This window comes from Physella acuta, unplaced genomic scaffold (genome assembly GCF_028476545.2).
Source record: "Physella acuta isolate Inbredline_101_S28 unplaced genomic scaffold, ASM2847654v3 ptg001490l, whole genome shotgun sequence".
Classification (NCBI taxonomy): Eukaryota; Metazoa; Mollusca; class Gastropoda; family Physidae; genus Physella; species Physella acuta.
Genome location: NW_026733005.1, coordinates 32,606 through 104,694, shown reverse-complemented (window position 1 = coordinate 104,694; position 72,089 = coordinate 32,606). Strand labels below are relative to the sequence as shown.

General features: G+C 38.1%; 2 protein-coding genes across 2 annotated transcripts; one reads left to right on the top strand and one right to left on the bottom strand.

Annotated features, from left to right (window-relative positions):
• Positions 1–13,583: 13,583 nt before the first annotated feature.
• LOC131928360 (nuclear cap-binding protein subunit 3) lies at positions 13,584–23,460 on the top strand. The gene is made up of 12 exons (XM_059284368.1): positions 13,584–13,875; positions 15,247–15,306; positions 15,664–15,764; positions 16,061–16,218; positions 16,314–16,403; positions 16,930–17,708; positions 18,053–18,233; positions 19,204–19,275; positions 19,465–19,492; positions 19,796–20,061; positions 21,921–22,062; positions 22,429–23,460. The coding sequence occupies exons 1-12, from the start codon at positions 13,606–13,608 to the stop codon at positions 22,814–22,816; spliced, it is 2,535 nt and encodes an 844-aa protein (XP_059140351.1). The 5' UTR covers positions 13,584–13,605; the 3' UTR covers positions 22,817–23,460.
• A 607-nt stretch (positions 23,461–24,067) lies between these two features.
• LOC131928359 (balbiani ring protein 3) lies at positions 24,068–67,109 on the bottom strand. Its single transcript, XM_059284367.1, has 30 exons — positions 67,057–67,109; positions 64,619–65,073; positions 49,678–49,875; positions 48,133–48,286; positions 47,476–47,604; positions 46,964–47,081; positions 46,069–46,213; positions 45,328–45,360; positions 45,040–45,215; positions 43,982–44,173; positions 43,114–43,294; positions 42,638–42,706; positions 42,047–42,240; positions 41,856–41,931; positions 41,036–41,125; positions 40,803–40,904; positions 35,231–40,669; positions 33,147–33,212; positions 31,481–31,582; positions 30,922–31,032; positions 29,901–30,044; positions 29,033–29,269; positions 28,462–28,674; positions 27,995–28,141; positions 27,224–27,330; positions 26,323–26,514; positions 25,825–25,890; positions 25,395–25,509; positions 25,106–25,185; positions 24,068–24,847 (listed from the first exon to the last, which is right to left on the bottom strand). The coding sequence occupies exons 3-30, from the start codon at positions 49,859–49,861 to the stop codon at positions 24,809–24,811; spliced, it is 8,901 nt and encodes a 2,966-aa protein (XP_059140350.1). The 5' UTR covers positions 49,862–49,875; positions 64,619–65,073; positions 67,057–67,109; the 3' UTR covers positions 24,068–24,808.
• Between the last annotated feature and the right edge of the window lie 4,980 nt (positions 67,110–72,089).

Sequence of the window (72,089 nt, the reverse complement as noted above, 5' to 3'; positions counted from 1 at the left end):
GGCCTCACTGTTCGAGGTTTCCAACACACGAGCCCTGTGGTATTGTCAGCTCCAACAAAGGGCGATCACTCCAAGCTAAACAACAAAGAACGGTAATCACAAGGACAAGCGATTGCGTTACAACACGTCATCTTTGTTTATTATTCAAGGCTTTTCCAATATGAAAGGCCAAAATCTATCAATAGAATACGGTGATAAAATAATTAAAGCGTAAAATAACTTTAAAATGCTTTAACTCATACTCGTTTTAGTTTTCTTCCGCGTAAAAGCAATATCGCTTTAAAACCTTAATAAAACCAATTTTTAAAATGTTAATATATAGTACTACATTTTAAAGCAACGGTACGACGATGACTGTAAGGGGATTTAACCCGAAATGGCAAAAAAAAAACAAAATTTTATTACTCAACACTCAACACTGCTATTGCACATGTGAGATGTAATGCCAGAAAGTCCAAATGTTAAAAAAAAATTAACAATAAGAATTAAGAAAATAATCAATTAAAAAATAAATAATACCAGAAGATTACTACCTTTGCAAAGTCTTGTCGAAATACTATTTTATATTCCGATGATAATGCATTACCAAATTGAATAAAGGCAATAATAATCATACGATTGATAAATGTACTACGAATACATCCCTATATTCCTTATATAAACCCAGACAATAACACGCATTCTTAGAGGCGTAGCGACGGCGGGGGGGGGGGGGGGGGGGTACATGTGTCCCCGGGCGCCGATCCCAGGGGCGCCAAAATGGGTTGGAAAAAAATTAAAAGCTCATTTTAGCCGCAGTTTTGAATTATAAATATTTAAAAATATATGGGGGGGGGGCGCCAAATTGAAAGTTTGTCCCCGGGCGCCGGGAGGGGTCGCTTCGCCTCTGCGCATGCTCATCTCTTACAACTAACCCACCCCATAGCAAATGGTGATGGAAGGCTTTTGCCTCCCTGGCAGCACCCCCCCCCCCCCCAGTTAAAACACTCAACCAATAGGACACTCACCACTGCCACAGTGGCGTAGCCAGGAATTGGTAATGGGAGGGGCTCAAAATGCTTTCCATATGCTTGTGTGTGTTGTGTGCTGGAATGACAGGTAGCCTCCCTTTGGTGTATAGTTGTATCCCTTGGTTGAGTGTGTTTACATGGAGCGAGAGGTGTTCACGTGAGGTGTGTCAGGTGACGGGTGTCAGAGCGTGTGCCAGTGTGTGAATCAGTTAGTTGTAGTGTGGCTGTGGACGTGGAACATGGAACGTGGTGTTGAGTATTGTATTTATGTTGTAGACCCCTTTTGATTCTTTTATTATTTAAGTACTGTATATATTATTAAATATCTTATTATTATTGTTATTATAGAGCGTTAGTGTTATTGTTGTATACGTCGTATTTGTCTGTTATTTATATACCCCTAGATTCTAGAACCCAAAATTTGGGGGCTCGTCCGTTTAGCATGGCTACTACCAGGAGTGCCAGAAGACAGCTAATAAGTGACTTGAAGGAGGAGGGAAAGCTAATCGGGCTGACCGATGACAGTTTGGCGGAGTGGGTAAAGGAAGAGTTGAGGAGGGTGGAAGATGCGAAGGTCGAGGTTGTAGCAAAGGTATGTAACCCTGTACCCCGCTTGAGGGATGTGGCGGCGATGACGGTGGACGAAGACCTGGGTGCGTATGTGAGGCATTTTGAGAGTCAGGCAAAGAGACAAGGCATTGACCCCAAGGACTGGTCGCTCCTTCTGACGGACAAGATGAGTGGACAACTGAAGACTTTCCTCGTTGAGACGGGACTGAACCTGCATCATGACTTCGAGTCAGTAAAGGTAAAGTTATTCACGCACGTAGGTTTCAACGAGGAAAAGTATAGGGTCAGATTCCACCAGCTAGTACCAACACACGACGACATGAGAAGCTTCGCAGTCAACACAGAAGCCGCTTTGAGAGCGTGGGTCCGGCAGTCGGGAATAAAGGAAACGTTTGAGGACTTGGTGAACCTCCTGATAGTTGATCGGATAAAATCGGTGGTCACATGTGATCTGTTGGAGAGGCTGAATGGTGCTGCCAAGGTAAGTGTGGAAGATAATCTTAAAGTTATTGACAACTATATGAGCACGCAAAACGCTAGAGTGACGAGGCCAGTAAACCAAACCCCTCCGTACGTCGCTGCTAGTTCGACAGCAGAGAGGATACCCTGGCAAAACACGACACCGCGATCTCCAGGACACCACACTTGCCCTGGTGTACAGCCTATGCATGGTGTTAGGAAGGTCAGCCGGAGCAGTAAATGTTTCACATGTGGACGTTATGGACACTATGCCAGGGATTGTCATAGCAATAGTAATAGCGGCTTTACTTGGAGAAATAGGTCAGAGAAAAGAGCTGTCGTGGAGTATGGAAACAACAAAAGACCTTATCGGTGCTACAAGTGCAATGAACAAGGTCATATTGCCAAAGAGTGCAGTATGGATATAGATACAGGCGCCTGTTATAGCTGTAGAAAGCCAGGCCACATACAACGAAACTGTCCCAACGGGACCAGTAGAGCGTGCAGCTGGCGTACTGAAAATGTACATCGACGGTCAGATGATCTCAAGTGTTATTGCTGCGGTGGTGTTGGTCACATATCACGGGTGTGTCCCACAGCTCAGCGTGATATGTTAGGAAATTTTTCCCTGCTTAAAGACTCTCATATGAGAGTGAGGTAAAGCACGAAATTTGGAGGCGTATCCTTACAAAGGTAGTGTCCTTGGTAAGTTTTTTGTTAAGATAATTTATTCAATCAATGTAAATTTTTCTTTTTTTTTTTTTTTTTTTTACAGAAGCTGTGTATGATGATTACGGGCTGGAGATGATTGATGTAGTTAAAACGGCTATCGAGAAGGGAACTCAGTTTGATCGCCTTTAAGGAAAGATGACCATCTATGGCGACGTACGCATCTACCGATGGGCCCTTGCACTACATGAATTAGCCTGTACTGTGAAACATATCAAGGGAACTGAGAACTTTGTAGCAATCTATCAAGAGTGTTTTACGCAAACTAGTGTATATGATATTGAGAAATTTATTATTGTTGGAGATAGTATGATTATGTTAAGGAATTTACTATTGGGGCATTATAATATGATTATATTGAGAAATGTTTGAGAAAGGTATTACTGATGCAGTATAGAATGATTATGCTGATTAATTTTTTTTATTGTGGCTTCTCACATGTATCATTATAGGTTGAGATAGTCAGACCACGAGCTTGGTGCCCGGCCGGAGAAAAACCATAGTCCACTCTCAGGACCGAATTGTTCAAGCTGGATGCGAGCCACAATCTGGACCAAACTGTCCAGGCTGGATACACGCCACAATCTGGATCAAACTGTCCAGGCTGGATACACGCCACACGGTCTAAGCGAGGCGTCCTAAGGACTAAAGAATAAGTAGTCGAGCTCGGGCACCAACAGTGGCTAATGGAACAAGAGATGTTTGATCTCTGTAAGGAAAAGAGATCTGAAGGTGGAGGGGAGGGATGTTACGTCCCTTACATGTCCCCTGCTTGTGTGTGTGTGTGTTGTGTGCTGGAATGACAGGTAGCCTCCCTTTGGTGTATAGTTGTATCCCTTGGTTGAGTGTGTTTACATGGAGCGAGAGGTGTTCACGTGAGGTGTGTCAGGTGACGGGTGTCAGAGCGTGTGCCAGTGTGTGAATCAGTTAGTTGTAGTGTGGCTGTGGACGTGGAACATGGAACGTGGTGTTGAGTATTGTATTTATGTTGTAGACCCCTTTTGATTCTTTTATTATTTAAGTACTGTATATATTATTAAATATCTTATTATTATTGTTATTATAGAGCGTTAGTGTTATTGTTGTATACGTCGTATTTGTCTGTTATTTATATACCCCTAGATTCTAGAACCCAACAATATATATATATATATATATATATATATATATATATATATATATATATATATATATATATATATATATATATATATATATATATATATTGTTGGGTTCTAGAATCTAGGGGTATATAAATAACAGACAAATACGACGTATACAACAATAACACTAACGCTCTATAATAACAATAATAATAAGATATTTAATAATATATACAGTATATATATATATATATATATATATATATATATATATATATATATATATATATATATATATATATATATATATACATATACATATATATAGTATAAAGGCAATATTTATAGGGGTGGGGGGGGGGTCCATGGGAGGGGCTATAACCCCCCTAACCCCTCCTTGCCTACGCCACTGGCCCCCGACCGGTCCGCAGCGACCTCCTCCCCCCCTCCCTCCCACTCTCTCAGTCACTTATTTTAATTTAATCCCTTATAATAGTTGCCCTTTTGATTTGTGTACATACCAAAATTAGTTTCAACGTGTATTTTTCATGATGTATGTTTTCATTACCTTATCACTTGTATGTATATGACAGTATATGTTGATACTGTAAATTCCTTGAAATTTTATACCAACGAGCGCATTCACACACATTTTGTTGTAATTCGTTTTTATAGAAAATAAAAGCTTTAATACATTAAATTTTAAAATTTTAAAATTGTGATTATTTAAAAACAAAAAAAGTCATTCTAGGTCTGGTCCCCCACACATCAAAACTAAGTCAAACAGAGAAAATGACAAAACCACCCTGAAACAACTCAGTTTGGCAGGATTTTGATTTTTTACATTCCTCTTCAGAAATCCTCCACAGACAGTGTGTTAGATTCACGCCTACCCACCCATACCCCCATACTCAACAACCACACCAACTTTAGAAATTGTTAAGACACAAATCACTGAACCAGAACCCTCACATACTCCCAGTGGCGTAGCGAGGTCGGGTGTCACCCGGTGCGGCACTTAATGGTGTCACCCCCCCCCCCCCCCGAGGCGTAGCGACCCTTCCCGGGGACAAACTTTCCTTTCAAAATTTCGATTTGCACCCCCCCCCCCTTCGAACTTTCGATTTGCACCCCCCCCTCAAGTTTTTCTCTATATATTTTGCACCACCCTAAATGCAGTCACCCGGTGCGATCCGCACCCCCCGCCCCCCTCCCCCTCGCTCAGAGGCGTAGCGACCCTTCCCGGCGCCCGGGGACAAACTTTTCGATTTGCACCACCCCCCCTCAAACTTTCGATTTGCACACTCCTCAACCTTTCAATTTATTTTTCCAACCCATTTTGGCGCCCCCTAAGGTCGGCGCCCGGGGACATATGTCCCCCCCCCCGCCCCCCCCCCCTCGCTACGCTACTGCCCTCGCTACGCCTCTGCATACCCCCCTCCCCATTTATATGTTTTTGCCACCATGACCCCTCCTCTCACTCGACTTTGAAGTTTTCCAATAGCGCATACTACTATGTACTACCTCCCTGAATACACATTGTATATAAATGTCTAAACAGCAAATTAGATTTTTTTTACATGTATATATTTGTAAATCCATCTTGAAAATGTTTTTCTAATAACCTTTTGAGCTTATTTATTCCATTATGAGAACACTGTAAACCACTTTGTAATGATGTTGGGTTTGATGTTGTTTTACTTGTTTTATAATTAAAATAAAAGTATTTTAAAAAATTACAAAATTCTGCAGGTCGATTTAGAAAGTAGTCACAGTCTATTTCCTTCGTGAATCTTACAGCGACGTACACCGTGACGTCATAGACCACAGTTATTCCCCCTACCGACCGTCGTATATGATGCGCGTCTGTTCACTTGTTTGAATGACACAAACGGGGATTTCCGTTGAAATAATCCCTCGGTTTTTTCTTTGTTCCCAAGGTTCAGAGTTCAGTAGATTGTTACATTTATTATCGAGAATTTGCGACTTTTAGAAATTGTATATATAAATGATTCTTTTTTTTTTACAATACTTGAATATTTCAATTTTAATGGCGATTTTATTCCGTGGGGGGGGGGGGGGGGGGGGGGGGGGGGGGGAAAGGGGGCGGAACTGATATTTTCGGGGGGTAGGGGCGAACTAAATTTTCCGGACAGTAGTAAAAGTATATATTTTCTATATAATGAGCGGTGCCCCCCCCCCCCCCCCCCAGAAGAGATGCCTGGAAGAAACTCTGGAAGAGATTCCTTGAAGAAACTCAGATTTTATTAAATGTAGGCTATTATCGTATATAAAAAAAAAGATTTTTGTTTAAAGTGTCCAAAATAGACCTACATCATTAAGTTGTAGGTAATTTTAAATCTGATGAAAATTTTTAGGGTTAGGCTATAGTTAGGATTTGAGTACAGAGTTATAATTATGTTGGTGCAGGTAAGGAAGCATCGTTACTGGCGAGACTGGTTGTATGATTGTATTATTATGGCTGATCGGGTTGGAAGGAGATGGAGAAGCTGGAAAGACATGGTTTGAGCTTAAAAGAATGACGCAGGGGATGGCGTTTACAGAGGGGGGGGGTGCGACTACCTATAAGTAATTATGTTTTGTAATATGAGTGAAATTATATAAAAATGGAAAGGTGCTATGGTGTCAGAACTATGTACATTCACCCTTTTCTTTCCTAGACTCGGGTCTGGGTTGGCTACACAAAAGAGCTGAGTCGACTCAGAGACAACTTAAGGCTTAAGAATATTTTTTATACTAATATTTTTTTTTAAATGCCCATTCTTACAAAAAAAAACTTTTTTTTTTTTAAAAAAGTTATTCAGTTCAATTTTCACAGATGTAGAAAACAAAATACTTCTTTTAAAAATGATATCATGTTTTAAAATAGATCGTTCATTAAAAAAGCAAGTAGATAATACCCTAATCATACTTTATTTTAACAAGCTTCCTGCAAGTAAAGAAGAAAATTAAAGCGTATTTTTTGTTTAATTTCCTAGGCGTCATAAGCAAGCCCTAGCAGTTTGAAATCACCCCCGCTGAACAAAGAAAAGGGAAATAATAAATTGTTTGTGAATGAGTTGCTGCCCCTAGGCGGGTGACTGGGCTGATATAATCAACTGTAGTTCTTACAGCGACACCGGTATATGTAGAATACAAGTTACAAGCACTCATAGGCGTTGCCAAACCTTTTAGAATTTAGACGGTGGGTCTACTTTCAACATTGCCGACCCTATTACCACATATTTTTAAGTTTCGGTTCTCCCACATATATCTATATTTTAATAGTGAAAAAAAAAACGAAATGGGCTGACTACTAGCTGCGCCACTGGCAGAAATGAAGCTCATACAAACGATCGTTGTAACATAAAATAGCCCAGCACCCCCCCCCCCCTCCAGTATTAGCTGTCATTTCTTTGTGCCTCAGCCCTAGAGGTCAAGGTCATATTTTAATTGATGAGTGCACCATACGGTTGCACGCGGGAGCCACGTGGCTGACACAATCGATGAACGCAGTGAAGCGTGATATGCACGCCCATGTCTTACTGTAACCCCCTCCCCTGCCCCACCCCATCCATCATATACACAGACACTTCAGTACCACGATGATGCTCACCCGTGCGCAATATGTTCTTACTCGCCCCCCAGGGTCCTGCCGTTACTGATTTCACCACCCCCCCCCCCCCTCTGTACTTCACCTTTCACCTTTCATTCGTCAGATCAACAAGTGGTATATTTCTTTCCATTTTATTTTTATTTTTCAGACATACAAGCATTGACATGTGTGCAGACTTAACAAACACATAGGTTCTTGGAAGCCATTGGCAAAGCAGGATATATATATATATATATATATATATATATATATATATATATATATATATATATATATATATATATATATATATATATATATATATATATATATATATATATATGTGTGTGTGTGTGTGCGCGCGTGTATGTGTGTGTATGTGTGTGTGTGTCTGTTTGTCTTTGTGTCTGTGTTTGTGTGTGTGTATGTGTCTGTTCCGTTGTTACGATATTTGTTATTCCAAAGAACTTTATTATACACAAAGAAGTCAAGTCACAAAAGCACGTCTTGATCGACGGAAGCTTCGTGGCCAAGAATAAACAATCACGTACATATGTATGATGAGAAGTAAGGGACGTAGCTCTAGGGGAAGAATATATAGGGGGCTGTAACAAAAAAAAAAACGACTCAATGTTACATCTATAACAATGTTTAGGTCGTTAAACTTTGGCGAACGACATTCTAAATTTGGATTGGGTGTACAATGTAAACGACACGCCAGACCACATCGTCATCTGCAGCTGTGGAGGGTTTAAACCCATGTCATTCCAGCGTTATTATCAACAAAACATTTTTTTTTAAAACTTTATCATTAACATAAAAACATAAGCTCTATTTTTTTATGTAAAAATGGGCTGCTCATTAAATCTTTTTAAAACCAAAACAGAACCACTGACCTCTAAAACATCAACACTGAATCACCGACCCCTAAATCATCAACACTGAAACACCGACCCCTAAAACATCAATACTTATCATCTGACCCCTAAAACATCAACTCTAAACCACCGACCCATAAACCATCAACACTGAAACACCGACCCCTAAAACATCAACTCTAAACCACCGACCTCTAAAACATCAACTCTAAACCACCGACCCCTAAAACATCAACTCTAAACCACCGACCCATAAACCATCAACACTGAAACACCGACCCCTAAAACATCAACACTGAAACACCGACCCCTAAAACATCAACTCTAAACCACCGACCCCTAAAACATCAACTCTAAACCACCGACCTCTAAAACATCAGGTCTAAACCACCGACCCCTAAAACATCAACTCTAAACCACCGACCCATAAACCATCAACTCTAAACCACCGACCCCTAAAACATCAACTCTAAACCACCGACCCATAAATCATCAACTCTAAACCACCGACCCATAAATCATCACTACTGAAACACCGACCCCTAAAACATCAACTCTAAACCACCGACCCCTAAAGCATCAATACTAATCCTCTGACCCCTAAACCATCAACACTGAACCACCGACCCTTAAAACATCAACTCTGATCCATCGACCCCTAAAACATCAACACTGAAACTTTTGACCCCTTAAAACATCAAAACTGATCCTCTGACCCCTAAAACATCAACACTGAAACTTTGACCCCCTAAAACATCAACACTGAACCACCGACCCCTACAATATCAACACTGAAACACCGACCCCTAAAATATCAACACTGAAACACCGACCCCTAAAACATCAACACTGAAACACCGACCCCTAAAACATCAACACTGAAACACCGACCCATAAAACATCAACACTGAAACACCGACCCCTAAAACATCAACACTGAAACACCGACCCCTAAAACATCAACACTGAAACACCGACCCCTAAAACATCAACACTGAACCTCTGACCCCTAAAACATCAACACTGAAACACCGACCCCTAAAACATCAACACTGAAACACCGACCCCTAAAACATCAACACTGAAACACCGACCCCTAAAACATCAACACTGAATCACCGACCCCTAAAACATCAACAGTGAACCTCTGACCCCTAAAACATCAATACTAATCATCTGACCCCTAAAACATCAACTCTAAACCACCGACCCCTAAGACCTGAAGACTGGACCACTGACCCCTAAAACAGCAATCATAAGAAACCCTATTCCGTTGCATCGTACGTGCCATTTTAACCCCCCCCCCCCCCTACCACCACCACTATTAAACCTAATGATGATAAACGACGTGACCTACTTTTTTGTGAGGCTAATTAACCAACAACGTTAATGAGCTGCTCATTTACCCTCGGTTATCTGGTATAAGCTATGTTAATTGGTCCGTGCATAATACATCAAGCGGACCGTGCATGCAAATTGCCCAGGGGAAAGACAACTTCGTCTGGCCACAGGGGACACAATCACCGCAGCTCAACTTACAATATTTTGTTTTACAATTGGTCATTATAAAAAATTATTTTAAAAAATGTTAAAAGAAATAAAACAAAACCCATTAAATATCAGAAACGGCATTTTTAAAAAAAATAAAATAGAATAAATTTACACAAAACAAAATGCAATTACCATAAACCACTTTTTTAATGTAGAGTTATCTACCTTTAGTTTTGTATAGTCTCCCCTTACTGGCTAATTCACTATACTCGGCCACTCTACAGATGAGACCATATGATGGATTGTTATGACCGCTGAGTAGAACTCAGTGCGGGTTTTCCCCATCGGACCTTACCAATTACCTCCTCACTGAGCGAAGCGCCATAAATAACACGGGCGATCGTGGACGCGAATTAAGCTGGACGGGGAGAGAACCGTACGTGACCGGGGTAAGAATTGTCTGCGTAAATTTCGCGGTGGAATTAAAAAACACGAAGTTAACGAGCGGCCTAGCATGGCACCGGTGACGCCCGCAGGTGCTGGGGACATACCGAGATTTACTGGGGGGGGGGGGGGGGGGGGTCACGTGAGGGGATGTGTGGTGTCAAAACTTGTCTCGGTGCGCTTTTGCTGAACATGTTCGTAACTCGAGGTAACTCGAACCTGTCCCGGTGCGGAACAAGTTCGTAACTCGTAACATTTACAGTAAAGAAACAATAATTACACACAAGCAAAGATATAGAGACGTATAATCCAAAATTGTATTTACTGCGACTTCATGAATCAGTTCGTAACTCGAGGTAACTCGAAATACAGTAAAAACAAATAATCCCACGCGAGCAGAGATATAGAGACGTGTGTTCCAAAATTATATTTACTGCAACTTCATTAATCAGTTCGTAACTCGAAATACATTAAAACAAATAATTCCACGCTAGCAGAGATATAGAGACGTATATTCAAAAAAATTAATTACTGCGACTTTATGAATCAGTTCGTAACTCGAGGTAACAAGATACATACGCAAAATAAATCAAAATAAACTTAGATGTATACTGAAATAAGGTATATTTCAAAGTTTTAAGTACTGCTACCTGAATCAGTTCGTAAGTCGAGGTAACTCATAATACGTTTAAAAAACCTGAGTGTCATTACAATTTTCCTTAATTAGTTCGTAACTCGAACAGACGAGTATAAAAATATATTTTTTGACCTCTCCCAATGTCTAGGTCTAGGTCCTGTATAACCACCATTTGAATTGAGCTCATCATACTTCTGTTTATGAAGAAAATATTGCCAGAATTATTTTTTTGTTTATGAATAACTCTGATCTCAAAAATAATATGTAAAAAAAAATTCCGTTGGGATTATACACATGTCACGAGTCACTTCATTAACACTAATTACATACATTACAATAACTAATGCGCGCATCAACATAGCTATAGTCGTGTGTTGTAGAATTAGCACTCGTCAAAATTAACACTAGATCTATATTGCAAGGAAGGCCTTTTAAAAACCTAGTTTACTAAGCTACCTCGTTTTACAATTCTAATCTACTTTTTTTTTTCGAGACAGCCCCCCCCCCCCCTAGAAATATCAGTCGCTGTGTCTATCTAAGGGAAGTAACTAAGTACAATACACATTAGAGTAGTTTGGTACTTACTTCCCTTTATTAAAATGCCATTTCTTAGTATATATTTTTATATTGCACATAATTAGTGACTGCAATTTCATTTTTTTTAAACTAAAAAAATATTATAATTCATTTCCACTAACGAGGTTCACTTTGATCTCATTATCATTAATCTGCTTTCGGTAACTTTTAACTAAGCTTTGCTTAGCAGTGGTTGCTCATTAAAACAGCCTCGCGCGTTAGGTTATAAATAAACAAAGTAGGACGTTAGCCGTCAGTGTCACGCACAAATCTTTATAACTGTCACATCAATCACGTGACGCTGTCGTGAACACGTCAGCCATGTGACGTCGTCCCACCAGATAGTCAACTTACCTTAGTACAAATAGAAAAATCTTTGTGACAATAGCTGCTGCTGCTACTTACATTAAAACACAATCGATTAAATCCCATTATTTATTTTTGTAGATTGAATTGTTTTGAAATTTTAAAGCCTATACCTACTGTGCTGAGTAAACACATTTTAAATAGTCATCATTAAATTTTAATGCTTGAAGAAGATTTTGAAAAAAAATTGATGAAGTTCGTAAATGATGATCTGTCATCAGTGGCGTAACAACCATATAACCAAGGTGGTCAAAGGGCCCCCGAGGTTCAAGACCCCCCAAGGTCCAGGGACCCACCGCGTCACTAGGTAGGGTATAACCCGGTGTCCCCCCCCCCCCCCCCCAAGAAACAACATATATATAGTATATATGATTAATAATAATAGCATACTTTGCGTGTACGTGCTTGCGTGTGTGTGTGTGTGTGTCGGAATACATATGCATGTAATTTAAGTATATGCCACATACGAGTACATGTATGTGTATAAGCTTTAATCACTGCAAACTTATTGGTAACGATGTTTATCTATATTCTGAACATTTTGCAATGTTTTGCCTTGGTGTCACCCCCTAAAAGGTGTCACCCGACCCGCCCTCGGTACACCTCTGCAGACTCCCCCCTCACCTAAAGTGACGTTACATCTCAGCCTACAACCCCCCTTCCCCCCTCATATTGCAGTTGAATTTTTCTTAAAACGTTTTTTTTTTTCAAAAATCTTGTCAGAACTCTGTCAACAGAGTATTTTAATCAATTTCTATTACAATTTATTAAAAACAATTTTCTAAAAAGCGAAATAACATTTATAATAATGCAAAAGTGTGACGTCACACCATCTACCCCCCCCCCCCCCCTCCCCCTCATAACACACCGTCATCAAAACTACGGACCCTTTCCCTCAGTGTTTCTTCCAGACTTTTTTCTCCGGGGGGGGGGGGGGGCACTTGAATTTTCGGGGGGGGGGGGGGCGGTAGACTTTCTTCGGGGGGGGGGGGCGGACTGTTAAAAGTATATATTTTCTATATAAATTATATAAATTTCATTTCGTTCGGGGGGCGGTAAAAAAATTTCGGGGGGGGGGGGCAAAGCCCCTCCGAAGAGATGCCTGGAGTAAACTCTGCTTTCCCCCCCCCCCCTTTTTTTTCGAGTGTGACGTCATTTATGGACGACCCTTAGACTACTGTCTGTCACCACAAATTTAATAAACTTGCGAATACTGAAATTTTTATATAGATCTAGAATCTAGCTCTAGTTTGTGCACAAATAAAATGCGTGCATTCATTAAAAAAAATTCTAAAATCCAGTGGCGTAGCGAGGTCGGGTGTCACCCGGTGCGGCACTTAATGGTGTCACCCCCCCCCCCCCCCCCACCACAGAGGCGTAGCGACCCTTCCCGGGGACAAACTTTCAAATTTTAGATTTGCAACCCCCCCCCCTCAAGTTTTCGATTTGCACAACAACCCCCCCCCCTCAAGTTTTTGATTTGCACCCCCCTCAAACTTTCGAATTGCACCCCCCTCAAGTTTTTCTCTATATTGCCTTGGTGTCACCCCCCTAAATGGTGTCACCCGGTGCGGTCCGCACCCTCCGCCCCCCCCCCCCCCCCCCCCCCCCTCGCTACGCCCCTGCTAAAATCATTGAACTAAACACGCAGGTTTCTAGAATGAATCAATTCCTGTCTAGTATTGTATTTGTTCCCTCCCTTACTTCATGTTTGGGTTTGAGTTTTTAATCTTCAACCATAATAAACATGGCTACCAGACAAAAGTTACCTAATTTAAAAATATGTGTCGATAATACAGAAACAACTGATGATTCGGAAGTTGAAATTCAAAGTTCGGCTTCATCCAGTTCAGAAGATGAAAGTAATTTTAAGATAAAAAATAACAGAGGAAGAAGAGGTCAAGAGGACGGAGAAGTGGAGGATGACGTGTTATCGATAGGTTCCACCGATGGACCAACAGAGAGACGTTTCTTATCGAGATCCACCCTGAAAAATCAAAAACCCACAGCATATGGCGTATGTTGGTTTTAAATCTAAATGTCCGTTTTAACTATAGGCTCTATTTTCTTTTATTTTACTTTTATACCAATGCACTAGCTAGCCAGAGACTCAGGCTCAGGAGCCAAACAGTGCTAAGAAAGTATTATTAGGCCTATTATTATATTAAAATTAAGTAGGGTAATCTATCGTTTTGGCACGGTTTTGGGTACGTAAAATCGACCGCGACTAGTAATGTGAAAAAACAGGTGACTCCTTACATTTTAATAATTATTTCACATTTTGAGGAGGATTTATGTTTTTTAAAATACAAAAATGTTTCCTTGTTCCATTTATGTACCTGTTTTTAAACAATTGAATTAAAACTTTTTCGTAATAAATGAAGACTAGTTTAGCGATGTTTCCAACATATGCAACCATGCTCATTTAATAAAGCAGCCATCTTGTTTAAGTTTGTTTTGTATTAGCTAATAGCGCGCGATTCAGGGGGAAGCCACTCTATTTTACAAATATAGTAAATCTTGCTCTCAGACGCTGCTGTTTAAAGTCAATTTCTGGCCTATATAGATATATTTAGCCATTGATTTAGGTTTATTATTCATTTATCTATAATATTTGACACAAATATATGAAAATACAGTTCTATTAAGCCTTGACAATGAGGTAACGTTTTCGTACATTAATAGCCGCGGGCGATTTTACGTACCCAAAACGATAGATTACCAAAGTAAGAAAGAAGTGTTATTGTTTTACTTTACTAGATCTAGTAGTAGTACTGTATACTAGATCTAGAATTTAGATCTAGTTTTATTAGAGTAATTCATTGGTCGATGTTTCAAGTCGACCCTTTGTATCTCAAGCTGACTCAAGTTTTAACTAAATCAAGCTTTATTTATAAATTAGATGTGTAAACAAGATCAGGTCATTCATACGGGCCACATTTTATTTTGGCCTACTATTTGTTGTTATTAAATCCGTTAGGCTAAATGTCATGTTTTTTTTTTGTTTTTTACCCAGTTACCCCCAACTCCACATCTTCACACACTGTGTCATAAAATTAAAATCAAAATGCTAGGCCTATAGTATTTTCCATTATAACACTGTCTTAAACCTAACCCCTCACACCTGCCCTCAAGTTGCTGTTTTATTTCTAAAATATTAATTTAATCTTGATTAGGTTGTTGATCACTTTTTATTGCAATTCAAAACAAATGCTAAAATTCATTTTAAAATAAATGTATGTAGATCTAGATTCTTCTAGGGCTAGTTCAAAAGTGAAACCTAAATTTTCTCATCCCACAAACAAAAGAAAAATAGCATTTGCAACTCACATTTAATAAAATTAGGCCTAATGTATCCTTTTTTTTTTCTCTCACTTCAAACATTTAGCCTAAAATATATGAAAACAAGACTGGAAACTTTGTTACTGGAGTTGATGTCACATCTGAAGTAAGGCTGGCATATTCTAAAATACAGATATTCTAAACTTATGATTTATTCATTATTTTTAAAAATAAATTGCTTTGTCTTTTTCACTTCAAATTTTGTAAAGTTGCCTAAAACATTATCAACCACAAATACATTAAATCTGTATTAAAGTATTACAACACACGTTTTTATAATTGCATGATTTAAGAACACTACACATGTTTTATACAATCTCTAAGCTCCCTTTTACATTTTCTGTGCTAATGAAACATCTATATTTTTTCATAGATGAAACAATGGTGTTTTGTAAATATTGATAGACAAATCAGTAATTTTTTAAAAAGTTTTGATGATTATAATTATATTAACGCATGCTAGGAAGCAAGTGAGCAGAGAGATAAACGTGCCAAGCGCTTTGGAACTTTGAGTACTCCAAAACAGCCAATAACAGATGTGGATATCAAAAACCTTCACAAAAGGTATGAAGTTAAGCATTTACAAATGGGTGGTGTGTATTCATCTCCTTATTGATCTCCAGAAACTTCTTGCAATCATCCGGCTATTTAGATTTAAATTAAATTATTAAAATGTTTTTTAAACATCTATGCAAGACTGCTTCAATAGGTTTTGTTCAGTACTGTTGACCTGATAATTAACAAAAAACAGAGTAAGATGAAGAAACCTGTCACTGTTGAGAAAATAAAAACTTATGAAACTTGTAGATGGATGCTTATTATTATACATTATAGGGTGTATAACATATTTGTGCTTTCAGTCTAGGAATGAATATCGAGAAACTGGATGAGGACCCTCGTGGATGGCGGATGGAAGCCATTTTATTGCGAGGCACTGAAAACATGAGCACTAAAGATGTGTTTGAATATTTTTCCGAGTATGCACCAAAAGGTGTTGAGTGGATTGATGACTTCTCTTGTAAGTCTCTACATACTTGTTTATGACAAAGATTTTAGAGTTGCACACTTAACAAAATGTTTTTTAAAATATTCTGATGTTTCTGTCATTACCAGGTAATGTGATCTGGTTAGACAAGCTAACCCCAGCCAGGGCGCTACTAAAACTTAGCCAAAGTTTTAGCGAAGTGCACCCAGATGCTGAAGGTAAGTTGCAGTTTTTGTGGGTCTATGGCAGTACTTAAGTTTTTAAGTATGGCAGTTTTAGGTCAGGCTGTTTGTATGTACTTAACCTTCATGATTTGACTTATATTCCTTTGTGGCACCTCTCCATCTGACTTTGTTTTGAGCGGCTCTCTTTATTTGCACCTATGTAAGCCCTGCAGCCCTTGCCTCGTTTTCTATTTAACCTTCGCTTAGTTAATTAAAATTAGTGTTACATAAAAATTGCTCAGTTGTCACATTGTTGGCTTCTAATTTGGTAGGTTCAAGGTGTTAGTAACTTCATTATAAAAAATTGCTTTAATATAAAATCCTTGCTTTTAAAAAAGAACCTTTTTTCTGTTGCTGTTAGTTATCATAAAATTCATGATATATTGACAAAATAAATTGCTATACATTTCCCAAATAAAAAAAACTCATGTTATTCTAGATGGTTTTTGTTCAATTTTTGCAATAAAATTCATCTTTAATTTACTTTCCAAACTTTATGAAATTTGTGTGTGTTGTGTAGGGGAGAAAAACAAAGAACAGAAGAGTGAGACGGCCAGTCAAGATGTAGACAATAAGACAACCACGGAGACCAAAGACAGCATTCCAGCAGAACCCCCGCAAGACAAACCTACAGAGAAGAAGGAACCAGTGCTGAATGTTCTGGAAGATGAAGTCATGGAACTTGATTATGACGATAATCTGGACCTGACTGGGGAAGACCCTATCGACCAGGCAATGTCCACTTGGTCAAACTTCACACAAAACAAGAAGGAGAGGGCAGAGAGGGCGGCGGCCACAGCCGTGCGGAAATCTATTGACGAGCTGTCGGCCAAAGAGAAAATATCAGAGAAAGTTTCAGAGAAAGACCAAGATGATTCTCATTTAAAAACGGGTAAAAAAGTGAAAAGTTTGAATAAGGAACCCAGCAGCAGTCTGGTTAAATCTCACAGAGATAATCAGAATAGAAAAGTGTTACCAAGTGTAGACGGGGTTAAGAAAACAGAGGAGTCTGGTCAACATGGCAGCAGGAACAAAGACAGTCTGACAGGGAAAAAGGTTGAAGCTAAGGCCAAACCAAAGGATGGCCTCGACAAAGTGAGAGCGTCCAAAAAAGAAAAAATGGAAGTGGATGACGCCTCCGACTCTGAGAGCAGTAGCTCATCGTCGTCATCCGGCTCATCCAGCTCTGGCTCTGGTTCGGATTCCGGATCAGATTCGACATCATCCACCTCTTCTTCTGGATCATCATCCTCGTCATCATCCTCAGGCAACTCTTCTAACTACAGTAAACAAAAAATGGTAGGCTGTTTATTTTGTTTGGGTAATTGTTCAACCATTGATACATTGTATCATTTGCGACAATTGTCTAGTACATTTTACAACTTTGATTTTGCATTTAACACTAACATTTTTATAATTATACCATATCTGTAAAAGCACCTTGTATTCCTTATTAATATACTCTGTACCTTATTCTCATTTATTTTTAAATCTTAAGGAACCATTTCCAGTTTAAAGTTCTGTTCTTTAAAAAATATATTTCTGTGCATTGTGTTGAGCTAGAAAAGCAGTAAATATCAAAGCTTTAAAATGTTTTTGTCATGAAGGTTATAATTAAAGTGTTGTTGATTCTTTTAATCCAGAAAAAAACCCGCTCAGAGAGGGATATGGCAAGAAATTTAAAGAAAACCAAAAAACCCGAAGCTCCCCCCATCCCACCTGTGGCTAGGGAGAGGAGTGAAATCCCGTGGCCCCCTGGGTTCTGGCGGTTAGGCTTACCCCACATCAAGGCGGAGTTTCTCTTTATGAGATATGCCATGAAAGGTGAGTGTCGCAATCTTGCTTTGCTCCTAACTCGCCTTACTTCTTGTCTTTAGTTTCATGGCATGCACAGTTACACTGAAGCCTAGTGTGTGGCTCTCTTTGACCTGTGATGGTCAGTGTGTGGGGCAATTGTCCAGATAGCTGGTGTGTGGGTCAATCATTTACCTGGTGTCAAAAATTGTGTAGTTCCATTACTTTTCTGAAGTTAGTGTTGGTCAGTAAAAAGGTTGTAGGTCAATGAATTTTCTCTTTGTAAAAGTTAATTAAACAACATAGTAATGAAGACACAAGTATTAAAGCCATCCCTAAATCACCACAGTAATGAAGACACTAGTGTTACAACCATCCCTAAATCAACATAGTAATGAAGACACAAGTGTTGAAACCATCCCTAAAACAACATAGTGTTAAAACCATCCCTATATCAACACAGTAATGAAGACACTAGTATTAAAACCATCCTTAAATCAACATAGTAATGAAGACACTAGTATTAAAGCCATCCCTAAATCACCACAGTAATGAAGACACTAGTGTTACAACCATCCCTAAATCAACATAGTAATGAAGACACAAGTGTTGAAACCATCCCTAAAACAACATAGTGTTAAAACCATCCCTATATCAACACAGTAATGAAGACACTAGTATTAAAACCATCCTTAAATCAACTTAGTGTTAAAACCATCCCTAAATCAACATAGTAATGAAGACACTAGTGTTACAACCATCCCTAAATCAACATAGTAATGAAGACACTAGTATTAAAATCATCTCTAAATCAACACAGTAATAAAGACACAAGTGTTAAAACCATCCCTAAATCAACATAGTAATGAAGACACTATTATTAAAACCATCCCTAAAACAACATAGTAATGAAGGCACTAGTGTTAAAACCATCCCTAAATCACCATAGTAATGAAGGCACTAGTGTTAAAACCATCCCTAAATCTTTTCCTCCCACCAGCTGACAAGAAACTGCCAGGTGCAGAGAAAAGAAGCAAGTATTATGTCAAGTATGGGAACCCTAATTTTGGAGGTAAAATATATTTTTATATTGATTTAAAAACTATGTTTCTATCATGTCTTTTACATTGGAATGAATTTTGGGACCAGCACAACACAGCACAGTTTTGTTAATGACACATTTCTAACATTTTCAAAACAACTGTCCACCACTTAACAATATATTAAATGTAAATGCATGTTTTATTTCTACATCCTACAGGTATCAAAGGGTTAATCAGTAATTCCAGGTACATTTATATTACATTTTTTTTTTTAATTTTGAAAATTACAATTAGCCACTCATTACATTTATCGTTTTAAATCTGAAAGATTTATTGGAACTTATTTATTTTGACACTGACTTTTATATTTTAAACTTTAATTAGAACATATAAGCTTATTTGTTTTTGTATATACAGTTAGAATGATCTCTTATTCTTTAGGAAACGTCGGTTACGTAATGTAGGCCAAGACTTTTATATTTCAAACTTTAAGTAGAACATGCTGATTTGTTTTTGTATATACAGTTAAAGCAATCTCTTATTCTTTAGGAAACGTCGTTTGCGTAATGTAGGCCGAGATAGCCATGACGATGACAGCTTTGATGTGAGTGATGACTTATCTGATAAAGCCTCATCCAGGCTGTCAGGTCGTATTGGCAGTCGAGGTGGCACAGAGAAGCTGGTCAGCGAGCCAAATTATTTTGAAGACGGTGAGGTAGCTGACGAGGAAGAAGCTGTTAGGCCCAGTTTGGCCGAGGGAAAAGATTTGAGGGATTTTTTAAACAAGGAGACCAAGTCAGCAAAATCATCACAAGGTAAGTCATGTCGTCAGCCTCGTCTTATGTCGGTCAAGTCATCTGGAAGTCGTATCTGAACTGGTAAAAAAATATGTTTAGCTACCAGTGAAGATTTGAGTATAACCTCCCAATCCCAGGGTTCGTACGCAGTCTGGAAAGTCTGGAAAAAGTCTTGAATTTCGAAAAGTGAATTTAAGACTTAAAAAAGTCTGGAAAATCGCTAGTTTTTGGGCAGGATTTTTTAAAAGTCTGGAAAAAGTCTGGAATCTAGTTTTAGAAACAAAACTTCGTAGTCCATATTTTCCAACTTAAAAAATTGCTATTTTTAAGTGAATTTACTCCAATTTTTTTTGCCGCGCTATCGCGCGGGTTTACACTATGTTGTGACGTTTTTCCGCTGGTTCGCAGAAAAAATGCTCAGTTACTACGTCATTGGGAGAAGAGGGGAAGGGAGGGAAGAGATATTTTGTGGCACGACTGACCGTGTGAATGTGTTACAAGTACTTACAATTGTCGTTTAATAAAAGAATGATCGCTTACTTTGGATTAATATTAACATTTATAAGATTAATAAGTCGCAAGGCCTCCTGGGTTCATACCTGTATTTCTGTTTTGCTTCAGCTTAACAATGAGGTACTATTTTTATTTAGGATTCGTCCATAAATGACGTCACACTCCGGAAAGTCGGGAGGAGGGTTTTATAAAGTTTGACGACACGCTCTTGCAATAATGTTAGGGCAGATATAAATACCGTGTTTTATTTACACGCTGTGATGGTTTTTAAAACACCAGCACAGTCGTCTTAATTTTACTTTCTACTCGCAAGATACAAGTTTTATGTTTGTTTTAGAATGTAATCACAAAATCTTCCGACCCCTTCCCACTTCCATGTGTACGTCATAAATGGGTGACCCCTTTAATTTTAATTCACCTTCCATTAAACTGTTTTTGAAATCTTTGCAAATGCTGACGATTAAAGTTAGACTACCCCGCCCCTCCTTGTAACATCGGTCACTTGCGTGAACTCACCGTGAGCCCAAGTGCGTAGTTGGTACCGCTTGGTAAGTAGGGTGGGGGAGGGGGTATAAGTCACAGCACAGTTCATGTTATGACGTATTAAACAGGCATATTGAAGTCTAGACTACTATGACCTCACAGTCACCCCTTCACCATGTCGTGTCTGTGGGGGGGGGGGGGGGGGAAGAAGGATACCGGCAACTTTTTTTTTTATTGCAGACCCGGTTAAGCACAGTGAATGATTTTTTATTTATTTTTTTTTTGCTCCACATGTTTTTTACAAGTAGCCTATATTTATTTAGGCTACTTAACAAGAGCAGACCTAAATTAATACATTACATTATTATTCTTTAAAGTAATTAACTCTCACTCTTATGCAATACCATTTTAATGATAGTTTAATTGAAAACTAAGCAATTAGATCAGGAACAGATTATATAACTCTAATGTTGAAAACAAAATAGTTGCATCATTTTAATCAATTATTTTAATTATTAAAATTTTAGGTAGGGTGGAGTAGGCAATCTTAGAAAAATGATTTTCTGTCAGTTTGGCTAGAGAAAGTTCAATATGAATATAGGTCAACTGCCTAAAATAAATGTCAATTTAGTATAAGTAATTATAATGACAGTACAAATAGTGCATCATTTAAAAAAAAATTATTCGCTAACACATTATCTGTCTAAAGTCTGGAATTTTTCCAAAAAAGTCTGGAAAATGTCTGGAAAAAGTCTGGAATTTCATTTTCAAAAAGCAGTACGAACCCTGCAATCCAGGCTGATGTTATATTTACTATCAGACATTCTGATAGCAACAGATCCATGTTTATACCTCTATGTCTGTTTGATGACTCCTAACAGAAGCAGCGAAAGACTCAGATGATGAAATGGATTATGGGGCGGAGCTTGAGAGGTTGATGGGAGACGATGCCCCGCCCACAAAGAAAAGGTTCATGCGTATGCATGCTGACGATGAGGAGGAGAAGATTGAAAGAACAAAAAGGTATTTTTTTAATTGCCACTGTTCTAGTGCCTGCTGTATTAGTTCAGTGGTTCTCAACTTGTTAATAACCTGTAGATCTTGGGTTTAATAGGGTTCTAAAAATAGATGCATGCTTGTGTTTTAATTTTATTCTAGATCTTTTTAATTTAAAAATATGTAAATAGCCATGATTTTTAAATTGAATCTATTACCTCCATTTTTTTTCTCCCTTAATATTTTTAATAGTTTAACTTTAGGAAGTGTTGCATTTTTATATGTAGGTTTTTGTTAAAAAATTACCAAGTTTTATCTTTCTGTCTCAATTCTACTTGGATTTAATCATCTATCATCAGGTATTATCTATATATTTTTGTAATCACCACCTAGGCTTGCAGCAAAGATGCAGAAAGAGGTGAAGAAATGGCAGAAGAATAAAGAAATTTTTGATGAATATCCAGAAGACGAAGGAGAGGTAGTGGAGGAAGAGGAAGAATACCTGCCCGTGAAGAAAGAGTGGGTGGACTACGACAACGTGGAAGATGACGACCCGTTCAATTTGTTCGGGGTGTCGAAAGTTGAAGCCGTCAAAAACTACAAGTCAGGTGATGACCATGAGGATGATTGGGACCGGAGGAGGGGGGATAAGAACATGAAACATAGACTTGGTGGGGGGTATGCTGGCTCGAAGGGTCAAAGGGTAGAGTTACCAGCGGGGACAATTGATCTCAGGGCTAAGCTTCAAGGGAAAAGAAGGGCGGGTAACCAAAACTGGTAATTTTTTTTTAATGTGGAGCTCTGGTTTATTTAATTAAGTTGTTTTATGAAGGGGTAAAAAAAATTGGTTTATAGTCAAAACTTTTTCACTGCCTGTCTGTTATGTAAAGAATTTAGTTCCTTAGTAATGTTATTGTCAGTATCTGTGTTTTACACCAATAGTATTTCATAGATTTAAAATCCAAGGCTTGTCAGAATTAGGTGGACTATGGTGTTAAACTAAACTTGGATAAAGAAGATTTAGATGTCTCACTCATCATTGACTGGTTCTAGTAAATTATAAAGTTGATTGACAATCAAAAAGGCTTTATGTTTATTTTGTTTATACTCTAATAGAAAATATCTGCCCTACAGATACATAGGGTAGACCCCTACTAATCAATTATTTACCAGTTAGGTCCCTTGGCTTATGAAGAAATATATATCCCTTGGCATTAAAATAAAGAAATGACCAAAAGACTGACAGTGTGTATATGATATGGTGAATGTTTGTATGTTTTGTGTTTGATTGATGCAGCTACTGTGTGTGATTGTAAGGCAATTTTAAATAAATGTACTATTGTGAAATTTTTTAAAATGTGTTCTTGTTCTTATTGTGTAGAAATGTTCCAAAATTTAGCGCATAAATTTTACCTTCAGATATTTATTGCTAATAAATGAAACAATAAAAGGAAACTTCTGGCACTTTAGTAAAGAAATATTTTTTTACAATATAAACTATCACCAACCCATTTTTCTTCTTCATCTACCCTAAAGAATGTTTGACATCAACCATCTATGTAAAATTTCAATGCTAAAAAATCTGGTAATCCCATGGTGTCTGTAAGACGTTAAATAAAAAATTGTTTGAGTCTTGAGGAAAATTCTAGATTTAAATATTTTTTAAAATTGTAATTTTAAATAGATCCAACCACCTATTATTAAGGAAGTAAATATGAATTAAAGTCCGTAAGGAGTTCTTCTTTCTACGAGTCATTAGTTGTTATGATAGTAAATGTTAATACTATACTATATGTGATTCTTTGAATCACATAACAGTTTCTGTTTGTGATTGTAATTTCAAAAATGCAATAAGGGTCCGCCTTATTCAAAAGCTTCTTGTTTTGTAATAGGCTTTGTAAGGTCAGCTAAAAGAGCCACCTCAACTTTGGTTTTGAGTCTGGTACCCATCACACTAGAATGTCCTCTTAGTTTTAGACTTGAACAGAACTGAAGGTGTACTAAGTCTTTTATGTAATGAGAAAGAAAAATCTTCAGATTAAAAAATCATTTTTATTTCTGAGTTTTAATGTTTAACATCCTGTTTTTTTTCCTTGAACAAGGGTACAGAAAACAACAAGCAAATGTTTACAACTTGTGAAGATTTCAGCAGTACATCATGATATGAATTAAGTGTTGGGTATAACAATTGATGAGGTGCTTTTTTATATGCCCTCAATATATTTGAACAATTTTTATACAAATTTTTGTGTTACAGAGTTAAAAAAAAACAATAAGGATTAGACAAAGAACTGTTACCAAACAAATTAATTGACTTTTTAGAATTATCAGAAATTATGTAACATTTATTCACACAAGCGCAACACCATTTTTAATTAGTTACTATCTAGAAAGCATCCAGATAAATGTCTAGAGGAAAATTCTGAAATAATCTAAATATAAACAATTTCTTACTATTAGATAACAAAAAAAGTGAAAAAAAAAAAGATTAAATGTTTTATAACACCTAACTTCCCTACACTATAATAATTAATATTTATTTTTCTTTGAAAATATGTTTAAAAAGTAAATGTGTAATTTTTATCACTTTTATGGCTTCATTTTACAACATTCACACATGAATGATTAATGAAGTAAATATGTTACTCGTCCAATTTAACGTTTGAAATTTAAAAAATGATCTGGATTTCAAGGGTTTTTTTTTTTTGTTTTAAAACAAATCACAGTTTGGACTTTCAATGTGACGTAGTTTTCTTTCAGCTGTTCTCTCATTTTAAACAAGAATATTTGGGTTGCAGCGCCATACTTGGAACTGAAATTAAAAAAATGTATTTTCCTTTTAAGCTCAAGAAAAATGGGTGCGTATATATTTACTAATATACAGAAAATATTATTTTAAAATATATTTATTTTTATGTCAAGCCTGATTATAATCATATCTTTTTCTTTAAAAAAGCTATTTTATTTTAGATAAATAAAGTAGATAAATGTATAAAAGTTGAGTGGATGATAGTTGCAGGTTGTGTTTGTTTCTGAAGTGTTGTCAATTGTCCAGAAAGAAAGTACTTACATTGTCGACAAAGCCAACCAGGCTAGCATAGTTGAAGCCATAGCCAAGGTGAAGAGCACACATTCTCATATCAATGTAATCTGGTGAAAAAAATATTTTATTAGCTGTCATTCTCATATCAATATAATCTGGTGAAAAAAATATTTAATTAGCTGTCATAGTTTAAAGGTCAGTAATCATCTAATCTAAATTGGTTATGAATTAACACAAATTTTTTTACACTAAAAGCAAAGAATTTTTTTTAATTTTTACAGATTTGTTTTAATATCTTAAGGAAAACTCTACTCACTGGAGAGGACTACTTTCCCAGTGTATTTTTGTGTATTTGCTCCAACCTTTCCAGAAAATTCAAACGCCTCTGGGCTCAATCGCTTGTACACCAAAGCCACATCAAACCAGCCATTCTGAAAACAAAACAAAAATTTATTACCCAATAATTCTTCTCCATTCTTAATTTAAATGTAGGACGAAATTTCCTCCAACACAATTAAGTATTATGTGTCAACATGTTTTGCATCATATGGCCAGTTGACTCAAATATGCTTCCATAGCCATTGTTTATTCAATAACAAATTACAAGGCAGCACTGTTCCATTTTGGAGTTTTCTTGCCTTGATATATTGCTGTCCCCAGCTATCAAGCACCATCTGCCCAGAGGTTCGAACTCAAAACTTTTCCTTGAGGTGACGAATTGTATATATAAATCTACAAACACTTACCCTATCAGCAAGACCAGCAAATGGAATAGCTATCTCACAAGGTGTGTCTGATTCTAGTTGATAAATCTGTTGAAACCATTGATATATTTTGTAAATTATAAAACAAAACAAAAATAACAAGCATGGAAAGACGATTTAAATTTCTAGCTTTGACATTTTACACCACTAGTATGCATAAAATAGTTAAAACTGATTCTTATAAGATTAATTAATTATTTAAGAAACTTGTCAATAGAATAAATTGCCTAGCAGATATAAAAAGTTGTTCATTAACTATTTCACACACCAAGTTGGATAAAAATGGTAACTGCAGTAAGGTTTATGCAAAAAGTTATAAAAAAAAAAGTTGTGTTAGTAGCTTCACAAATTTAAGACCAAGATGGAGACGGGTGAGAGCGGTGGTCAAACTTAAGGATGGTCAGCCCCTAACATAATTTACTACTTAAACTAAACAGTTCTGACATGAATAATCCCTGAGGTAGGGATCACGAGCCTCACCTTAAAATAGAAATTTGTGCTGTCCATGGTAATGGACACAGACTCTTTCACCCTGCAGTCAGCATTGGTTGCCACGGCAACCCTCTGGTTTCCAGTGGGAGGGTGGGGCACAAAGAGCTTCATGTTGATTTGGAAGTAGTCGGTGTAGAACCCTGAGCCAGCAAAGTACTTGAAGACTATGTTGTCTGAACCCTGCATTGAACAACACACACAGTCAGTCAGTCAATAGGCTTATGAATTTATAAACACAGTAGGCTTATTCATTTATTAACACAATAGGCTTGCACATTTATAAACACAGTAGGCGTATTCATTTATTAACACAATAGACTTACACATTTATAAGCACAGTAGGCCTATTCATTTATTAACACAATAGGCTTACACATTTATAAGCGCAGTAGGCGTATTCATTTATAAACATACAGTTAGAAGGCTTATTCATTTATAAACACAGACAGTAGGCTTACTCAGTTATAAACACAGACAGTAGGTTTCCCCATGTATAATGACTAGGCTTACTCATTTATAAATGCATAGTTAGTTGGCTTATTCATTTATAAACTCTGTAGGCCTACTCACTTATAAACACAGTCAGTAGGCTTACTTATTTATAAACACAGTCAGTTGGCTTACTTATTTATAAACACAGTCAGTTGGCTTACTTATTTATAAACACAGTCAGTTGGCTTACTTATTTATAAACACAGTCAGTTGGCTTACTTATTTATAAACACAGTCAGTTGGCTTACTTATTTATAAACACAGTCAGTTGGCTTACTTATTTATAAACACAGTCAGTTGGCTTATTCATTTATAAACACAGTCAGTTGGCTTATTCATTTATAAACACAGTCAGTTGGCTTACTTATTTATAAAATCACAGCATGTGTCAACTTACACTAAAGTTAGCCACCGAGCCAATGCCAGGGAGGAGAACCCTGGGGACATGATCCTCCTCTGTGACGCCCTCGGTCTCAAATGTGAAGTTGATGACAGCGTCACATGCTGGGGAATGAGGGAGAAAAAAATAAAGATTAAATGTTAGGTTGGGGGGGGAGCTCAAAAGTTCCAAGTTTGGACCCTGGGCATATGAAGCTAGTTTGCTAGAAACAGCAACCCATCTAAGAGAGAAAACTCCTAAATCAAACTACTGCAGCAAATCCAGAAAGAAAAGCAGACTGAATTCAAAGTCAACAGGCCAAATGGTTCATAACAGGTTGACACTTAATTCTTAATTATGTTGGAGGAAATATTCTCCAATAAAAGAAAAAAGAAGATGAATATGTACATCTGTTCATTTGATAAATGTATTTATTCCCTAGATGAGTTCATTTTCCAAAACTTTGGCAAACACCCACCAGAGCTGGATTGTTGACTAAGATGGGTGTCCTTTTGGTTTTACTTAGCAATAAATCTTGTAAATTAAGGAAAATACAAATATCCAGTAGGCTGATTATTTACCTAAAGGTCACTAACTGATCTTTTACCTAAAGGTCACTAACTGATCACCTACCTAGAGGTCACTAACTGATCTTTTACCTAAAGGTCACTGACTGATCTTTTACCTAAAGGTCACTAACTGATCACCTACCAAGAGGTCTCTGACTGATCTTTTACCTAAAGGTCACTGACTGATCTTTTACCTAAAGGTCACTAACTGATCACCTACCAAGAGGTCTCTGATCCACCAAATGTCTACAGTTGCAGATGGTCAGATCCATAATGTCTCCAGTTTGACATCTCAGCTTGGCCCAGGGCACTTCCTTGTAAAAGTATTCGTTGGGGTCGTTGGCGGTGACAACAAATGGACACTCCACTGAAGTAGAAAAGTTTGAAATATTATTATTATTTCTGTGGGTAAGCATTTATATTTTTGTGATTTTAGAGTTTTTAAAAAGTTTCTCAATTTTTTTATTTCATTTTTTACTTTTAAAAAAAAAAGTAGTTAAAATATTGAAAGTAGGCCTACTAATAATTTTATTACACAAAAAAGTTTAAAAGGGAAGTAAGTAGAATTTTCTTTTCAGTATTATAATTTTAGAATAATAATAATATAGTAAGCTTTTAGGCCTAATCTTTTTTTTAAAATATATTCAGAAGAAAGCAATTTCCTTTTTTTAGAAATGTCTGTCTCACCTGTATTATTATTGCAGATCATTGGTGCCTGTGGTCCGCAGGTCACTGGGCAGTTTGCGTTAGCCACACACCTTTGAGTCCTGGAATCAAATCCTTGTCCAGCCTCGCAGCAGCCTTTGCCAGAGAGCTTCCTGTTGGCGTCACACTCCCAGTAACTCTGGCATGAACCAGGGTCTGGATATTTGGAGCCTGGAGCCATGGTTTGGCACTTGTCTGGACACAAAAATGTAATTTAGTCAAGACTATTGTACTCTTGCAAAGCCCAAAACATTTCTAGTTAAATTGCAGAAAAACAAAAGATAAAATTTTGATAGTCAAAAGCCATATAACTAATGCACTAAATTATTTTTCTATTAAATTTAAAACCGTGATTATAACACATATTATCCTTCAATTATGGTTCAAAATCATTATCTATACAATTCTAGTAAAGATTATTTAAAATCATCATTTAATAATGCTTAAACATAATGAATTTTTTAGCCATTATAATTTTTTCAAAGACTATTTAAATTGTTATTAATCCATACACAGTTCAAAATAAAATTTCAAGAATAAAAGCTGAACCCACCTGCTAAACAAATACCATTCTCCAAAAAGTCGCATCCCCTCCATCCATTGGGCCTGGTGATGTAGTATGTTCCTGGTGCACAGGACATGATGAAGGGAGTGAACTCTGAAGGACGCACTGCAGGATCTCTTGTGGAGGAGTTCCCTGAGGGCACACAGTTGACAAACAGGTCGCAGTATCCCACCACTCCAGCATGATAATGGCCGTTGTCATAGAAGCAGTTGTCACAAAGCTGAGCTGTAGAAAATAACATGTTTATAATAAAAGCTGGTTTTTTATCAGTAGAAAATAACATGTTTATATTAAAAGCTGTATTTTTAGCTGTAGAAAATAACATGTTTATATTAAAAGCTGGGTTTTTGTTTGTTTTTTTGCTAGGTACATACAAAATAGCTGATAGAAATGATTCATGAATTATTTAACCATATGTATTATATATTTAGTTATTATCTGATGATGGCTCAAAGTTCAGTGTGTCATCAAATCTAAATTGGTTATGAAGTAGCACAGTATTATTTAGACTAAAAACAAAGAAAAAATTCTAAATTTACCAGCTTACCATTATACAAGTGTTTTTTTTATATCTCAGCTGGTATTGCATATGAACTCAATGCTAACATTATGTTACATTAACTTTACCACTAATATTGACCTTTGACCCCACCCTAGCCCCAACTAAATCTAACCCCCAAGGAATAAATAAAAGTAAGCCTACAAGTACTCTAGCATTAGAAATACTAGCTATAGCCTACCAATATCTTGATGGAAGCTTTAATCAATTAAATGTGAAATAAAAATGGGTTCTAAAAAACTGAAGGTACGAACAAATCCTATTACAAAATTAACGAAGTCAGATTATTTTGATTACCTTGAATTCTGATTTCACACCGAGGGCCAGCAAAATTAGTTCCACAAGCACAGAAACAGCGGCCATTACAGTCCTTGTAGGCAACCTGGTTATTTTCACATGTCAGTTCGCTACGTGAGCAGACAGCATATGTAGTGACAGGGTCTGTGGGTTTAAACATACAATGTGCCTATAAATCATACATTGTACATTTTTTTTAATTAGGTGTAAAGTGATTTCAGCACAGTAATACATGCTAGACTCTGTTACATCATCAATGTAAAAATTTATACAAAATTTTGTGTGTGTGTTAATTTTGAAATTAATCTTTGAAAATGTTTATCAACATTGCTTACAGACTTCCATGGCAATGTTTCAAATCTGGTCAATTTTACACCCTGGTAAATGAATAACATAGGACGGCGTAGCCTAGCGGTTGAGAGTTCTACTGTTATCCCAAAAGTCTCGAGTTCGAATCAGGGTTCAGGTCCGTAGAATGTGCCTGAGTCCACCCAGCTCAGATGGGTACCTGACTTACATTAGGCAAACAAAGGCAGCTGGGCATAGTGCCTACCACACTAACCCTTCATATACCGAAGTCTCTGAAAAAGATGAACTCTACTTCATCTACCCGATTTGTCTTGGCCACTAACGGGAAAAGATAATAAAATGAAAAACATAAAAGAAGCCTGGATGAAAATTTACCAAACCTGTTTAAGGATATAATACCTTGTCAAAAACAAATTGTCAGTATATATAAGTTAATATAATAAGTTTAATAAGCCTTTTTATACCTAGACATCTAAATCATTAATTACAAAGCGTGTACTTTTAGTCACAGCTAAATCCATTGACTGCACTTAGATACTTTTCCAAAAAATTAAATTTTTAGTTTTTGATTTTTTTTTTTTTAATGGAAAAGCACTGATTGTCTCCTCAACAAACCCAAAAACAACCTTATCATCTGTTTCACACATAGGGATTAATCAAATATCGCAGATGGAGAAACTTAGCTGAAACACTATCACAAAAATTCACATACCACATTGCCTGGTGGTCTGATTGAAAGAAAATCCCTGAGAACACTTGCATGAGCAGTCAGACCCTTGAATACTGTTTACTGGGCAATTCTGCGGACAGGTCTGTCTTCGTTCTGAATAGATTAATTTGCAGAATGTATTGTAAATGCAGTAGGCCTATGCGGAGGCAGAATAGTTGTTAATTTAAGTATACATATTGCTAATGAGCAAGTAATCAATGTTAATGCTAACTGATTTAAGTTTAAGCCTACTAAAAAATGTTAGCACCAATAAAACTCAGTTAAACTTGCAAATTTTCATATTGTAGCCAATGCAAATTTCCACATATTATGTAGGCTAATGTAGGCCTATGGGATGCATATTTTGATAGATCAATTATTAATTTATTAATTGCTTTATTAATTTAAGATTTCTTGTCCAAAAACAAGTTTTAACATTTATTACAGAATTAATTCAATTTGAATCAAGTTGATTAAAATATAATAATTAATTTTTAAAAAATCAGTAGGCCTAATGGTCGACATGGTGGTCAAGTGAGAACTTAACAGATCTATTAATTACCACATATATTTCTTGCACTGTTGTAGACTAGGTTGGAATCAAAGCACAGACAATCACAAGTGCCTTTTCTTTCAGCATTGATAGGGCACTGTGATGGACAAACTGTAAAGGATAAAATAAATGTCAAATGATTTTTTAAAGTAGGCCTATTGTTTTAATTATTTGGCAAAGTATTTAGAATAATAGGAATAAATATATTACTAGGCCTATACAAAGAATTAATTTATTCATATTTATTAAATAAATTTACAAAAAATATATCCTATTAAATGACTATCACTTTTTAAAACTATGATAATTATTATTAACACAGCAGACTGCCTTGTTAGTATTTTATACATTGTACATAGTCTACATGTTAAATTGTTATTCTGTACTATACCTTGATTTATATACAAATATATGTATTTTAGTTAGTAGGGTATTTAAAATTAAAATTATTGATTTAAAAAAATTAAATCGTCAGGGCCTAAATGTTAGGCCTAATGCCATTAGCGCCATTAGGCTAATGGCTTATCGTTAGCCTAATACTTAATACTAGTTAATAGGCATAGGCCTAGGTGAAATTATTTTCATTTTTTAATAAACATTAATTAAGGACATAGAAAATAAAGAAATTAACAGGCCAAACGCAATTAATTAATGATAGACTACTAACAATAACATTAGAGGGTCTACCATAAATGACGTCACGCTTTTTTCGACGATTTTTACCACCACCCCCTTCCCTCCGTCACACGTCGTGACAAAAAGCCAGACCCCCCCTAAAATGACGTAACATCTCAGCCTAAAAAACATCTATATTTTTCCAAAATCTTGTCAAAACTCTGTCATTGTCAACATAGAGTATTTCGATCATTTCCTAAATCGTTTTCGAAAACGCGAAATGACGGCCAAATCTCGTTTTCTAACATTGATTTTTATAATGCAAAAGAGTGACGTCACACCATCTGAACACCCCCCCCCTCCCCTCATCACACACCATCACAAAATTACGGACCCCCCTCCCCCCTACGAGTGTGACGTCATTTATGGACGACCCCTTATCTCTGCATATGCCGAGGTCACAGAAACAAGTGAACTCTACTCACTTGCCCTATAGACCGTCAGGTTTGAAAAGTGAACTTTACAATTACATTCTACCTAAACTCTATTTTCCGAAAATCGCGAATTCAAGATTTATCTCAATTTGTTTTGTTTGTTTTTTTAATTCTCGTTATAAATAATTTTAATTTAAAATACACATTTCCGATATTTCTTTTTGAAAAATGCGATGTTAAATAAAAATTTCAAGTCTTCAAGGGCGGGAATTATCGAATTATTCAGTTAATAAACGGCTATCTTGGCTACAAAATCCTAGACGATCTAGATCTAGATCTAACATTAAATTAAACCAGGTAAAATCTACAGATTTAAAAGTATATCAACTTTCTGCACCAAGTTATTTTTCAGGCCTACTCAGTAACTAAGTTACTAAAAAGTTAGTACTAGATCTAGATCTAGACTAGATCTAGATCTAGAAACAATCTAGTTAATAGATCGATCTAGAATCTAGATCTCTATCTAGTATCTAGTCTAGCTAAGTTAACAAGACATTAGCAAGTGAAAGTGCCAAGTGAGTCAACACACGGAACTACTTAATATAGTTAAGTTATTTACTACTGACCACAAGTGCAGGATGCAGCATCAAGGATTTGCGGGGCACTGCAGGTCAAAGTGCAAAAGCCCTTGTCTGCAAAAGCAATATATAATAGATAGAAATAATAAAATCTAGTACACAAAATAGGGCAACTACTAAATTTTTTTAAAAATTATAAATAGCCTACTGCTAAAAAAAAAATAAATAGATCTCGAAGCAAATCTGAAAACGAACTTAAATCGTAATAGAAGGAAATAGATATATTAATAGTATTTATTTCTAAATAAAATTAAAATCGTAGTTCAGTGTGGTTAGGGATCGCTTCAGTGAATACACCCAAGTCAGGTCCCCTTTTTAAAACTTTCAATTTTGGAAATTATTTATATAAAGCAAAGTGGTCGGGTGCCCGATCGGGCACTTCCCGGCGCCGCAGAAGATTCAAATTTGGCAGGCTCCTTCATCGGGACGACAGAACACGGGGTCCATCAGTGGCGTAGGCAGGGGGGGGTTAGGGGGGGTCATAACCCCCCCCCCCCCATAGACCCCTCGGTATATATAAAAAGTATGAGGGGGGGGGGGGGTGCAAATCGAAAGTTTGAGGGGGGGTGCAAATCGAAAGTTTGAGGGGGGGGGGGGGGTGCAAATCGAAAGTTTCAGGGGGGGGGGGGTGCAAATCGAAAGTTTGAGGGGGGGGGGGGGGTGCAAATCGAAAGTTTGAGGGGGGGGGTGCAAATCGAAAGTTTCAGGGGGGGGGGTGCAAATCGAAAGTTTGTCCCCGGGTAAAAATTGGAACCCCCCCTTGAGACGATCCTGGCTACTCCACTGGGGTCCATGATGAGGGGTCAAAACTATATATAGAAAAAGTTCCCATGTAGGAACACCTTCATAACTCCTTAGGTCATTTCCACATAGGAACCCTTTGAAAACTTTTGGGGATGTACATGGGCCGAAGGGGGTCAGAAAAAAAATGGTGCTACCCTCGGGAAAAATCCGGAACACTGTTTAACTAACCAGAGGCCACATGTCCTTATACAAACATAGTACTGTTTTGTATGTATGTATATATGTGTGTGTATATATATATATATATATATATATATATATATATATATATATATATATACATATATATACAAATATCTGCAGGTACAAACCCAATCAAAACTCATGAGGTCGTAGAATTACCCGCGGGGGTCACTAAAAAATAGGCGCTATCTTCAGGAAAACTTCGGAAGGGCTTCAGAGGTGGCCGGTCCGAATTCACTATGTAAACATAGTTAATTTGATGAAAAACGATGACTATTTGCAAAACAGATTTTATGGTAGTTTGGCTCTATACATCTGGCTCATTTTTACCATAGACCTGGAAAATTAATCGGCCTTAAGGATAAACTATCGCTCAGCCTCTACTCGCACGGCGAGTGCTAAAAAGTGACCACGGGTGAAAAGCTCCTTATATAAGCTAAATATCGAACAAACTTTTGCCTAACGACCCCCCTTTGATATAAAATGTGTAAAGTGGTCGAAACTGACCAGTCGTATTTTCAACACAGATTTTATGGTACTTACCGTCTGTAAATCAGGCTAATTTTTTGCATGCAATATGTAAATGGCTAGTCGGTTTTACTCAGGGCTAAAAAATGACCGAGCGGCGCAGGGAAGTGCGGGCACTCGACCACTTTATATATATATATATATATATATATATATATATATATATATATATATATATATATATATATATATATATATATATATATATATACCATGTACCATGTACCTAAATTTTATAATCTGTATGTTTTTCTTTTTAATGTGTATAAGGGTAGAGAAAATCGCCTATGACTCAATAAATACAAAATAAAAATAATTAGGACTTATTATACATTTCCTACTAATCTGTTGTATCAAATAATGTTTTCAAACTTATTTTTAAGATGATCCATATTAGTGACCCGTGCCTTAAAAAACTTTAACATTTCTCACCAGGTTATGAAAAAGCGGAATGTTAGCTTTAAGGTTAATGTATTTCTTAAATATACTATTTTACAACATATATGAATATGTTTAGTAACAATGTATAGCCATTACGAAAAGAAAAAATAACGTACCACAAAGCTGTGAACTTGAGTTGTAGATTGCAAGCGTGTCTTTGCACGAGCAGGCACAGGTATTGGGATCCTGAACGGTACTCGCCACGGGGCAGGTGTTGATACATTCACAGCTGCAGGTATTTATGTTCAGCCTTTTGCCTACTGGACACGTTGTTGTACAAATAGCAGGACAAGCACATCGATTAATGACCTCGGCACGCTGGCCGTTAGGGCAGGTATTAGAGCATTCACAAGTGCAACTGTTGGCTGGGTTCGCAACTTGACCACTTGGGCAAGAGTTCGGACATTGGCAAATGCAATTGCTGGGATTTGGTAGAAGACCACTTGGACATCTATTTGCACATTGACAAGCGCATCCATTGTCTGGATTTGGTGCTTGACCACTAGGACATGTATTTGTGCATTCACAAGCGCATCTGTTGTCTGGATTGGGTGATTGTCCTGTTGGGCAGGAATTGGCACATTGACATCTGCATCCATTATTTAGATTTGGTGCTTGACCACTTGGACAGGTATTTGAGCATTCACAAGCGCATCCTCTAATTAGATTAGGTGCTTGACCACTAGGACATCTATTTGCGCATTGACAAGTGCATCCATTGTCTGGATTTGGTGCTTGACCATTTGGACAGGTATTTGTGCATTCACAAGCGCATCCTCTAATTAGATTAGGTGCTTGACCACTAGGACATCTATTTGCGCATTGACAAGCGCAATCATTGTCTGGATTTGGTGCTTGACCATTTGGACAGGTATTTGTATTTGTGCATTCACAAGCGCATCTATTGTCTGGATTTGGTGATAGTCCTCTTTGACAAGTATTTGCACATCTACAAATGCATCCGTTATCTGGATTTGGTGCTTGACCATTTGGACATCTATTTGCGCATTGACAAGCGCAGCCATTTTCTGGATTTGGTGCTTGACCATTTGGACAGGTATTTGTGCATTCACAAGCGCATCCTCTAATTAGATTAGGTGCTTGACCACTAGGACATCTATTTGCGCATTGACAAGCGCAACCATTGTCTGGATTTGGTGCTTGACCATTTGGACAGGTATTTGTATTTGTGCATTCACAAGCGCATCTATTGTCTGGATTTGGTCTTTGACCATTAGGACAGGTTCTTGTGCATTGACAAGCGCAACCATTGTCTGGATTTGGTGCTTGGCCATTTGGACATGTATTTGTATTTGTGCATTGACAAGCGCATCTGTTGTCTGGATTTGGCGATTGACCTGTTGGGCAGGAATTGGCACATTGACATCTGCATCCATTATTTAGATTTGGTGCTTGACCACTTGGACAGGTATTTGTGCATTCACAAGTGCATCCTTTGTTTAGATTTGGTGCTTGACCACTTGGACAGGTATTTGTGCATTGACAAGCGCATCCACTGTTTTGATTAGGTGCTTGACCACTCGGACAGGTATTTATGCATTGACAAGCGCATCCATTGTCTGGATTTGGTGCTTGACCACTAGGACATGTATTTGTGCATTCACAAGCGCATCTGTTGTCTGGATTGGGTGATTGTCCTCTTGGGCAGGTATTTGTGCATTCACAAGCGCATCCTCTGTTTGGATTTGGTGAATAACCTGTTTGGCAGGAATTGGGACATTGACATGTGCATCCAGTATTTGGATTCGGTGCTTGACCACTAGGACATGTATTTGTGCATTCGCAAGTGCATCCTCTGTTTAGATTAGGCGCTTGACCTGTTGGGCAAGAATTGGGACATTGACATCTGCATTCAGTATTTGGATTAGGTACTTGGCCATTTGGACAGGAATTTGTGCATTCACAAATGCATCCTCTGTTTATATTAGGTGATTGACCTGTTGGGCAAGAATTGGGACATTGACATCTGCATCCATTATTTGGATTTGGTGCTTGACCACTTGGACAGGTATTTGTGCATTGACAAGCGCATCCACTGTTTGGATTTGGTGCTTGACCACTAGGACATGTATTTGTGCATTCACAAGCGCATCTGTTGTCTGGATTGGGTGATAGTCCTCTTGGACAGGTATTTGTGCATTCACAAGCGCATCCTCTGTTTGGATTTGGTGAATAACCTGTTTGGCAGGAATTGGGACATTGACATGTGCATCCAGTATTTGGATTCGGTGCTTGACCACTTGGACAGGTATTTGTGCATTCACAAGCGCATCCTCTGCTTAGATTAGGTACTTGACCACTAGGACATCTATTTGCGCATTGACAAGCGCATCCATTGTCTGGATTTGGTGCTTGACCATTTGGACAGGTATTTGTGCATTCACAAGCGCATCCTCTAATTAGATTAGGTGCTTGACCACTAGGACATCTATTTGCGCATTGACAAGCGCATCCATTGTCTGGATTTGGTGCTTGACCATTTGGACAGGTATTTGTGCATTCACAAGCGCATCCTCTAATTAGATTAGGTGCTTGACCACTAGGACATCTATTTGCGCATTGACAAGCGCAACCATTGTCTGGATTTGGTGCTTGACCATTTGGACAGGTATTTGTATTTGTGCATTCACAAGCGCATCTATTGTCTGGATTTGGTGATAGTCCTCTTTGACAAGTATTTGCACATCTACAAGCGCATCCATTGTCTGGATTTGGTGCTTGACCATTTGGACAGGTATTTGTGCATTCACAAGCGCATCCTCTAATTAGATTAGGTGCTTGACCACTAGGACATCTATTTGCGCATCGACAAGCGCATCCATTGTCTGGATTTGGTGCTTGACCGTTTGGACAGGTATTTGTGCATTCACAAGCGCATCCTCTAATTAGATTAGGTGCTTGACCACTAGGACATCTATTTGCGCATTGACAAGCGCATCCATTGTCTGGATTTGGTGCTTGACCATTTGGACAGGTATTTGTGCATTCACAAGCGCATCCTCTAATTAGATTAGGTGCTTGACCACTAGGACATCTATTTGCGCATTGACAAGCGCATCCATTGTCTGGATTTGGTGCTTGACCATTTGGACAGGTATTTGTGCATTCACAAGCGCATCCTCTAATTAGATTAGGTGCTTGACCACTAGGACATCTATTTGCGCATTGACAGGCGCATCCATTGTCTGGATTTGGTGCTTGACCATTTGGACAGGTATTTGTGCATTCACAAGCGCATCCTCTAATTAGATTAGGTGCTTGACCACTAGGACATCTATTTGCGCATTGACAAGCGCATCCATTGTCTGGATTTGGTGCTTGACCATTTGGACAGGTATTTGTGCATTCACAAGCGCATCCTCTAATTAGATTAGGTGCTTGACCACTAGGACATCTATTTGCGCATTGACAAGCGCATCCATTGTCTGGATTTGGTGCTTGACCATTTGGACAGGTATTTGTATTTGTGCATTCACAAGCGCATCTATTGTCTGGATTTGGTGATAGTCCTCTTTGACAAGTATTTGCACATCTACAAATGCATCCGTTATCTGGATTTGGTGCTTGACCATTTGGACATGTATTTATGCATTGACAAGCGCAGCCATTTTCTGGATTTGGTCTTTGACCATTAGGACAGGTTCTTGTGCATTGACATGCGCATCCATTATCTGGATTTGGTGCTTGGCCATTTGGACATGTATTTGTATTTGTGCATTGACAAGCGCATCTGTTGTCTGGATTTGGCGATTGACCTGTTGGGCAGGAATTGGTACATTGACATCTGCATCCATTATTTAGATTTGGTGCTTGACCACTTGGACAGGTATTTGTGCATTCACAAGTGCATCCTTTGTTTAGATTTGGTGCTTGACCACTTGGACAGGTATTTGTGCATTGACAAGCGCATCCACTGTTTTGATTAGGTGCTTGACCACTCGGACAGGTATTTATGCATTGACAAGCGCATCCATTGTCTGGATTTGGTGCTTGACCACTAGGACATGTATTTGTGCATTCACAAGCGCATCTGTTGTCTGGATTGGGTGATAGTCCTCTTGGACAGGTATTTGTGCATTCACAAGCGCATTCTCTGTTTGGATTTGGTGAATAACCTGTTTGGCAGGAATTGGGACATTGACATGTGCATCCAGTATTTGGATTCGGTGCTTGGCCACTTGGACAGGTATTTGTGCATTCACAAGCGCATCCTCTGCTTAGAATAGGTGCTTGACCACTAGGACATCTATTTGCGCATCGACAAGCGCATCCATTGTCTGGATTTGGTGCTTGACCATTTGGACAGGTATTTGTGCATTCACAAGCGCATCTGTTGTCTGGATTTGGTGATAGTCCTCTTTGACAAGTATTTGCACATCTACAAATGCATCCGTTATCTGGATTTGGTGCTTGACCATTTGGACATGTATTTGTGCATTGACAAGCGCATCCATTGTCTGGATTAGGTCTTTGACCATTTGGACATACATTCGAACATTGACAAGCACAGTTGTTATTCGGGTTCGGAGTTAGGCCTTGGGGACAAATGTTTGAGCAATCGGCACACACACAGTTCCTACTGATCAAAGCTGGCTGACCATTGTAGCATTTATTTGAGCACTCACAGCTGCAGTCATTGCCTGGGTTCGCTGATTGACCTCTTGGACACACGTTAGAACACGTGCATTTGCAGTTGTTGCTGGTGTCGACAAACTGGCCCCTCGGGCAAGTATTGCTGCACGTACATCTGCATCCATTGTTCGGGTCTGCTGTTTGTCCCCCACTGCATACATTAGCACATCCACATCTGCAGTTGTTGGCCGGGTCTGCTACTTGCCCTGTTGCGCATCTGTTGCTGCATTGACATGCGCAGTTGCTAGTAGGGTTCGGAGTTTGTCCTGCGGGACAGGTATTCGTACACCCGGGGCAGTTGCAGTTGTTACTGACACTTGCCAGCACGCCGTTGGGGCAGGTATTGGTGCACTGACAGTTGCAGTTGTTGTTTGGGTGAGCGAACTGACCCGTGGGGCAGGACCTTGAGCACGTGCAGGCACAGCCGTTAGCCACATCCGGCTGTTGACCGCTGGGGCAGCTGTTCGTGCATACGCAAGCACAATCTTGACTGGCGTCGGGTCGTTGACCTGTAGGGCACCTGTTATTGCAGACGCAGGCGCAGGTGGTGGCGTCTGGGGTCTGGCCGCTGGGGCACCTGTTGTTACACCCACACTGGCAGTTCCTACTGGGGTCAGCGACCTGCCCTGAAGGACACGCGTTTGTGCATCTAGCCGAGCACTGACAATTGTTGACGATGTTCGGGATCTGCCCGCTAGGACAGGTGTTGCTGCACTCACACGTGCAGCTGTTGTTGGCATTGGCTAACTGACCTGGTGGACACGCCCTGCTGCATGCACACCGACAGTTTCTGCTCACATCGGCAAACTGACCAGAGGGACAAGTGTTCGTGCACCCACAAGCGCAGTTGTTGTTTAAATCCGGTTGCTGACCACTCGGACAAGTATTTCTACATCTGGCGTCTGTACAAAGAAGAAAAAAACGTTTTACAATCGCTGTGAAGACTTAAACATATTTGTTTATAGGCAGAGCTCTCCTGTTGATTATTGTGCAAGAAACGTATCCCAAGTTGAGTGGACGTGCAGACCAACTTACCACAAGAATTTGTTGTTGCGTTGTAAATGAGACGTGTGTCGAGACAAGTGCAGTCGCAGACTCCAGTGACTCTGGCGGTTGTAGGGCAGGTTCTTGGACAAGCTGGGGAAAGGAATTTAAATCTCTATATTCTCGCCACCCAGTACTAACCAATACGTGTTTATCTTTTAACTTGGTACAGCTATGTTGAAATGTATAAAGGCTGCTTAGGTGAGCACAAAACTAATAGTTACCACAGCGGCAAGGGACTTGGGTTGTATCGAGAACTTGGGGGCGAGTGCAGTCAGCTGCCGTTAACAGACAGGCGCCCTTTTCATCGACACCTGGGGATGCGATTGAAAAAAAAAATGGGATATGGCTAAACATGGGCTTTGGCTATACACATGAAAATATGGTTCCCAGAAAAATGCGCATACGGAAAAATGCGCATACGGAAAAATGCGCATACGGAAAAATGCGCAACGGAAAAATGCGCAACGGAAAAATGCGCAAACAGAACAATGCGCAAATACAAACTAATTATTTCTAATATACTTTAATTTTGTCATATTTCGTGGAAATATGTTTTATTCTGCTACAGTGAACATGTAGTCACTCTTTGCTAATTTCTATAAATGCTCGCTTTCCGTTGTGCATCTTTCTTTCCGGTCACCGAAAATATAGGGGTATTTTCAAACATACACAAAGTATGAGATTTCGTCAAGCACATAAAACATGGAATCAGTGTAAACAAATGTTAACATGGGATCTAGCTAAATAAATAAAAAAATATAGGATTTGGACAACAAAAGAGAAACCGGACGTAGTGACTTGATCACATGGATAAACTAGTCGCTATTAATAATTTGATTTAAAATTATTGAAACCTCTTTGTACTTTTGACAAGCCTTTCGTACATAGGTTTATATTATAAAATACGTTTTGATGCGATTATCGTAGCAAGTCTTAAATTATGGGATAATTGCTCATTGCACAGGGTGATTTCTGTACGTGTTAGTCCCGGGTGCTTTATATTTCATTTCTTGGGCATAAGGCCTAAACAAATTCACTCACAGTTGCAGTTGGGACCACGTGTTGTTCCCACTGGGCAGACGTTGTTACACTGACATGCGCAGTTGCCATCTTGAAACTGAAGATAATGATAAATATCAGATGTTACAGTATTAGGGGCAGGGTTATAAAACAGTTTGTGATTGATAAAAATATGAATTCGCGAGGTGGATTTCAGCACCAAGGAAACTTACCTGGCCATTGTCGCAGCGTGTGGGACAGGCACTGCATGAGCAATCCTCAAGCTGTCGGGTTCCCTGCGGGCAGGTGTTGGGGCAGAAGCATCTGCAGGAGTCATCTTGCTGCTGGCCGGCTGGACACTGGTTCACGCACATACAGTTGCAGTTGGCGTCGTGGGTTTTCTCGTTCGGACAGGGCGTCGAACAGGCTGGGCAAACACATAATAAACTTGAGTTATGTGCGATTGGTGTTTTTACACGTACACTTGTTATAGTCTGGTTGTATAGAATGTATTGCAACTTTTGTATTATATTTATAACGTCCTTGAAGTTATTCTTTGTTCTGTAAATTACAAATTTAATTCTCTCTTTTTTTTTTTTTTTTTTTTTTTTTTTGTGAAAACGAACCTCGGAACACAAGGTACCAAGCTTTTAGAAGAGACTATACGTCCTTTATAAAAAAAATTGCAACATTCCACCATTTACATTATTAGAATGTTTCTAGGGTTACAAAACCATTTTCAAGACCGTGGTCTCTAGAACTAGAAGGTTGGGACAGTTAGACAATGAACTTATTAAAATATAGCCATTTTGTTTTATACTCACCACATGCGCAGGTTCGCTGGTCGAACACGAAAGGTGCCCTGCAAGATTGTTGATTGAGGGGGCATTGACCTGTGGGGTGGGGGGAGGGAATAGGCGATTAAGTTAGTGTTAATCATTGTCGCAGTGTTGGTTTTCTTAAATCTCTGTCGTGTTGTTGGTTTTCTTAAATCTCTGTCGTGTTGTTGGTTTTTTTAAATCTCTGTCGTGTTGTTGGTTTCTTTAAATCTGAGTCGTGTTGTTGATTTTCTAAAATCTCTGTCGTGTTGTTGGTTTTCTAAAATCTCTGTCGTGTTGTTGGTTTTCTAAAATCTCTGTCGTGTTGTTGGTTTTCTTAACAAAATCATATGCGCATTATTTATTTATTTAAAATTATGGTGTTGGTTTCATTAAATCAATGGCGCGTAGTTTGTTTTATTACATTATTCGAGACAAAAAATATCGAATAAGATTTGACTGATGTCGCACTTGTTGCTTACCGCTGTATCCGGAACACAGAATCTCGCTGAGCCGGACAGAGAACAGGTCGGTGAAGGAGTTGACGCTGAAGACGTTGGTCCTGTCCCCGCCGGATAGCACCAAGAGAACTTGATCCGTCATGGCGGTGCCAACCCGGATGATGATGACTGGGTAGCCGCGATCACGTGCTTGCTGGATGGCCTGGATTGGTGGGATGTGGATCATGTGACGACGGATTATTGTGGGATATATGATGGCGTTTGTGGATTGGTGGGATGTGATGACGGTTGGGATTATTGCGGGGTTTATGATGGCGTTTATGTATTATTACAACAGTTTATGTTGTAACAGTAATATTGCCTTAATTACCTGTCTTACTTAAAGGTAAAAAACCATACCTATCCTCAGTGGCGTAGCGAGGTCGGGTGTCACCCGGTGCGGCACTTAATGGTGTCACCCCCCAGAGGCGTAGCGACCCTTCCCGGGGACAAACTTTCAAGTTTTCGATTTGCACCCCCCCCCCCCCTCAAACTTTCAATTTGCACCCCCCCCCTCAAGTTTTCGATTTGCACCCCCCCTCAAACTTTCGATTTGCACACCCCCCCCCCCCTCGTTTTTCTCTATATATTTTGCTATTTTTTGCCTTGGTGTCACCCCCCTAAATGGTGTCACCCGGTGCGGTCCGCCCCTCCCCCTCGCTACGCCCCTGCCTATCCTACTTAAAGGTAAAAAACCATACCTATCCTACTTAAAGGTAAAAAACCATACCTATCCTACTTAAAGGTAAAAACCTTACCTGTCCTACTTAAAGGTAAAAAATCTTACCTATCCTACTTAAACGTAAATAAAACCTACCAAAGCTTAATACCTCTACGGTCCAATTCTCACCTGTCTTGTTGCATCAGCATCAAAAGGGGGCCCGTCTGTGATGAGAACCAACGAGGACGGCCTGTCCCTGATGTCGTCATCCAGCATCCCCACGGACTGTATCACCGCCAGGTCGGTACCGGTTCCTCCCGTCCGTGGGAACTTCAAGGTCATGCGAATTTTCTCAGCCAGGAGATATTTGTCTTCCATCAGCTGCAACAAAAAGTTATCAAACAAATGTTATCGTTGGTTATTGGTTATCAACGTTGCTATTCGTAATCAAATCTTTGCCTTTCGGTTTCATGTTGTAAACTAAGGGAAGTGATTCGCTAATTCGGTCTAAACTGATGACCGTCAAGATTGATCTAGGGGTCATCCATAAATGACGTCACGCTTTTTTTGGACGATTTTTACCTCTCCCCTCCGTCACACATCGTCACAAAAAGCCAGACCCCCCCCCCCCCTAAAATGACGTCACACCTCAGTCTACAACCCCCCCCCTCAAAATTGCAGTTGAATTTTTCTCAAACCATCAATATTTTCCCAAAATCTTGTCTGAACTTTGTCAAAATCGAGTATGTTAATCAATTCCTATAAAATAGTTTTCTAAAACGCGAAATAACGTCTAAAACTTGTTTTCTAACATTGCTTTTTTATAATGCAAACGTGTGACGTCGCAGGATCTGAACCCCCCTCCCCCTCATCATACACTGTTACAAAATTACTGACCCCCCCCCCCTCCCCCCTACGAGTGTGACGTCATTTATGGACGACCCCCCAAAGTACTATGGGCGCAGATCACCGCCATCGATTGCCTTAATTTCCCCTTTCTAAAAACTTTACATAGAATAATCTCATGATACTTTAAAATTAATTAAACTGCGCCAAAATATGTGAAAAATGATAGACAATTGCATTGTCGTCGAAATACACTAGATGCAAAGTTGGTAAAAAAAAAGGGGGAGAAACGTCGATTCTTATGTTTTTTACCATAGACAGAAAGAGTGAGCAATTATTTATTTAAAACATAATTAATTATTATATTATGTAAATAATATAATTCTTTTAGTATAACTGACCCTTATTCTGGTGTCCCCTGGCTGAACATTGGGATCTGTCCCATAAATGTTGACCCCAATAGCGTTGTTGACGTAACGGTAGCGCATAGCCGTGTATGCCAGGTACTGACGTACGGTTTCCTTACGTCTCAGGACGCTGTCGGACCCGTCCACCACAAACAGTACATCACGACATGCTGGGGACACGGGGAGTACAGATTAGAGAACTTGGGAACATCTGTGATGTTGTGATTAAAATGGCTTCGTCTAAAAAGAACACCGTTCCTTTAAAGTTTAAATTTTACTTACTTGAATTTTTCGGGACTGGCGGCAGTATCGTAGCTGGGGAAGGATGAATATATAGATTTTAAGTTGTGAGTCTGTTAAAAACACTAGTTTTATTATATATTAATGCCCCCAAATTCCCCAAAATTTAGTCATTTTAACGGACCCAAATTATGAAAATTTATAATTAATTAGTTTAATGATATGCACTTAAAATGTTTAGCTGAGTACCCCAAAAAATGGTAGGTTATGAATTCATTGTTTATTGGGCTTAAAATATAATACAATATTTTATGAATGGTGGAAATCCTACGATGGGATTAAGTTTTCAATTTTTTTTTCCAACAATTTTTTTAAATGGAAACACATTTGCGTATGTACCTTTAAAAAGCTGTAGAGAAAAAAATTGTTTGCTCTCTCTAGTATTAAAACTAAAAGAGGTTGTTGTTTTTTTTTTATTCGGGGCCTACCTACTTAAACAGAATATTAACTTAGACAAGCCACTAATCTAGACTCTAGACAGACCACTCACCTGGACAAGCCACTAATCTAGACAGACCACTAACCTAGACAGACCACTCACCTAGACAGGCCACTCACCTAGACAAGCCACTAATCTAGACAGACCACTCACCTAGACAAGCCACTAGACATACCACTCACCTAGACAAGCCACTAACCTAGACAAGCCACTAATCTAGACAGACCACTCACCTGGACAGACCACTAATCTAGACAGACCACTAATCTAGATAGACCACTCACCTGGACAGGCCACAAGTGAAGACCAGTCGATGGCCGTTCTGTACTCCTGTACGATGTGTGAAATGTCTTTCAGTAGCTCCAACAGAGCGTCCTCCAGCGATAAGCTGATTATAAGAATTTCTCGATCTTTTGCGATTTTAGCTTCCTGTGGACAAAGTTTATGTTTTATATATGAACATGTCCGCAGTGTGGGAAAGAATACAAAGTTTTACAAACAAGAGTTGGCAACTTTATAAAGTACGAGCTGCATACCCGTGTTCCGCCACGGTTAATCTTTTTAAATGTACCAACTATGAAACAGAACAAAACTAAACACAAACACAAAAGAAAACGCAAAGAAAAACACAATGCAAACGCAAAAAAAAAAATTCATCACACAAACACAAAAGAAAACACAAACAATAACCTACACGAAAAAAATAAAATAAAAAATAACGCACTGATTAAAACGAACGTAGGCGCCATAGTGCTCACGAGAAGGTCCGGAGCGCCGGAGGACGCCCTGATTGTGATTTAGTGTTTATGTTTACTTTTATGGTTCCAAAATCTACGCATAAGTGTTCTCAATTCCTACTCCTAAAGTAGGCCTGCGATTTGCTATTTTCGTATACCCGAAAATTAGCGGTCCACAGTTAAATTTACAATTGAATTTTTACCAAGGGGGGTGGGGGGGGGCGGAATAAATATTCCGGGGCGGTCCACAGTCTAATTTACATTATAATTTTTTATTGGGGGCAGGAGGGGGGGGCGGACTAAATTTTCCGTGCATCATGAGGGAGGAGGCACCACCCTCTCCCCCCAAAAGAGATACCTGAAAGAAACACTGGACACGTTGCGCAGACATACGATCTATTCATCTATCAATACAAAAAAGGAAAGACAGTTAGCAACGCACCTGTATGGTGGCCCTCTGGTTGTCAGGGTTACCGTCAGACAACAAGACGATGATGTTCCCGCTTCTCTCACCGTTGTAGGCGCGGGCTTCGATCGCGGAGTAGTCGAGGAGGTTTTGCCTGTTGGGATAGCAGTACTGTTTTAAAAATCTGGCGAATCTACCCACACATGATATACGCATGTAGCCTTTCTGGGCGTTAATAAAGTTACATAGAGGTGGCAAATATAGAAACATAGAGACATTACTAGACGTCAATCGTGTTACTTTACGAAAAACAGAAAAGCTGATGAATAGACTACAGTTCTAAACCCAAGGGAGCCCTATTCCGGTAGCTAATTAATTTTCTATACATGCATGTGACTTTTTGGTGCAGAAAATAAAATAATTGTACACATAAAGTATTCTAATGTACGAAAACATAAAACCAAGGCTGTACATTCGTCGTTTAGTTTAAAACTCCCCCCCCCCCACCCCCAAACACATGCCAGCTTCCCATTGACACCAAGACCCACCTAGCTCTACGTAAAGCTGTCGGGATGGCTGTCTTCCTCCTGGGCTGTTTGAGTTCGTCCACCTGCTTGACGAGCAGCTCTATCTCCTGGGCTGTTCGCGGCTTGATGGGAATCTCTTCCGTCACGTCGCTGGAACATGGAGACAAATGGGCAACGATTCAAAATGTGAACAGCTTGACACGATTCAAACAAACTGTCAACAGCTTGACGCGTATAGTGTACTTACCTAAACAATATGACATTTCTAGCGTACGTACCTACACATTATGATACTTCTAGCGTACGTACCTAAACAATATGACACTTCTAGCGTACTTACCTAAACAATATGACACCTCTAGTGAATTTACCTAAACAATATGTCACTTCTAGCGTACGAATCTAAATAATATGACACTTCTAATGTACTCACTTGAACAGTATGACGCCTATAGAGTAACTATAGAGTAATCACCAGTATAACACTTATACTAAACTAAACTCAGCTAAACAATATGAATGACATCTACTAAATATCATGACACCTGTAATGACCTCACCTGAACATGATGCCACCTGTAATGACCTCACCTGAACATGATGACACCTGAAATGACCTCACCTGAACATAATTACACCTCTAATGACCTCACCTGAACATGATGACAATGACCTCACCTGAACATGATGACGCCGACGTGCGTGTCAGCGAAAGCTTTGGTCACGGCCCTGATCTCCCGTATAAGGGCCGTCTTGGCGTGCTGGAACCCGATGGGTGACACGCTGTCTGAGCCGTCCAGTACAAACATCACGTTTGGTGGACATTTCGTCACTGGAATAATATAGTCAAATACAAGTAACATCACGTTTGGTGGACATTTCGTCACTGGAATAATATAGTCAAATACAAGTAACATCACGTTTGGTTGACATTTCGTCACTGGAATAATATAGTCAAATACAAGTAACATCACGTTTGGTGGACATTTCGTCACTGGAATAATATAGTCAAATACAAGTAACATCACGTTGGGTGGACAATTCGTCACTGGAATAATATAGTCAAATACAAGTAACATCACGTTGGGTGGACATTTCGTCACTGGAATAACATAGTCAAATACAAGTAACATCACTTTTGGTGGACATTTCGTCACTGTAATAATATAGTCAAATACAAGTAACATCACGTTTGGGGGACATTTCGTCACTGGAATAATATTGTCAAATACAAGTAACATCACGTTGGGTGGACATTTCGTCACTGGAATAATATAGTCAAATACAAGTAACATCACGTTTGGTGGACATTTCGTCACTGGAATAACATAGTCAAATACAAGTAACATCACGTTTGGTGGACATTTCGTCACTGGAATAATATAGTCAAATACAAGTAACATCACGTTTGGTGGACATTTCGTCACTGGAATAACATAGTCAAATACAAGTAACATCACGTTTGGGGGACATTTCGTCACTGGAATAACATAGTCAAATACAAGTAACATCACGTTTGGTGGACATTTCGTCACTGGAATAACATAGTCAAATACAAGTAACATCACTTTTGGTGGACATTTCGTTACTGGAATAACATAGTCAAATACAAGTAACATCACGTTTGGTGGACATTTCGTCACTGGAATAATATAGTCAAATACAAGTAACATCACGTTTGGTGGACATTTCGTCACTTGAATAATACAGTCAAATACAAGTAACATCACGTTTGGTGGACATTTCGTTACTGGAATAACATAGTCAAATACAAGTAACATCACGTTTGGTGGACGTTTCGTCACTTGAATAATACAGTCAAATACAAGTAACATCACGTTTGGTGGACATTTCGTCACTGGAATAACATAGTAGCTAGTCAAATACAAGTAACATCACGTTTGGTGGACATTTCGTCACTGGAAAATACATTATGTAGTCAAATACAAGTAACATATGTGGTCTTTTAACAATAACATCACGTTTGGTGGACATTTCGTCACTGTAATAAGACATTATGTGGTCGAATACAAGTAACATAATTTTATTGGACATTTTTTTACTGAAATTATACAAATTATCAAACTATGTCATTTTAAACTGCATTGACATGTAATGAAATTACCAACAAATTTACATAAAGTATTCGTGTCACGTGAATGTATGCACACTATCAAATTTTGTAAAAAAAAAAAAAATTCCAATACCAGTATGTGTACTCACCTAAATTATCGTTGTACTTGATGACACTGCTAGTGCTCTGGTCAGTGCCGCTACCGACCAGTCCCTTTAACCAGTTAAATAAATTGAAAGCCGTCTGCAGATCCTGGGGGTCGTGGGCCTGGACCCCCGCCTCACAGTGCCATATAAGGGCACACAGCACCGTTAGGTGACATAATAATCTCATTCTCGTGGCGACACCTGGGGGAAAGAAAAACGAGGCTCATTAAAATATAGTTCATATTTAAATTTATTTATCTTATATACACACACATACATATATATATATATATATATATATATATATATATATATATATATATATATATATATATATATATAATTTTTAAATGTAGGGTTAGTCTATACAAGCTATATTTACTTCCCATTATACTATTAGTATTCAAATGTCTAAGAGGTGCTACTCATATTACACAACGATAGTGCCAAAATTGTTCAAAATATAAGAGATATTCAATGATTGCAAAATAAACTATGCAAAACACAAGGTATTTAGAATTTTAATATTATTAAAATTGTCTCATCTTTTAGTCATAATAATAAAGCATTAAAATTAGATTTATCTTTAAAATCTAGTAAATCTTTAAAAGTTTAATAATCTGGAAAATATTTGTTCAATAGTTTGATGAAATCGTACATGTTTTTTGATGCTGAAGTAACATTATTTTTTTTTAATTAAAAAAAGATCACTGTCTACGCTTAAGGGCAATTTAACAGCAATTTGAAATCGGTTTCCTATACGGTTCTATCACGTTTAGTAGTTAACAAATTAATAACAATCAGCTTCAGACTTTCCTTTACTGATGCCTGCGGTGCACGTTAATACGTGTCTTCCTTGAAAATTCCCAACGCCAAACTATGAGGAAAAACTGGACAAAACCTTATTGGTAAAGAAATACAAAAGCGCAAATGGCAATGGATGAGGTACACCTTACGCAAACCAACAAACACAATTGTCACACCGGCATTAGATTCAAATCATCCACGGAAAGATGAAAGTAGGTAGGCCAATACAAACTTGGAAAAGATTTCTTATGAGTGAAGTATAAACTGCCGGAATGTCTTGGGCCCAACTTGGAGGAATCGCCAAAGACCAATTACGATGTAGAGGTGTGGTTGTGTCTTTATACTTCACAAGAGGTCCACGTGACTGATGATGTGGTCTGTATCACCACATAATTGAGGCGACTATTTGATTGGATGGGATGCAGACACCCATCACACAAGTTCCGGTACCCCCCTTTGAAAGTTGCAACACCGAATACATAAAATTTACATTGACCCCTACAAAGGGACGCCATCCGTGTATTAGATCGTAATGTTTGAGTTACCTGTCTTGAAATGTTAATCGGGTAATTATTTCACTACAAAAGTCGGTTGATGTTTTATAAATAAATGCTTCACTTCCGGACACACGGTTGTGTGCTTCTCCCCCCCCCCCCCCCCCACAGAAACACACCCTTTACTCTTGTGTTTATTTTAATTAATGCACGACAAGGCTCCCATACACCCGCAATTTATTTTAGCTTGCGGTCGCTAGAGTGTATTTGATCTGATGGGGTGGGGGGAGATGTTTGCTGATTGGTCACGTGACTGCACATTCCTGACATTGTGGACCACGTGACAAGCGTTCACTCAAAACAAGAGGTTTGGGGAGGGGATGCACCCCTGGCAGAGGGCGGGGCTGGTGACCTACCCCCCGGGTAGAGGGCGGGGCTGGTGACCTACCCCCGGGTAGAGGGCGCAGTGTTTCTTCCAGACTTTTTTCTCCGGGGGGGGGGCACTTGAAATTTTCTTGAAATTTTTCTTAGGACACTGTTAAAAGTATATATTTTCTATATAAATTATATAAATTTCATTTCGTTCGGAGGGCGGTAAAATGCCTGGAAGAAACTCTGAGAGGGCGGGGCTGGTGACCTACCCCCCGGGCAGTAGGCGGAGATAGTGACCTACCCCCCGGACGGAGGGCGGGGTTAGTGACCTATCCTAGTATCCAATGTTCCTTTAAGGGGAAAAAGTTCGCGTGCAACGTGTATTTTTGTTTGCGCGGTGTTCTAAAAGTCTTATACAGAGATATATATGTATTTTACAAAATGACTGCGCGGCAGTTGAAAATTACTGCGCGGCTGCGCAACAGCACAGCCAAGAGGGAGCAGAGCTAGTATCTATTATTACCGTTAGCTATTTTCTTTGGCATTTTAAGATTTTTGTTCATGAAATTTAACTTCATCAATCAATTAAAAAGTGGACGTGTGTCATTGAAGTTTTTAAAATTTATTTTATTATTATTTGAATGCTTGACATAACAAACACAAAATGGCAACTGCAAATGTATTGCATTGCCTTACTTACATTGTCTTTACATGTGATATAGTATTACCTTAACTGAAGTTATGGCCCATCAAAAAGTATATTTCATAATTGGAAAAAAATGAATTTGTAAAATTCATTAAAAAATTTATTAAAAACTTTTAAAAAACAACACTTTAATATAACAATGTATTGAAAAGAAGAAAATAAATAATTTTATTAGATCTATAATAATCCACTACTATGAAGCAAAGCTTGTAGAATGAATAGACATTTTTTTTTAAAATATAAGCCCACAAAGTGTGACGCTTCCATTATAAATTTGTATTGAAACCTCGCTGCACATGTTTCATTCACGTAATTTTCTTACAGACGTATGTGTTACATCCATCCTTACAAAACACCTCTGACACATATCCATTTTTACATAACACATTTCACACTCATCCTTCCTTACATAACACGTTTCATATACATCCTTCCTTACATAACACCTTTCATATACATCCTTCCTTACATAACACCTTTCATATACATCCTTCATTACATAACACCTTTCATACACATCCAATCTTACACAACACCTTTCAGACCCACGAATTAGAGAAATCTCCTGAAGCTTTTGTACTTTCGGTTTTCAATTGACTTGGGTTTTGTGACACGAATGTGGCAAACTAAATATGAAGGAGGGGGGGGGGGGGGGTAACAATAGCCGGGTCAAGGTGACCCAATATTGTGGTGGGTCCAAAATATTTCCCGAGGGTCGGGTTGAACTTGTTGGAGGCTACGGGTAGTTGGGGCTACGGGTAGTGGGGGCTACTTGTGTAGGGGTATCAATGGTCAGGTTGTGTAAAGTAAAGAATGATATTTAGACCGAGCTATCCATTTGGAAGATGAAGTAGAGTTCATATGTTTCTTGACTTCGGCATATGAAGGTAAGGTGTGGTTAGCACTTTGCCCAGCCGCCTTTAATTTCCCTATTATGAGTTAGGTACCGTCACAAGAACTGGGTGGACTCATGGACTTTCTACTGACTTGGACCCGGATTCGAACTGGGGACTTTCAGGTTAGCCGTTTAGCGCTCTACTACTTAGGCCACGCCGTGTGACTATTTATATCACCGTAATAGATTATTGAGTCACTCGTTTCCTTTCTAGCAGTTCTAATGACACAACCACTTGCCATGCTCTGGCAGTCTAGAACCACCTGTCCACGTTCTTACAGCTATAAATGTAGTCTACTAGACCACCTGCTCATCCTTTGGCACCAGTACAGTCACATGACAAGGGGTGTGGACCGCACCGGATGACCCCATTTCGGCGGTGACACCGATTCGAAAAATTGTAAAAAGCACTGCCAAAAAAAAAATAGAATAATAAAATAACAAAGGAAGGGGGTGACACCTAACCGGAAATGCAAATATGGTTCAAGAGTTGGAGGTGACACACTTAGCTACCGCGCCGGGTGACACCCGCCCTAGCGACGCTACACCTCTTCGCGTATAATATATAACCACTTTCCCGTGTTCATTTAAACTTATCCAAACACCAACGACTTTAGATACAAAACTATCAGTACCGAATTTTGAGAATTTTTACGACAACTCTACTCACTCTACCCACCAGTGTGATGACTGTTGTTCTTCAACTGTGTAATTATTTACCTTTTTTCGACCAGCTTTGTCTTATACCCTATGTTGGCTTAGGTAAGTCTACACAAATAAGAACGTGTTAAAAATATGGGCCAGTGCAAATAATTTTTCTTGCGGCTCTCACAAATGCGCCGGGGTTGCTGTCGAAAGGTCAAAGGTTGTGGTGATGAAACTGTATGGGCGGAGCAGCTTAATGACAAGACAAATGTTTCGTTAGACGGGAACAACAGCACACTATTGCTTCACTGAGATGGTGTTGGGAGTTTAAAAAAAAAATGTGTGGGATGGGGGTAGGCCTACACACTACTGCTACACAGAGATGGTGTTAGGAGTTTAGGAAAAATGTGTGGGATGGGGGTAGGCCTACACACTACTCCCCACAGAGATGGTGTTAGGAGTTTAGGAGAAATGTGTGGGAAGGGGGTAGGCCTACACACTACTCCCCACAGAGATGGTGTTAGGAGTTTAGAAGAAATGTGTGGGATGGGGGTAGGCCTACACACTACTCCCCACTGAGATGGTGTTGGGAGTTTAGGAAAAATGTGTGGGATGGGGGTAGGCCTACACACTACTGCTACACAGAGATGGTGTGGAGTTTAGGATAAAATAGGTTACAACTCCACTAACATCGTATTAGGAAATTTTTGTGTATGTGGGATTGGGGTACACACTTCGATGAGCATCAACACAGACCTTCGGGTAAGTTATTTCCGTAGGAGAGGAGGCTGAGGGATGGGGGAGTGAGGGTTAAAAGTGACATTTTCCAATCTTGACTTGACAATCACAGCTCCGTGCAAAACAGCCGGTGTTTATACAAACAAATTTTCTGTTGCCATGGCAACCGCTGTTGACACGTGCATGTGAAGCGCGTGCAGCCACGGCGTCCACCAGCCCAGACCGCGGTATTTTAATGAGGGTCGCACTCATTGCCGGGTCAAGGTCAAGGCTTTAAATAACTGTCGCGGACGGATCATCGCGCGGGAAGCAAAAAAACTTTTTTTAAAATCCAATTTTTATAATAAAAGCGGTATTAGTGAGTACTTTTATGATAATAAATGATTTTTCTTACTAAAGTTCGATGACTAAGTTGAAATCTACTAATTTATTTACTAATTATCTTTCCTGTTGAGAACTGGTACTTAGCCATACAAATGTCTTGATTGTCAGATGGTTACAAATTCAACAACCATGAAACTAGATTAAATTTTTATAAAATTGTTGTATTAAATATTAGTATTTAACGAATAGAACGACTGGCACAATAGGGTTTCTTTCAGATATTTTTCTCCGGTAGATGGGGGTGGCAGACTATGGTTGAATAGTCCTATATATTTTCAATATAATGTATAGACTGTGTGTGTTGGTGCGCAATACTGTATTGACCGTGTGTGTTGGTGCGCAATACTGTATTGACCGTGTGTGTTGGTGCGCAATACTGTATTGACCGTGTGTGTTTGTGCGCAATACAGTATTGACCGTGTGTGTTTGTGCGCAATACTATCTTGACTGTGCGCGTATTACTGTATTCACTGCGGACTTAAAGGGCATGGACGAAATGTCAACAAAATCGGACCGTGGTGACGTCACAGCGAACGTTGTACAATAGTTGGAGGTGAGGCGGAATGCTGTGGCGATCCTTTTGAAGGAGGAGCTCTGTTGGCTATTTGCACGGCGGGGGAATAGGGGTGACGATAAATGGAGGATAGGATTGGGCTGTCTCAAGTCGTGACGCTTTTTGGTGGATTTGGAATTTTATAAATATGTGATGTTAGTTTTTAAATTTTAGTTTGAAAATAGAAACTTTAAAATTAACAAATTAGTTACAGAAAATATTTTTTCAGATGTCGGTTGAAGGTATTGCGCGTTATGTTCAAAACTACTGCGCGGCCAAGCAACCCCGCAGCTTAGAAGGAACATTGATCCCCCTACCCTGATCGTCACCAGTGGCGTAGCGAGGTCGGGTGTCACCCGGTGCGGCACTTAATGGTGTCACCCCCCCAGAGGCATAGACACCCTTCCCAAGGACAACCTTTCAAACTTTCGATTTGCACCCCCCCCCCCCTCGAGTTTTCGATTTGCACCCCCCCCCTCGAGTTTTTCTCTATATATTTTGCTATTTTTTGCCTTGGTGTCACCCCCCTAAATGGTGTCACCCGGTGCGGTCCGCACCCCCCGCCCCCCCCCTCGCTACGCCCCTGATCGTCACACATTAGCACAAAAAGTCAGACTCTTACAATTACAGCCTCTCCAAATCGCAATTTTAAAAATTATATTTTGGTTTTTAAAATAGATATTTCTTTCTTTAAAAAAAAACGAAGCAAGATCGACATAAAATATTTTGATGATTTTTTTTCTATTAAGGTTTATAAAAAAGTATGTTGAAAATGCAAAATGTCGGTTGAAACTCGGTTTCAAACCTTATTTTTTAAAGCGCAATTTTTTTTGTGTGCAGAAAGTCTGCTGTTTTTAGCAGACAATCTTGGTTGTCTTCATTATCAGAGGTTTTTTTGTCTTGATCATATCGAACTTTGTCTGTGGTATCGATGTCATTGGAGATTCGTTACGGTCCAATTACCGCCAGTCACCGAGCGAGTCGTCAGAAAACTCCGCAACAAACGAGGCTGACGAGATGGCGAGTTTGTTTAATGGGAGTTCCTGTGTGCACTCGTGTAGCTACCTACACACGGCGTGTACCTACACATGTGTTTACTTTACACTAACTAGCATTTCTGCCCGCACCTCGCTCAGTCACGGGACCTCCATCTTTTTATAGATTTTAGAAAGTTCATTTTATTTTTTATTTTTTTTAAACTCTAATGAAGTAAAACTTTTCTAAAATTCAATTTTTTTTTTAACAAAAGACTGTTCCCCAATGTTATCATATTTTATTTTTAATTTCTAAAAATTAATTAATCAAAAAATAATTTAATAAACTTGCCGAATTCAACTTAAATGTAAATAAATTATCATTAGGCTGACACCGATAAGGCGCTACGCTAGGTGAAGTAGAGTTTTGGTGATTCGGTAACGATTGATTGAGTACAGTGAAGTGTTAATTCAAGTTATGATTAGCTAGTCATGACTGCGACTTGGTTTAGGTATCCAAACTAGGGGTCAACAGACCCCATTTTTATGAAGAGGGATCCGCATGCGTAGTTTATAAATAGCAAATGCTCATAAAATCTTCGCCAAACCACAACATGTGTAGCGATGAATCATAACTAGACTAAAAAATTACATTTGAAATTGAATCCTATCTAAATGAAAGTTTTTGTTCAATAAACATTACATTTAATTCAACCAGTATTTAAAAGATGTAATAAATTCAGAAAAAAGCGTTTTAAAATGGACACCAGCGAGAAAAGTCTCAAAGGTATTTGAGAGGTGTATAAATTCATTAAAAAATCATGCACAGCGTATTTACAATTAATATGGTTATAAAATCCTGCCTGTCTGTTTTTTTTCGGACTTTACTAAAGATTGGATGTATTTCGGTAACTAAATAAAAATTTTAAAAAAAGCAAAAACAATTTGGTTTTCACGTGTAATGGCGACATAAACATGGCATCCTGCTATTGGATAGGCTGCCATAGATTTTATTGTACACATTGTAAGCTAAAAATAGAAAACTAGGTCATGGGGTTTTAAATTTGCATTGTGATTTAAAAACTTGATCTGCAAAGTTTTGTAAACAAATAGTTATCGATCACTAAGTTACTGTACAGCCAATCAATATTTGTCTTACGAAAGTGAAACATCCGGTTATAACTTAGGCTTGATGAAAATAAATAGAAATGTAGCCTTAAACTCAACAAATTATTTTCAAGTTCTCTGGATTTGCAACTTTTATAACATTTATTCTAAGAATATAAAATTTCTAAATTAATTTTAGGCTTAAGTTTTTATTTTTTATTTTTTTTTACGGTCTAAATCTAAAAAAACACGTTTTTATTCCATGACAACAACATTATGGAAGGAATCTCGTCAACTCGCTCGCCTCCATTAGTCGAAATAAAACGCTACATTCAAAATATGGTTGCGGCTCGGAGTTGTAGTTCACCAACCCAAAACTAACTCAGCACCAACAGTATATAGATTTTACCCTCCATACACACACGCAGTAGCGTAGCGAGGGGGGGGCATATGTCCCCGGGCGCCGACCTTAGGGGGCGCCAAAATGGGTTGGAAAAATAAATTGAAAGGTTGAGGTGGGTGGAAATCGTAAGTTTGAGGGGGGGGGTACAAATCAAAATCTTGAGAGGGGGTGCAAATCGAAAGTATGAGGGGGGGGGGGGTGCAAATCAAAATCTTGAGAGGGGGTGCAAATCGAAAGTTTGAGGGGGGGGGTGCACATCGAAATCTTGAGGGGGTGCAAATCGAAATCTTGAGGGGGGGGGGTGCACCCCTATCCTATTTCAACTATTGTGACACCAAGAGTATGCGTGCATTAATTTTAGAACCTTTTCATTGAACATTTTTTCAAACCAGAGTTGAAGCTATAGTAAATACACACAAAAAATAACCTGTATAACTATGTGCGACTATTTACACCTAATTAATTACACAAAGCATTCCCCGAACACCCCATCCCGCCCCGCTCCTTAAGCTAATATGACGTCATATCTTTTTTGTTTGGTCAAATATGTTTAAAAGTTTCTATTTTTAGCACGAGCGTGAACTCAAGGCTAAACTTTTTTTTTCCCCCAGTGTTTAAAGTCGTCACGATTACCGAATCAACAGAGTATGGTGGATGCTGAGGTTTAAATAGATTTTTCTTTAATTCCCCAGGTACAGGTGAGACGTTGACTGGACTAGCATTGACACAGCGCTTGTGTCTACAGACATGTTTTACACAGGCCAGGGGCTATCTGTTGACAGAGACACAAATTCGCTGCGGACCTTAAAAATGGCCGCCGTAACTGTTTAGCACTCACGGTATCCGTTTCCGGTTGGCAAAGAAATGTAAATAAATCGGGCACTTCAAGGGTTATTACGAAACATAAAATAAACAATGTGTTTTGTTACTGTAGTTAGGTATTTAGAAAAAGTTTACCCATTTATGCTTAACCCTAGCAATGATCCAGTATGTATAATGTTATTAAAGAAATTATTTACATACCGTGCCTGCTTATCAAAGGGAATACATTAATATAAAATATTCAAAAATTTCATTAAAATAAAATATTCAAACATTTCAACTATTGCACCATATGACCGACATCTGCGTTTATTGTAAGAGGAATGTTTCACAAGTTTGGAATGAAAGGGGATGGGATGACATCACCCCCCCCCCTCCCCTCCCCCTCCCTCGTTCATTCATTTCTTTCTCAGGACATTATCACCAAGGTAAATGACGTCATGTCAACACCCGCTGTATATTACACTCACGCCCTCCCCCCACAAAACATTACTCCCACCCCATTACAAAGGCGTAGCGAGGGAGGGGCAGGGAGGGGTTCATATTTGCCCGGGCGCCGACCTCAGGGGGCGCCAAAATGGGTTGTAAAAACAAACTAAAATTACATTTTAGCTGCATTTTTGCACTATAAATATAAAAACTATAGGGGGAGGGGGTGAAAATTGAAAGTTTGAAGGGGGGGTGCAAATTGAAAGTTTGAGGGGGGTGCAAATCGAAAATTGAAAGGTTGTTCCCGAGGTGGGCGCCAAATTGAAAGTTTGTCCCCGGCCGCCGGGAAGGGTTGCTACGCCTCTATCCCATCATTGATTCAAAATCGACCCGAACCTAGTGCTTATAAACTTAGTCCTAACTGTAAGGTAATCTTAGGATTATTGCGAGGTAAGAGTAAGACTTAAAAAAAATTCTGGGAGGAGTAAGCCTGTACAAGCCTTTGATGATTTCCTGTTTGGAAATATATATTCTGTAGAATGTTTTGGCAAAATATGAATTAGTTCAAACTCTGCCGAATCATTTCAGGATTTCAATAAAATCTTGAATCACCCATCATATAAAAAAAGGCCCTAAGGAAGACGGCATCATAACAACACAGTATCGAATGGTTTGTGTGCCGACTTCTGAAGTTTACAGCTCGAAATAGGGAGAGGTTAGAGTTAAATTTGGTCTATGGTGAGAGCAAGGTTAGCAATTTTACCTGAGGGTGGGGGATTTACCGCCAAACGGTGTACGTCCAGAGGCGTAGCTAGGGGGGGGGGCGGAAGGGGGGGGCGGCCGCCCCGGGCGCCGACCCTAGGGGGGCGCCAAAAGGGGTGGAAAATTTTTTTTAAAGCTGGTTTTATGCTGCAGTTTTGAATTATAAACAGTTTAAGTTAAGCAATGTAATGGCTAAGAGCCTTTACATACTCATTTAACTGTTTTCTACCTTGATTATTAACTGTAAAACATATAATCTTAAGAAGCAGAGAGCGGCAAAACCGCTTTCCAGCTTTTCCTAGATTATGTGTTGGCGGGGGGGGGGGGGGCGCTTTTTTCGAGACTAAAATCGGAAGAATTTACACTAGATTGGTGGATCAATCAGCGTTACCACTTATCAAAACAATCAATTGTATTAAAATGTATTGTACGATTGTTTAACCGCAAAATACGTTAGTGACTTATCAAGATGTTGCAGGGGGGGGGGGGGCGCTTTTAGGTTTACTAAAATTGCAAAACTACACTGGATTTTGAGTAAACAACCTTTAGCACTTCTTTAAGAAATTAACTGTGCTAAAGTGCATTGTACGATTGTGTAACATTTTTTAAAAAAGTTAGAAAGTTGGTTACATTAAAACCCGCTCTACAAACTGTGTCCAATATGGTTGGGAGATGTGCATGGGGGGGGGGGGCTCTTTTTTCGCGAAAAAAAATCGCAAAGTATTTGTACTGAATTGGTAAGTAGATAACTCTTTTCACACTTAGAAAAGAAACCATTGTAGTAAGGCGCCATGTACAATTTCACTAGCCAGTGTTATTAAGTAATGACGCGACGATCAGTAAAATAGCATACGTTCGGAGCGGGTGGGCAGAAGACGATATTCTTGCCGAAATTTTAAGAGCTAAAAACATAAGTATATTGTACAGAGTAGATCATTTTTATTGCTTGTTTCATTACAAGTCCTAATACTGCAATTTTCATATAGTTAAGGCCACTAGACCTACTAAACGATGTAAGCAACACGACGACAGGTGATGCTTTGTCACTTTGTTCAACCTAACTGATAATTTAAAACTATAATACACTATTATTGAAATTGTTCTAAAGACACATCCAAACGTAGACCAAATAAGCTTGCATCTTATACAAACTACACTCTAAAGCTGTGGTTCTTAACCTTTTGGAGGTACCGAACCCTACCAGTTTCATATGCGCCTTCACTGAATTCTTCTTAATCAGTATTTCTTCCAGACTTTTTTCTCTGGGGGGGGGGGGGGGGGGGGGCACTTGAAATTTTCGGGGGGGGGGTGGTAGACTTTCTTCGGGGGGGCGGACACTGTTAAAAGTATATATTTTCTATATAGATTATATAAATTTCATTTCGTTCGGGGGGGGGGCGGTAAAAAAATTTCGGGGGGGGGGGGCTTTGCCCCCCCCCCCCCCCCCCCCCCGAAGAGATGTCTGGAAGAAACTCTGTTCTTAATAGTTTTAACGTCCACATTGACAAAATCTTATCGTGAATCATATGAGTCGGGTGTGTGTCTTGACATCCGCCGAAGCTCTGAGACTTACATACCGAACACTTGGATTCGATCGATCGAACCCAAGTTAAGAACCACTGCTCTAAGTTCGTTTGATTTTCTTTCTTTTTTTTGTTTTGATTTGCTAAGGAGCATAGGCGTAGGACGTAGGCAACACTTCGTCAACTCACTTAATTTTTATAAAGAAAGAACCCTAATAATCGAATCATATGAGTCGGGTGTGTGTCTTGACATCCGCCGAAGCTCTGAGACTTACATACCGAACACTTGGATTCGATCGATCGAACCCAAGTTAAGAACCACTGCTCTAAGTTCGTTTGATTTTCTTTCTTTTTTTTGTTTTGATTTGCTAAGGAGCATAGGCGTAGGACGTAGGCAACACTTCGTCAACTCACTTAATTTTTATAAAGAAAGAACCCTAATAATCGAACATCCCCATTCTCTAGTTCAAACGATTTTTTTCAGACATTTTTTGTCACCTTCTCTTCCTCTTTCTCGTGGAATAAACATCAGCACCTGCTTAGTGATGTTATTTACTGTCTTTCTTATATGGTGCCCTAACCACCACTTTTCCCATGCTCTTATTTCATTCTCCGTTGTCTGTAATCTAGCTGCGAGCCATACAGTAAAAGAGACTAACACACACACACACACACACGCTTACACACACATACACGATTATACACACACATACATATATATATATATATATATATATATATATATATATATATATATATATATATATATATATATATATATATATATATATATATATATATATATATATATATATATATGTATATATATATATATATATATATATATATATATATATATATATATATATATATATATATATATATATATATGTATAGTGCAGATACATATAGTGCAGATACATATATATATATACATATATATATATATATATATATATATATATATATATATATATATATATGTATATATATATATATATATATATATATATATATATATATATATATATATATATATATATATATATATATATATATAAAGGGGGGGGGGGCGCCAAATTGGAAGTTCGCCCCGGGCGCCGGGAAGGGTCGCTACGCCTCTGTGTACGTCATGACAACTAGTTTATACGCACCAAATAAAATATCAAATTCTGATTATATTTTTTTTTAATTAATTAAAATGATTCAACTTGAGTTCGCCAAACACTAGCTTCACGTTTATGTCCACCTTCGCATATATTATCAGTGTCAGGCCATACCACACGTTGATTGGACGATAAATATAGAATCAAGAAATGAATACAAAAAATTGGTTTGACGCACTGATTGGACGTTAAATATAGAATCAAGAGATGAACACAAAAATTGGTTTGTCGCGCAGATTCACGCATAATATGCTTTAATCATACGTTACAAGGGTTTTTTTTTTTATAGAAGAAAAGTGATGATTTTTATCCTTTTTTTGACGCTTCGTTCGTTACCCATAGTAATTAACTTCGTATTTTCATGCTAATGATTGCTAATTAAATAAAGCCGTTGGGAAAACTCATTTGAGCAAATGTTCACCTGTATTTTTTGGAGAGCGACAATATTTGTAAAAGGTGAGATCAACTCATCATCCCTCCTTTTCTCCCCCTCCCCCATGCGAGAATATAAGACTGTAAATGTGAGTCGTCGTCTGTTAAAATACTCAGACAGACATTCGTCATCGGTTTTTGGAGATCTTTTTGAGCCAGGTCAACGTGACCGAGGTGTGGGCCAACATACATTTGCTCACGTGATGGTCCTATGTTTGTTATGATGGAGACCGATGTGAAAATGGGCCCGACTTGTACAAGTTCTTGGCCTAAAAGTGACCTAACAGTCTTCACAGTGACCTGACGATCATCACAATGACCTAACGAACATCACAGTGAACTAGAGAATGACCTTTTTGTCACTGTAAGACAAGCAGTCGTGTTGATCAGACACAAATGGTTGTGACCAAAGACGTGGCTGACCCATAAGGGACGAGTGACCCGTCCGATGACCCATACAAGACTGACCCATGCCCTAACCCAAACATGGCGGTTGACCCATCCACTACCCCACCCAGGTAGTGCAAGATTACCCGTCAACCCCGCTGACCCGAGAGGTTAGTACTCCATGACCCATGGGCCGGTCAGAACTCAGAGAAAAAAATTTGCTGATGCTACCCCCAAAGACAACACGGTAGGGCTGTTCCTCTAACGATATAGCCAGACTTGAACGACCCTCAAACACAAGATTTTTTTTTGTCAACACAACTTTAAGCAGTATCTTCCTAACTACGACAGTGCCTGCCAATGAGAGGAAATAAAGGAAAATCCAAAAGAAATTTACAATCAAAAGAAATTTAAAATGGGGTTATAAATTTACATTGACTAATATGCCATGATACCGTTTTGTCTATAATTACTCAAAATATGTTTAAATATATGGACGGTTCCATCATCGTATGTTTTAATTTTTTTTTTGCTTTTAAAATTGTTTTACCAAGTATGGTTCGCTCATTGAAAATCTCGATACATTATGTTAATAAGTATAACATTTGGATAGAAATGAATGCATAGACCTTCATTACTAGAGTTGTTAAGTAGGTGCTAAGATTTCTTGGTTAAGTGAGATGCACTGATAGAAAGTTTGGAAACCGAAGTACGAACGTTACTCGGGTAAAATAAGAGACTTAAGCTTTATAACATATACGTATAAATATAATATCAATATATAAAATTTATTTTATGTTATATGTATATACATATTATGTATAAGCATTTATATACATATATTCATATAAATATATATACATATATAAAATATAATACAAGCGTATATATATGCTTATATATATATATGTATATATATATATATATATATATATATATATGTATATATATATATATATATATATATATATATATATATATATATATATATATATATATATATATATATATATATATATATATATATATATATATAATTTTTATACATGTTAAATGATAATAGCATACTTATAGCGTATTTCACATTGTAACACTGATGCAATTCGCTGTTTCACATATCGGAATTTAAATGCTACAGTTGTAATTGATATTGTAACAACTAACTAATCATGCACGGTTCCATGTAAAAACTACAACATGATGACCCTGATCAAACTAAATACCAACAACACACGCACCACACCCCCGGCAACGCATGCGTCAAATCTATAAATAGAACATGTGCTAAAATACTCACGACCATCGCCAGAACACACGAGACACAAGTAAGACAACCTGGACGTACCTTGTTGGCTCTGATGACGTCGCTTCCTGTTCCGAAAGTCTGAAGGCAACAAACGTGTCCGGCCGGTTTGAGCTAGGTCGGGAGTTACAATTTGCTCAGGGCTTCCAGAGATTTCACTCGGCACATACCGTTTTTTAAAACAGAGGCTTTGCTGTTTTGGTTAGCGTTGGGGGTTGAGTAATTTCTTCCTGCTTATCTGAAAGCTGGGCAGTCAATAGCCTGAGCTAGAGGAGACGCGAATATTTATTTTTTTCTGTTGAAATCTTCTAGCTGATTTTTTTTTTTTTTGTTCTTTGGTACAGAAACACGATTCTCTTTTGAAGATGTTTTTTTTTTATATTACGTTGAAGATAATTTAGTGTGTATTTATTATTATTTTAACCACGGTGTCTTGTGAATTTGTTTTTGTTTTTTATTCGTGTATCTTCTTGCTTTGTTTGCCTTCTTTAAAGTTTCTGAAAATAATAAGATATGTAACGGTTTTAAAAAAAATTTTCTACAAAGTGTTGTGAAAGGTTAATTGAGCTTCTAAAAGATTAATTTCAAATTTTTAAAAATATATCAATTAATTAAATTAATTACTGTGTTATGTAAGTCAGTGAAAAGAATAAATAATAGCAGACAGACATGTAGGTCTACAATTCATACAAACTTTAACGGAAAAAAATGTAATGTATTATGTCTTTAATGAATGTTTACACTTTATAGAATTATCATTGAGCACGTTCTTCATTATTCTCATTGAAACCTTTGTGACTTTATCGAGTTAAGGTAGACTACAATAAAACCATACTAATTTCTTCAATACCTAACCTAAAATCTAATTTCATCCAAACTAAAAAACCTAAAACCTAATTTCCTCACACCAAACCTAAATCCAAATTTCCTCACCCTAAAACCTATCATCCTTACCACCAAACCTAAAAATCTAACATCCTTACCACCAGACCTAAAACCTAACTAATTTCCTCACACCAAACCTAAAACCTAACATCCTTACCACCAAACCTATAACTTAACATCCTTACTACCAAACATAAAACCTAATATCATCACCACCAAACCTAAAACCTAACTAATTTCTCACACCAAACCTAAATCTTAATTTCCAACACAAAACCTAAAACCTAATTTCCTCACCTAAAATCTAACATCCTTACCACCAAACCTAAAACCTAACATCCTTACCAACAAACCTAAAACCTAACATCCTTACCACCAAACCTAAAACCTAACATCCTTACCACCAAACCTAAAACCTAACATCCTTACCACCAAACCTAAAACCTAACATCCTTACCACCAAACCTAAAACCTAACATCCTTACCACCAAACCTAAAACCTAACATCCTTACCACCAAACCTAAAACCTAACATCCTTACCAACAAACCTAAAACCTAACATCCTTACCACCAAACCTAAAACCTAACATCCTTACCAACAAACCTAAAACCTAACATCCTTACCACCGAACCTAAAACCTAACATCCTTACCACCAAACCTAAAACCTAACATCCTTACCACCAAACCTAAAACCTAACATCCTTACCACCAAACCTAAAACCTAACATCCTTACCACCAAACCTAAAACCTAACATCCTTACCACCAAACCTAAAACCTAATTTCGTAACACCAAACCTAAAACCTAATATCCTCACACCAAACCTAAAACCTAACATCCTTACCGCCAAACCTAAAACCTAACATCCTTACCACCAAACCTAAAACCTAACATCCTTACCATCAAACCAAAAACCTAATTTCCTCACACCAAACCTAAAACCTAACATCCTTACCACCGAACCTAAAACCTAACATCCTTACCACCAAACCTAAAACCTAACATCCTTACCACCAAACCTAAAACCTAACATCCTTACCACCAAACCTAAAACCTAACATCCTTACCACCAAACCTAAAACCTAACATCCTTACCACCAAACCTAAAACCTAATTTCGTAACACCAAACCTAAAACCTAATATCCTCACACCAAACCTAAAACCTAACATCCTTACCGCCAAACCTAAAACCTAACATCCTTACCACCAAACCTAAAACCTAACATCCTTACCATCAAACCAAAAACCTAATTTCCTCACACCAAACCTAAAACCTAACATCCTTACCATCAAACCTAAAACCTAACATCCTTACCATCAAACCTAAAACCTAACATCCTTACCACCAAACCTAAAACCTAACAACCTTACCACCAAACCTAAAACCTAACATCCTTACCACCAAACCTAAAACCTAACATCCTTACCACCAAACCTAAAACCTAACATCCTTACCACCAAACCTAAAACCTAACATCCTTACCACCAAACCTAAAACCTAACTAATTTCCTCACAACGAAAGCTCACAACTCGCACACAAGTAACAATTTTACAATCCAATGTGTATATATTTTTTCCCTCAAATCTTACCTGATGGGACGTCTGTCCTCCACACACATCGACACGGTTACCTGTCTGTTTGTACAAGGTACTGCTCTTATATGGGAAGCTGGGGTGGACCGGTCCCCGTGCTCGCGACGTCATCACCTGTATACCTACGCCGTTTCTATTGACAATTAAAGAAGGATCAAAATTCACAAGTGATCCATGTGTTATTGAGTTAGTTGTTGGAGTTGGATCAGTGGTGTAATGCGCGAGGGTGCTGCGCACGAGTTTGCGTTTGACGTCAGTGAGCCGGGTCTAGTGCATGAGATTTTGTTGCATTAGGGTCGGGCAAATTCCAGTCCGGCTTTGTCAATGACCAATGCCAGGGTAGTCTGATGTTTGTGGAACTGACCAATAGTAGGGTAGTCTATTTTAGGAATTGACCAATAGTAGGGTAGTCTATTTTAGGAATTGACCAATAGTAGGGTAGTCTATTTTAGGAATTGACCAATAGTAGGGTAGTCTATTTGTGACACTGACCAATGGTAGGGTAGTCTATTTGTGACACTGACCAATGGTAGGGTAGTCTATTTGTGACACTGACCAATAGTAGGGTAGTCTATTTGTGACACTGACCAATGGTAGGGTAGTCTATTTGTGACACTGACCAATGGTAGGGTAGTCTATTTGTGACACTGACCAATAGTAGGGTAGTCTATTTGTGGCACTGACCAATGGTAGGGTAGTCTATTTGTGACACTGACCAATGGTAGGGTAGTCTATTTGTGACACTGACCAATGGTAGGGTAGTCTATTTGTGACACTGACCAATGGTAGGGTAGTCTATTTGTGACACTGACCAATGCCAGGGTAGTCTGATGTTTGTGGAACTGACCAATAGTAGGCAGAGTTTCTTCCAGGCTTATCTGCGGGGGGGGGGGGGGGGGTTAAGCCCCGAAATTTTTTACCGCCCCCCCCCCCCCCCCCACCCCGAACGAAATGAAATTTATATAATTTATATAGAAATATATACTTTTAACAGTGTCCGCCCCCCTTCCCGAAGAAAGTCTACCGCCCCCCCCCCCCGAAAATTTCAAGTGCCCTCCCCCCCCCGGAGAAAAAAGTCTGGAAGAAACACTGATAGTAGGGTGGTCTATTTTTGGCACTGACCAATGGCAAGTTAGTCTGATATTTGTGGCAATGCCATTCATTATCAGGTTTCCAAAATGAATTTTATAATTAATATCTTGAATGGGTTATCGTCTTATCGATGTTTTTAAATGTTAAAATAAATGTTATTGGCCGTTTCCCTGTCATATAATTGATTACCTCAATAAAAATGTTAGCGACATCCAACTTCACGTGAACGTTCTTGTCGGCGGTCCGTTTTTCTATGGTACAGCTGATTAACTAATAGTTTAAATACGTTGTGGTTGGGATGAGAATCAAACCTTCTGATTTTTTTATAGGTGATATTTTATGCACCGTTAAAACCTATTCTGTTAGTATGAAAATGTAATAGCCTTTTTATACCATCGTTATGTTGTAAGTAATTAATTCACGTTAAAAAGCAATAGTTATTTCGTTTATTTATTTTGATACAGCACAAGGATAAACAAAAGTCCAGTTGTACTATTCAATAGTTGTTTTTTTTTATAAATCAGAGAATCGCGATGCTTGAAAACATGTTCAATATATCTTTGAAAAATCATCGGATGAAATATGTAATGGGGGGCGCCAAAAAGTTGACATGCTTATTTTTTACAGCCAATCAAATAATTACGTTTTTTGACGCTAACTACTTTCATTCAATTGTGAAACATATTTTTTAGTACTTAGGATTTAATTTTCTTATATCTAATTGATTGTATCTGACATTTTAAAATGTAAAGAAAAAATATCATGTCATTACTACTACATCTAGATATGACAAAAAGAAATTTGATTTCTTCAGTAGGTGATGATTGTTTCGGTGCCTTATAAACTTTGTGCAAAATATAGATTTTTATATCTTTTATATGGTTAAAAATTTAGTTTTTATGAAAAATACTTTTTTGTATTTATGTGCAGAATTTCTTCCATCTCTTCAAGGGGGCAACACCCCCCCCCCCCGACCCACGAAGCACGTCTACCCTCTATACCCCCATACCCCCGCCCGAAGGAGACAGACTTTAAATTAAATCATATACACTTTCACCAGTGCCCGCCCAACCCCCCCCCCCCCCTTTCCAAGGAAAATTTAGTCCGCCCCCCCCCCCCACACACACACCCACAAGAAAAAACGTCACGTCTGAAAGAAACACTATTTATGATATATACGGTATTTAGGTTCAAACAATGCAAGGATTTTTTGAAGTCTAGCATTTATCGTTGAGTGTGTTGGAGCGAGTGGGGTTTGAACCCAGATCACTTGTGTTTAACTCGGGCGTGCTATTGTCACGACAAAATACCCCCACACTGTCATCTCGCTACACTCCCACAACACGGAGCGGCGCCTGATTACACCCCTCATAACACCCCCGAGTCCACCCCAAATCCCACCCCTACCCCCACAATCGTGACCACGCCACCCCCAGCAAACAAGGGCCGATTACCTCAGAAAACAAGAGAGCGACTGTCAAAGTCAACATCCGGGTTTCTTTTTTCCAGTCACATGGTTCAATTTTGACCCCCACAAAAACGCGATAGTCCATTTTAACCCCCTCACCTGCTGAACTAACAGCCACACACGTCTGGTGAATTGTTTCACACACATCGCGTGTGGGAAGCTGGGTGGTCGAGTTGGTGACGACACACCACTTGTTTGCTGAGATTTGAACTCATCTTAAAAATAAACTCAAATCTGTCCTTGAATGTTAAGATATTGTGGACAAAAATCAAAGTTTAACTTAAACAAATCTTATGTAGGACTATATGTCTTATGAACAAAATAAAAGCGTTCTTTGAAAATGTTAAACCTCTTAGTCTTATGTATATGTCTTAAGGACAAAATAAAAACGTATTTTGAAAATGTAATACCTTCTTATGTATATGTCTTATGGACAAAATAAAAACGTATTTTGAAAATGTTATACTTTCTTATGTATATGTCTTATGGACAAAATAAAAACGTATTTTGAAAATGTTATACCTTCTTATGTATATGCCTTATGGACAAAATAAAAGCGTATTTTGAAAATGTTATTCCTTTTATGTAGCCTATATGCTATGATTGAGTACCCCTTAGGCTAGTAACTTACGTATAATTAAAGTTGCTCACCAACCTAAACTACTCGATGTCTTTAACTTTAAAGACATTTCCTTAAAATCATCAAACATCAGATATAGATAAAGATGGTGCACTTTTATTTCCAAAATTTAATTTACTTTAAATCTCAGAAATCTCCCCATTGGTATTCGCGTGGGGGAATATATATATATATATATATATATATATATATATATATATATATATATATATATATATATATATATATATATAGGCCTATATACTTATTATTTTACAAAATTAAATTGTAACACCGTTTTTCACTTTCAAAATGGCCTATAATGGTTGGAAACATTGCAATGTTAAAAAATACAGAACTATTTATTTTATTTTGTTTGGATCTTAAAATTAGTTAGTTGCTTCCCATTTTCAAATTTGTAATAACCAAGGGTAGCTACCTACATTTATGTTTTTAAAATTCTTTAAAATACGAATAAAATCAGCAGTAATAATATAAAAATGAGAAGAAAAATGTATATTTAACTTGACCTGGCTATTAAAATTATTTAATGCCTGCTTGTATAAATGAACACATTATAGAGTTTAGATATGTATCATTATTATTTTAATTTAATTAGAAAAGTATTAGCTATGTTAAATACCTAATTTATATAGATGAGAATTTTTTTCATTTTCAGTATTGTCGAATGTAGTTTCACTTTTGTGGGCATAATTCATATCTTTGTATTATAATAGACATGGTAAAAAAAATATTTAAAAATTTAAAAAAAAAAATAAAAAAAAATAAATATATATATAATAGACATGGTAAACTGATAACCAATGGTGGTTGCCAGAAACCATATTTTTCAACCAAAATAAATTATTTTTAAAAATTTAGTGAAAAAGTACCCAAAAAAATGGTTTTATCATGGTTAGAAATATTAAAAGAAAATAATTACCAGTAATATAATATTAATATAACTAGCTCTCTCATTTTTTATTTGAATTGGTAGAGTCGAGTGTTGTGTTGATAGGGGATGTTATATTATTTAATATAGATAAACTATTGGACTATACCCTATTGACAGCAGTTGTGTATTTTATCATGGAAAACTATTGTTGTGATTTTAATTGGTTTACTTTCCCTGGCCATTCTAGTTGACTTCAAGGAGGGATTGAAGGCGTTGTTTTTTTTAAATATTTGAATTAATAAAATTTTGTTTAGAGTTGTCTCCCTGAATTTCTTGAAATAGTAAATGCAAAGAATTAAATTATTTTAAAATTTTCCATTTTTGTTTTTATATGCAATGTTGTGTAGCATGTAGAGAATGTGAAGACATTGTTTATGTTGTAGAATATTTAAATGAACATCTTGACAATTATTTTTCTACAGTTAATTTAATTGTACTTTGTTGCTTTATTTTGGCAACTCTGCAAAAAGAAATCTACTTCTAGTAAGTGTTTTATCAACTCCCTTCTTTGTAGGCCTGTATGTTTATTCGTGATACTTTCAGTTCCATTTTTACGTAAAAGTTAATTCAATCAGCTTTTCCTGCAATAAAATAAATGTGTGATTCGGAAATAATTGTAACGTTTTGATATTTTTGGTGGCTATCAATACAATCACAAATTAATAGCAATAAATAAATACCGAATTTCCCATAGTGCTCTAGTGTCATCAGTATAAAAAATAATTATTTTTTTTATCAAAAATTCTAAAAAAAAATTATAAATGTATTAATCTTTAATTCCCAAATTATATCAGTACTAATTATAATACCATACCCCACCTCTCCAGAAAAATGCCCTTCTTTAAATCAGGTTTAATTTTATAGCTTTCTCTCCCCCCCCCCCTAACTCCCACCTT

What these genes read in the sequence shown, in the direction of transcription:
- LOC131928359 (XM_059284367.1), bottom strand. Translation starts at nt 49,861, where the DNA reads ATGAGATTATTATGTCACCTAACGGTGCTGTGTGCCCTTATATGGCAC. An exon ending in TTCACTTGTGGCCTGTCCAG is followed by an intron (nt 45,361 to 46,068) that starts GTGAGTGGTCTA and finishes ATCCTTCCCCAG; the next exon opens with CTACGATACTGCCGCCAGTC. An exon ending in TGGTTGGCTTTGTCGACAAT is followed by an intron (nt 24,848 to 25,105) that starts GTAAGTACTTTC and finishes TTTTAATTTCAG; the next exon opens with TTCCAAGTATGGCGCTGCAA.
- LOC131928360 (XM_059284368.1), top strand. Translation starts at nt 13,606, where the DNA reads ATGGCTACCAGACAAAAGTTACCTAATTTAAAAATATGTGTCGATAAT. An exon ending in AGTGCACCCAGATGCTGAAG is followed by an intron (nt 16,404 to 16,929) that starts GTAAGTTGCAGT and finishes TGTGTTGTGTAG; the next exon opens with GGGAGAAAAACAAAGAACAG. An exon ending in GGGTTAATCAGTAATTCCAG is followed by an intron (nt 19,493 to 19,795) that starts GTACATTTATAT and finishes CTTATTCTTTAG; the next exon opens with GAAACGTCGTTTGCGTAATG.